Source organism: Cuculus canorus, chromosome 3 (assembly GCF_017976375.1).
Source record: "Cuculus canorus isolate bCucCan1 chromosome 3, bCucCan1.pri, whole genome shotgun sequence".
Classification (NCBI taxonomy): Eukaryota; Metazoa; Chordata; class Aves; order Cuculiformes; family Cuculidae; genus Cuculus; species Cuculus canorus.
Genome location: NC_071403.1, coordinates 114,194,174 through 114,266,262, shown reverse-complemented (window position 1 = coordinate 114,266,262; position 72,089 = coordinate 114,194,174). Strand labels below are relative to the sequence as shown.

General features: G+C 37.6%; 2 long non-coding RNA genes across 3 annotated transcripts; one reads left to right on the top strand and one right to left on the bottom strand.

The window, feature by feature from the left end:
• Positions 1 to 24,001: 24,001 nt before the first annotated feature.
• On the bottom strand, positions 24,002 to 70,727 carry LOC128851848 (uncharacterized). Of its 2 annotated transcripts, XR_008449354.1 has the most exons (4): positions 70,664 to 70,727; positions 33,122 to 33,251; positions 25,691 to 25,754; positions 24,002 to 25,123 (listed from the first exon to the last, which is right to left on the bottom strand). It is a non-coding gene; the product is annotated as an uncharacterized LOC128851848 (long non-coding RNA). The 2 variants fall into 2 exon arrangements; XR_008449353.1 differs by having other exon boundaries at positions 24,002 to 25,754.
• Positions 45,009 to 56,173, top strand: LOC128851850 (uncharacterized). The gene is made up of 3 exons (XR_008449356.1): positions 45,009 to 45,139; positions 50,629 to 50,673; positions 56,085 to 56,173. It is a non-coding gene; the product is annotated as an uncharacterized LOC128851850 (long non-coding RNA).
• Positions 70,728 to 72,089: the final 1,362 nt, after the last annotated feature.

Below are 72,089 nucleotides of genomic sequence, written 5' to 3'. Positions count from 1 at the left end.
CCCAGCTCTCTCAGCCGCTCCTCGTAAGACTTGTTCTCCAGCCCCTCACCAGCTTTGTTGCTCTCCTCTGGACACGGTCCAGAGCCCCAACATCCTTCTTGTGGTGAGGGGCCCAGAACTGAACACAGTACTCGAGGTGCGGTCTCACCAGTGCCGAGTACAGAGGGAGAATAACCTTCCTGGACCTGCTGGTTACACAGTTTCTGATACAAGCTAAGATGCCATTGGCATCCTGATTTACAGAAGCAGAGCCAGGGGACATTGAATGTTTTCCCACAGATAATCTGCAATGAACAAATATTTTTTTCCTAGGAATCTTTGGGTAAAAGACCATTTTTTTTTAATTTCTTATCTCTGTGAAAAAATAAACAAACAAAAGAAAAAACAACAAACCACAAAAAATGGGAAGAGAGGGAAATCAAAGCCCTCTGTGTCTGAACCACAAGACTTCATACATGACACTTCAGGCTTAGAGGAGTCAGTCCATGGGAATGCCTGGCAGAGGAAGACCCCCCAATTAATCCCAGCATCTTGATAAGTTACTGCCCACACCCAGATCCTGAAAGCTGTCTTCTCCTGATCCTATGAATGGTTCCTACAGTACTGTAGCCAAAGTAAGCCGAGCTAGCAAGGACCTATTCATCTGGTTTTCATCTGACTGAAGCACCTAACAGTAACCCAGTACAAACAGTTCAGCTCTCAGGTCTGCAGAGGTAGCAACAAGAGTTGGAGGGGGCAGAGAGGAGAAGGGCAGCAACAATTAGCAGGGGAAGGTTGGCATTTGCAACTTGTGATGGCAGCATATTTGCAGCCCGAGGAGTTTACTCTTTTAGAGGAGCAGCCACCTTTAAGTCTCTACTCCGTTGTGCCACTATGGATCTAACTGGTTGTCTTGCACAGTGCAGTTTCCTGCAGCTAAGGAAAGCTGTATAAAGGAACATTTGCCAGTTACCAGCTACTTTCCACTCAAAAGGCATATAGACCTAAAGGTTTTTTCTCTTTTGTTAAATTAAAGTCCGAAACTATGTCCTGTGCTTCTTGATTTATAAAACAGCTTTCTTCCCCCATAACTAAATGTAGCAACCAAAAATACCTTTAATTATCTCACCCAGTGACCTCTAATTGCTATCTTCATGAATCAAGAAAACATTTAATTTAATTTAATGGAGAGGTGCACATTTACTTCAGAAATCTGAATATATTATAAGTTGCCAGACGATAAATTTGATAACACAGCTGCTCTGTTCTGCTCAAATGACTGAAGAAAACTGCCAAGAGGGTTTTGACTATCTGATTTTTCCTGGTTTCAGATGGGTCTGTGGAACAAATTTCAATTCAGTTGCACAAAGACTTTATTTGATCTAGCCTATTAATAAAAATTGCAAATATTCTTTCTTCTTATTTCTATTCCCAGTCAAGCTACATTTCACTCTACCGGCAGATTCAAATTTTCATTAATCTGAGTTTCCTAATGGCCCATGATATTCTTAACACCTTTGATCTACTGTGCTGTTCAGACTTTCCTGGTTTACCCTTGGAAAACATCTGAAGATATGCATTTTGGCTTAAAATACGGATATAGGTTCACAAATAAGTGTACTCAGCCACAGCCTGAAGGATGGCTCCTTAAGTCGCAAAGATATTTTCTGAAATTGTATCATATTTTTAAGCACGGATTGGCTCTGAGCCACTGTTTCCACCTTTTATATCAAACTCTGATAATCTTTTAAACCCAGACCTTTCCACAGTTCTCCTCAGGAATTCGTCACACCAGGTGATGAGACAGAGGATTTCAATCTTTCTCGTTCTTTGGAACAGGCTGTTCTGACTTTCATGTGCAGACCTGGCTGGGTCAGGGTGATGCGATCGCACTTGAACGTTTAGTGCGTGTTAAGAAAAGAGCAAAGCAATAAGAGCAGATTGAACATGTGTCAGCAAGACTGTACTGGCGCCACTCTTGGTGCAGCCGTCGTGCGAAGACTCATAGGCAGCAGAAAAGAGGAGGCAGGAGGCAGGGACAATAAGGTATCCGTTTGATACCGCTGTGCTGTGCCTATGCTGTGAGCAGCAGAGTGCGTTGAATGCCACAGCCATCAACGCACAGCATGGGTCTGCTCCTTGGGGACAGGAGCCAGGAGGTGTCCCTCAGGGTGGCAAAGACTGCAAACAGGACCTATCCCACCACCAGATGGGAATCGGGCACTGGGGCAGCCCCGGGCATTCGGCACCATCCTGGGAACAGGCTGACACTGGGCTGGGCCATCATCTCACGGATGGGACGGGCTTAGCAGGGCCCATGGTGGGGCAGGCTCTGTGGGAAGCCCTACCATCACTAGGACCAGCATCACTGGGACAGGTGCTAACATGAGGTCCTGAGCTGTGGACAGGGAAGGAGCTCCAGGGTGGCTGATTTAAGCAACATTTTTCATGCAGGATTTGCCATTTCAATTAAAATTCCCAGATGAGCGGGTTCTGGTGATCTGTATTTTTCCAATTTGTTTTAAAACTTCTGGGGATGATTATTCAATTTGAGACGGGTATTTCCTATTGTGCAAATGAAAAACCCAACGGGGGAATCTCTGTAAATCTCTGTGAATTCAGCCAACAAAAATCCAATTTGTTTTTTGTCGGTCTCTTGTAGCTACCAATTCACCTTTACATATAAAAAATGCAACACTCAAACATAGCTGTGGATGTGGCTGATTTTTTTTCTTTTGGAAGTAAGTTATATTATTGAATACACATTATTAGCATTTTTGGTAATGAAACGGTATCCTTTTTTCACTTTGTTTTTTAATTAATTAATTACTTTTTTTATTTATCCCTTTAAATTTTCTTTAGCACAAACTATATACATATAAGCCAAACGTATAGTCTCTATCACCACGTGAGAGTTACTCCTTTCCAAACAGTTATGTGAAATATAATTAGGAAAGTGCATTGCTTTAATTAGAGAAAAATAAAGTTAAATTATTAGGGAGTGCAGATTGTATTGAAGCTACATCAGAATTGCTTTTTATCATTATGAAATAATTTTTAGGTAATTTAGGGTAAATTATACTTTCCTTGGAGACTGAGGAACTAGTTCTGATCACTTTACTTTCTCTGGGTTTCCTTGGTGGGAGTTCTAACTTTCTTTGTTAAAACCATATTTTTCATTTTAGCATTAGTTTATTCATTTGTTGCATCATCTCAGCTTTCCAACACTTAAAGGGGTCCTAAAGGAAAGCAAGGGAGGGACCCTTTATTAGGGAGTGCAGTGATACAATGAGGGGGACAGTTTTAAGCTGAAAGAGGCGAGATTTAAATCAGATATTAGGAAGAATTTTTTTTTTATTGCGACGATGGTGAAGCACTGGCCCAGGTTTCTCAGAGAAGTCATGGATCCCTCATCCCTGGAGATGTTTGAGGCCACATTGGATGAGGCTTTGAGCAGCCTGATGTAGTGGAAGGTGTCCCTGCCCATGGCAGTGTGTTGGAACAGGATGATCATTAAGGTCCCTTCAAATCCAAACCATTCTATGAAAAGAATTGCTCACATCCTGGACAGAATATGACACTAAATTTATAGCTTGTATGCTAAATGCACAAGCTATATTTTTTCTTGAGTATTGTAAATACCCCAGTTTTTGAACACTCAGCCTAAACAGTCTATGAAGTTTCAACATCAATTGACCTTCTGACCATCTATTTGACTACAATACTTCACCAGTGTGAGTTCTGATGCTTTTTTTGCAGTAAACATAGCCCAAAGAAGACTATTATTGTACATTTTATTAATTAATTCAGAGCTTTGACTTCTTATTTTTGTTCAGCTCTTTGGCCGGTGTGGAGGAAGGGATGTTCCTCCTGCAATGCGAGGTCATCATGAGTTCCAAAATATGTTATAACTGAAGAGCCAGTTATAATTCTGTCCTTTTCTAGATAATTTGATTACATTCACTGATGACTATTTTTGTCAGTGCAACTATTCTGTATCACAATAATGTACTGTGTCAGGTAAACTTCCTTAGAAATTTTGTATGTAGAAAAAGCTGGCGATAGTGTGTATTGTATTTTATTGAACTTTAAACTTAAACTCCATACTCGAGGAAATCACTGATAACTGCTCCTAGTTCCTTAGCTGTAAGTGTTTATTTTGATACTAAACTCAGTTCATATTACTTGTAGGGTAGGACTGCTTAGGTATTTCAATAGAGAAAATGGAGATTTTGCATCAGAAAGAGTTAAGGTTTTTCTTTCTTGAAGGAACCCCAATATTATATTTTTAATAACATTATGAAATTATTACTAATATTCATTAGATAAATGAGGATTATGACATCAGGAATTTTGGTACTAGGAAAAGAAGGAGGTCTTACTATAAATCAAAGACTGAAAAAAATTCTTACTGTTTATTTTGCATACCTGGATTTTAGACTATGACAGCTCGCTTTCCTAGATTCTCCTCCTAGCAAATGATCCTGAATTTTCTTCACAATGTTTATCTGAGACAATCTTAGTTCTGGCTAAAGATAGTCTGAAAGTAGAAAGTTAAAATTTTGACAGATTGTAAAATCGTTCTTTCCTCTTTTAATCTGGATAGGCTGGAGAGCTGGGCAGAGAGGAACCTAGTGGAGTACAACAAAGGTAAGTACAGAGTCCTGCAGCCAGGGAGAAATAACTCCACACACCAGCACAGGTTTGGGGCTGACCTGCTTCAAAGCAGCTCTGTGGGGAAGGACCTGGAAGTCCTGGTGAACAAGAAATTGATGATGAGCCAGCAATGTGTCCTTGTGGCTAAGAAGGCCAATGCTTGGGGTACATAAAGAAGAGTGCGGGTAGCAGATTGAGGGAGGTTTTTCTCCTCTTTTACTCTGCTGTAGTGAGGCCACATCTGGAGTCCTGTGTCCCGTTCTGGGCTCCTCAGTGCAAGAATGCCAAAGAATTTTTGTAGAGAGTCCAATAGAGGACCATGAAGATGATTAGAGGACTGAAGCATCTCGCTCATGAGGACAGCCTGAGAGCTGTCTCTCTTTAGCCTGGAGAAGAGGTGACTGGGAGGGGTTCTTATCAATGCATATACATATCTAAAGGGCGTGTGTCAAGAGGTTTGGGGACAGAATGATTTCAGTGGTGCTCAATGACAGAACAAGGTGCAATGGGCACAAACTGAAGCACACGAAATGCCATCTGAACATGAGGAAAACATCCTTCACTGTGAGGATGACAGAGCATTGGAACAGACTGCCCAAAGAGGCTGTGGAATCTCCTTCTCCGGTGCTATTCAAAACCCACCTGGACATTCCTGTTCAACCTGCTCTAGGTGAGCCTGCTTTAGCAGAGGGGTTGAACTTGATCTCCAGAGGTCCCTTCCAATGCCGGCCATTCTGTGATTCTGTGATCATTCTTTGTCCTATTTTTCTTCCTTGGCTACTGCAAATTAAAGTACATTGTTGTTAATTGCCACTTTTATCCTTGTAGTCCACATAGCTGTACCCAAAATGAGGACAGAATAACCACTGCTGTCCTAAAGAAAGTTAATTGCCTGCATAACTCCCTGGATTTTTTTACAGGTAATAAAATGAAAGCATGCCTCTGCTATTGCTGTTCCTCTTGAATAGTTTCTGTAAGTGGCACAGGTGCTATCACATCGCAAGTGGGAGTGAGAAGGGGATTACTGATGAGGTAGCACGTACTGAAGTTATTACTGAATTGTAGGCTTTCAGACTTTTACGTGAAATTTATATTCTGTAATACAATTATATAACACCATAAAAATAATCTGCAATTATGAAGAGATTTTCAGGAATATGTAATATCATTGTGCACTATGTAATGTTCTGTTTATTTGTTGTCTATCAACATTAAAGATTAAAATATTATCAATAAAAGTTATTCTTGTCTAAGCAATGTTAAAGTCAGAACAGTATATTTTTCACTTATGAGAAAAGCTCAGGGGAAAAAAAGTGACTGTGATTCCTTCTGGAGAATGAGACATCCAAATGATCATCTAGTGATTCCGTCTGGAGAACTGGCTAAACAGTATGACTCTGCAATGGTTTTGACATTGATGAGGCAGACGTCTGGATGAAAAATAATAATAAAAGTTGTAAATTGATAGTAACTGGAGAAGCATTAGTTTTGTGAAATTCTATTGAGTATAAACATAATTAAGCCTCTTAAGACAGCATCACTGACTACAAATTTCTAATAGATATAAACATAATAAAACCTCTTTAAATAGCATCATTCCAACATTAGCCACAATGTCTCAAGTGAATAACATGGACATGAGGAACATTCACGGAGAAAAGACTGTTCGCGTAGCCTGTTACAAAGTCTGTTGGGTTCACAAAATATACTTGGTTTTTTGGTTTTTTTTTAATCAAAACTGAACTGGAACTTAAAGCTTTTTGAATGAGAAGTCATATTAGATTTAAATCCCATAACTGAAAATCATGAGCTCTGAGTTCTATTAGGTAGTCCTATAAAATGTTCTTAATTCCTTATTTTCCTAATTTGGGGCAGTGGTGGGATTTTTGTGATGAATTTTATGCAACCCATAGCTTTACAAAAGTAGAATATCTGCACCAGTGGTAACTGAATTTCTTAAGAACCTTGACTTGAAGATACTAAGATCAATATGAGGACAGTGGTCAAGGTTATGCAAGTATTTTATGAGTAGGAACTTACATGAATCCTGAGTGGGGAGTAGGAATTCAGGGCTTAGGTTCACAAAACGATTTTATTTTCAATTTCTATTCTCACATGAATAGTTAGATTGATGATAACATCAGTGTTTTGGAATTTTGAAATATAATTAAATGAACTTCAGAATTAAGAGGTTTTCTTCATTGTATTTGTTGCTGTGCATCTGTACTATGAAAGAGGTTTTCAAAAGTCAAGCATAAGCTTTGAACTGGAAACATTCCCTTTTATTTTTACTTTTCCAAAATGAAAGAATACGTTCCTCTTGATCTTTAGGGACATAAGACAGAAAAGATGAAGAAAACCCACCCTTCTATAAACTTTATATCCTTGAGATATAAGGAATTTATTGTAGTTGATGATTGATGTAACTGAAGGCAGATGGTAGTTTAATATCACTACAATTTCAGCTAGATCTGAGAATTTAAAAGAGCAAGATGCTGAGATCTAAATGATCATTTATTTGGTGCAGAAAATCTTTACTCAAAATATAGTCCTGCCAGATTTAAAATGGGAATGTGTTTTGATGAAATAAGTTTATTTCAACGTTTGACAATAAAACAAAAAGTAAAAAAATTTCATTTCTTATTTAGCTTTGAAACCCATGTCTGTGTTTTTTTGAGGAGAAAAAATGACATCTTGATTTGTTTTTTATATAAAATATACTATTTATATATAAAATATACTATTTATATATAGAGATGGGTAATGTATTATAAATTTTAATTCAAAATGTTAAAGTCAAAATATGCTATCTAAATTAAATAGTATAAACCAGTGGGAGGGGAATTCCTTTTCTAAAGGAGTAAAGAATCTTCCTCAGCTGTGTGACCAATCTCAACGTCTGTTGGGTTTTGCCAAGGTCAAGAGACCAGCCTTTATCCCATAGGTAACAGAGGAATATGTAGACAGACCTTCTAGTACCTTTGTGTGAAGGATTTGATGGTTATTGGCTAAAAATTGCTGCTTTCTTTATTGTAAAGCTCTGAAGACTGTCAAGATCACGTTTAGTTCATCTTGGAGATAAAATGCATAGGCAGTTTTTCCACATCAAAGAAAGTTTTAATTGCCCTCTTTAATTTCCAAATTAAAGATGTTATGTATTTTTCATTAAAACACAATTAGCAGCTACATTAGGCTTGGTTTCGACCCCTCTGGAGACAAAAATTGTATATCTTAGAGATTATTTGTGCTCGTATCTTCTGAAAGCGTTGAGTCCTTATGGAACTGGTAAATGAGCGTACACAAACAGCCTTGAAATAAATTTAGTAGGGAACTAACTCTGTGTTTATTACTGCATAGCTTACTTGCTGCCAGTAAATGAGTTTTTAGATAAAAGAGTTTCAAGTGAGGGTTAAAACTAATTGGGTTTTGTTTGTTTGTTTGTTTTTTTCATTGTAAATCCTCAGGAAGTCTAAAAAGCTTGCTTTAGTCAATTTGCTGAGGCAGGCTTTCATTAGTGATATATTGAGCAATGCATTAATCAGTACATGAATCCATCCATTTCAGATAATTGGTGCTAATCATCATTTCTCAGCATAAAAGGACTTGAGTAAGGATTTTTTCCAACATAATACACAAAGGCACCAGGCCTTACAGGCACGATGCAAGCTTGCCCTCACTCATAGAACCTATTTGCTGACTGGGCTGAACTTGCGCTACAGGTACCAAAGGACATAGTCTAATTAAAATTACTTACCTGGAGTTCTGGACCTTGACCACCTTTAAATAAATCTGATACTCAGAAATAGGCATCAGTCTGCATTTCTATAGAAAAAAACAGGACATGGAGTACTTCTGTCCCTTCGTTGAACTGGTAGAGTATGGCTTGCATTCAGGTAGCTATGCTTACTTTTCCTTATCGAAACAGGATAACTGCATCCATTCTGCTTTCTTTTGGATGCTCCTTGGTCACTGCTTACCCCTGAGCTGTGACAAGGCATTGTCTGAAAGCACATGAGTTCAGATGGCCCACAGTTGTGCTGCAGATTCTGTATCATTTCAGCAGTATAGTTTGTATTTTAATACAGATGTGGCCACAGGATCCCTTTTCATAAAGGCTAAGGTGCCCTAAAAATGTTGTCCAAAATATTCCAGCCATTAAGAACCCTGGGAATTTTGTGAGAAACTGTTCTCTTCTGCCATATAGTAACGAGATGTAAGGACTAGAAAGTCCTTCCTGTTTTAGGAAGTTTTGCCTATCTTATTTGAAGATATATTAATTACTTCTCAGAGCATTTGCTTCAACAGAAAAATGGTGAGTGCAATACCTTTGTTGGCTCAAAGAGAATTGTCTTTTTTAAAGTGTAGACTTCCCTCGGGTTATTTAAGAATGAAAAACTGGAGAGGGTTATCCTGTCTCCAACTGAAAGTGGTCTGTTGTACATCAAAAGTAATTATTCATGTGACACAGGGAAAAAGAAATGTGTTGCTGCACAGTGGGGCATTAAGACTATAAGGTAACAACTGTGAACTAACCAACTGTTCCTGAATACAGCCTTGCTCCTTACTCATACTGCAGACCTCCTAAAGCCTAAATGGGAGAATCCAAGCACACCTTCTACCTTGTTTCAGACCTTGTTCACAAGGTTTGGGCTATAATCCTGTCTAAACGGTTCTGCCAGTGTCCTCACCTGACCTAAACAATAGGCTTTTGGTTAGGACTGTTACCAGTGACTGAAGTATTCTGAGTTTGGATACCTTGAAGGCTGAAGAGGGAATGCAGTCTGTGTCTTTTTCTTGAGGATAAGCGATTTAAATCATAGTTTAGGATATAAAAGGTAGAAACAGTATATTTATGTGGCTTTAAAATTAGATCCCTGCAGTACCTTTTGCAGCCAGCCTAATCATATGTGAGTCTACTAACAATTTCTACAATGTCATTCTAAGAAAGGCTTCAGCAGACTTGGGTAAATAAATTGCTGGTTACTAGACATGTCTAGTCCAAGAAGCTGGATTATCAAAAGCAGGTCTTTGAAAACAAATATACTGGGTTTTAAAATGCAAATGATTGTTCACATTTGAGATTTTAATTTCTTGAGTTTGGATTTAAACTTCTCTGATCATTTCTATGTGAAATAGATGGCATTAGTTTAACCATAAACTACCAGGACATGGGCTCCCTTGTTAAGTCATTTCAAAAACATCCCAGTTACAGCATCCGAAGATTGGCAAATGTTGCCTCAAAATGTTTTTTGATGCTGGTCCACAGGACATGAAGCATTCTTCACTCAGATGTTGATCCTAAAGCATTTTTTTAGTTAAGGACGTAAGAATCACCTTCCTGGATCACATCATTAATTCACACTGTCTGCCAGGGAGCAATGCTAGGTATGTAATCTCGCATCTGGAAAATCAGTGTAAAATAATTACCAGAGCAAAATCATGCAGATTTTGGTTATATACTAATCTGTCTAGAATAGTATTCTTCTTGCTGTTTAAATCCTGGGATGTGAAGTTTTGTTTTCCTTTTACACGTAGTCATATACATGCTTCACTTGTAATTATCCACTTTATACCATATAAGCAAAAAGCCTCAAAGCAAAATAACATCCTCCCAGGATTAGCTTTCCTTCTGCAAGATGGAGTGATCACTCACTGCAGAAATGACTGGCTGAAATGCTGCGGCTGGTGAAAAGCTGGGGGTTAAAACATGGCCACTGTGATGTTTTCTGGCTTAAAATCTACGAAACACAATACTACAAGCATGCATCGCGTGATCCTAATCCACCTGAAATCCATGTGGGTTTAGCTAAATGAACATACAGGCTTTACACTGTATGTTGCCTTCCATTTTGTAAAATTCAGCTGGCAAAATATAACAGCATAAATTTATGAATTTATTAGGCATAGCTGAATGGAGAGAACATTACATTTTTAAGTAGAATGTGGAGCTTTAGCCACCTGTCTCCAATTATACTCAGTGTGACTGCAAGATTAAAATGCCATCCAGCTCACTGTGAAAATATGTCCCATAGCATCTCCTTTCAGCTCAGGAACACTGATGCTAATAACAGCCCAACAGAGAGTCAATTTTATTTTGATACTTTCAGTGATTAAATATTTTATAGAGAGCCCTGGCAACATTATTAAAAACTCCTAAATACAAAACTGGTGTTGAAAACATGTACTGACACTGAGAGTAGCTGCATGTGAAACAGTATGTGCTAATTTAATAACTAGCACAAACGGTAGCCAAGAGTATTACATTAACCTGACAAATTCCTATGAAGCAGAATATGAAATCAAAGAAGCTGTGAAATAACTATGCTGACAAATATTGAAATTAGGTTAAATTAACAGCCTGCAATTTTATTTTATTTTTTTTTTTAGTGCATGGCATACTTTAAATGTCTTTTGACCTTTAATAAATCTATGCAAAACCAGACAGTACTGTGGTAACAACTGTACATAAACTTTTGTAAATGGTATGATATCAGCCATATTTTGTAGACCTCTTCCATGCTTATTCTGAGTTACAAAGTCTCCAAAGCTGTAACACACTTAATCAAGTGCAAGTCACAGCCAAGCTATGCCCAGCCTTTCCATCTAATAGTTATCTTCTGCAAACTCACATCTTGAAAGCAAAAAGATGAGCAAAACTGGACTGTCTCAAAAGAATTGTTATCTGAGGAGACACCGCTGCAGTTATCTTTATTGTGTTTAAAGTGTTTAGATTCGTATTCTCATTTTAAATTCCGGGTGTTTCATTGTAGTTTACAAACAGGTTCTTTTTCATTTAATATAGCTGACGAAGACTATCTGTCTCGTTTCACGAGCGCTTCCATTTGAATTTCTATCCAGAAAAAAGGCCTACATAGACTCTGAAAGAGGAACAATTTGACTGCAGAGAAGTAGCCATTGGATCAGACTCAGAATTTTTACTTTACAATTTTCACGTAAGATTCTGATCCTAAATAAGGTAGTTAGGACTGTCTTTATTTCCTCATACAGCAATATACTCTAGAGATCTTAATTCCGGGGAATGTTAACAAGGCAAGAATTAGACTTCTTCATAGCAGGGATCTCTGATTTATCTTTACGACAATGCACATTTTTTTCATAAAATAATACTTAACAATCAATACATGGAAGAAATCTACCAGTTTACATTGGCTATACAAAACACTACAGGTATTAATCATATAGAAGCATGTGTATTACAAAAAAGGTCAATGTGATTTGTTACTTGTCATTTCTGTTGCTTAATGTTGAAGCATTTAATCAGATATTGTCCCTGGAAAAGTAAAGTCTCCCATTTTCAAATGGGGAAAATGGGATGCACAGAATTGAAACCCTAAATATCTTTAAAGTACAAATTAAGTTTCAGATCTTGAGATACCCAGCTCCAGTTCTAGAAACAGCAAAAAGGACCATAAATCACATGATATGTTGTTGCTGAGAATTTTAATGTCACCTCCCTTTGCCATATCTTCTAATTGCTGATGGGGCTGTAGAATTGCACTTAGTTCACGCCTCAGCATTTCCTTTTAATCCACCTTTGTGCTTACTGCACTTCTTTTATTGCTAATCCACTGCCATCTCCTCTGCTGTCTCAGCCAGTTTTACTCTTATCACTCGTCACCTGGATTTTGTGCAGAACCATCAGTACTGGAGAGTTTCTGAAACTACTCTGGACACACAAAAAAGGGACTTTTTCTTCTAGTTCGCTTGCTGCATATTTCTTTACTTTTCTTTACAGAATTGTTATATGAACTCTAGGGAATACTGACACACTCCAGTTAAACTACATGATATTTTTTTTTTTTTTCAGAAAACACTCCACTGTTGTGATGTGCTGTGGGTTTTTATTATTATTATCTTTCCAATACCAAGTGCTCAAGCAACAGAGGAAAAACTGTTACTATGATGTTCTTCATATTCTTTGGGATTGCCCCATTATTTGGTTTGTGGAAAAAACAGAGTAAGATTCCCCTGGCATGTATATAACTCTTGTACTTGAAAACTTGGATAATAATCCTGAGTCTGGCCTAACGCAACATGGCCAGGCTCAAGTCACTCCACTTCTGCTTCTCCTTCTGTAAAACTTGGAGAGGAACATGTTTCTACATTAAATCTTTTGATATACAGGAGTGCAGTAGAGTATTTCTGTGCCACCAATGCCAAAAAATGTCTGTGTCACTACTCTCTTACTGGAATTAAAACAGCGAATGTCATTGATACTGACCTTTCCTAGACAATAAATATGTTATTTATCATCATACCATTTTCCCATGCCCTTTCTCAACTCCATCTCTATCTCATGTGCTATTTATTTCACAATGCACTGTTGAGCAAACATTGGGAACCAAAAATTCGGATCATGCCTGCTTCAAATATTTATGAGTTGTGCTAACATTAGGCTTCATTTGGCATAAAGCTCATAGAAAACCAGCCTTTAAGTACAACTCAAAGTCAAATTTAGATGGCAGTCTATATTCTGGCATCTTTGCAGTATGTTAAACGTACTTTTCTGAACAGATGTAGGGACTCAGCTGGGGCTGATCGGGTTTGCCCTGTGCTTTAGATTTTAATCATGGGTGTGTTTATATGCTACATATTTGGGCCTCCAGATATTTGAGCAATAGCTGTCTCACGTACTTACAAAGTAATATTTCCTCTGCAGTGATGTCATACCACCAAAGAAAGGTGGCACGTGCTGTCCAGGTTCCCTTATAGAATGGCTTTCCCTGTTCTGCTCCATGGGCTCCTCCATGGGCTCTGTATCTGAGTTGGACTCAAACAGCCTGCAAGGAGCATAACAGTGTGTATAAACTCATGTTCGGCCGCACTGACCTGATACTGAAGAATACACAGTAATATTTTCCTTTGAGGTTTGTTTTCTAGAATATTAAAGTCTACAGTATAACACGTGTCCAGCTTATGAAGAAATAGGAACAAAAAGCACTAAACATTTCACACTTTGCCCTTCTTTTTTTTTTTTTTCTGGACTTACCTTAAATTTCAACCAGTTTCAGGATTTACCTGGAAAAATCATGGCCTTATATTGAATATTTAAGACTTTCCAGTTTTTAAAGGAGGAAATAATCAATCTAAGTCTGTGTGTCAGATTTTCACTGTTAGCTTCGGACCTCAGCAGTCACCACCAGGTCACCTCTGGTCATGTAGTCTCGGCTGCAGACACCTCATAAATGTGTGCAGTCCAGAGACTTCAGAAGAGTTTCAGTTGTGCAGGTTCTGGGAAGTGGAAACAAAACAGTTGTACCAAAGTGGCGTTACACTCAAGGAAAATTTGTCAAAACTTGCAGCACCATGGCACTATGTGGGTATCAAAGCTTGCTTAGTTTGATCTTGTTTGAGCAACACTCATTGAGCAATATACATAGATTCCATTCTAACTGAGCAGTAGTGAAAAAAGAACAATCTGACCATTTTGTATTACCTCAGATTAGGGTAAAATACAGGGCTACGGAGAAAAAGCATTTTTTATCTTTGGTATGATACATTTTCACAGCCCTCCTACTTTAATAAAAATAGTTCCCTGTTGCTAACATCTATGACCAGTCATTCAGAGTGTTTTCACACAAGGAAAATAGGTGAAAAAAAGAGTAACCTCTTCAGTAACAGAGATGGCACTCTCAGTCAAGTTATTTTTGGTAATATCATAATGCTAACAGTCTCATTTAGACATAAATATAAAATCAAAAGCAGATCCTTTAATGTCTGGAGAAAGTATTGACTAGCCAATAGATATTTATAAAATAGATAGGCAATGAATGTTGAAATCTCTGCCAATTTAAGTTTGTCTGAATTTCTGGGCTTTTAGCCATTTGCTGCTTGCTGCTTTCCTTGTCTCTTGCTGTGAAGCTGTATGTGCCTCACAGTCAGGAAGGACTGGAAGGTGCACTTACAAGTTCTGTGTCTGCTGTAGTCAAAGTAACAATTCCTTTTTTCCTCAGTAAGTGAAATATAAATAATGATACAGTTGTCTTATCAAATCTAACGCTAAGAAAGACAGGTGTGCAAGCCTTACTTTTGTAAGTTTTGGTGAGAATAAAAACCCGTCTAATTAAAGAGGAAATCTCACTGCTGCAGAGGTTGGCATTAATAACTGTCAAGCAAATTCACATATAAAAGGAAACTGTCAGGTCAGAGTCGGCTGCTGTGTGTGCAGAGGATCACTAGATGTGCTGACAATAGAACAAGAACAGGGGTTTTGTTTATCCTTAATTCAACCTGACTTACACCAATATATTCAGCTGTATTAATAAGACTTAGTGTCCTATTGCTTCAAAACAAAATAAATATTGTGCTTCATGAAACATCTCTGTATAATATTATCTCTATAGATTTACTTATTTTCTAGGCTCAGTGACCAGACCCTGGCCAGAATTACCAAATGGATTTTATGATCTCTATGTCAAGAGGTGAGCAACCAAAAAATGCAATGCTCCTTTTATTTTTCTCTGAAAATGAGAGATACAAAATAATACAGAATTCCTGGACAGAATGAGATGAAAATACTCACCATATATCATCATAAAATGCACAAAACCAGTTGGCTTAAAACCAGAGGTAGATGAATTGAATTCCTGTTAGATGGACCGTCATTCCATCTCCTGTTGGATGTTGTTCTCAGTATTATACTAAAGTGAAGAAAGAATCACTGGGTCCTTTACTTTTGTCTAGGTGTTTTCTGATTTGCATATAGGCTCTTCTTCCCTGATTAGGTGGTGAGCTGCACTGACACCTCGGCTAGTAAAGTCTTGCTATTGTACTATTTTATGTTCTTTTGTCAAGGATCATTTATGATTTGTAAGGTTATTTCATTTTTGAAAATACAATGCAAGTCAGTAGTTAATTTAAAATAGCTTAAAATGTATACATGGAACTTAAATGCTGATTCTGAAACACAGTTCTCATAGTGACTAATTTTCTATCTATATGGAAGATCTTGGAAAACGAAGTTTAAACGGAAGAATAAGGGCCTGTTTATGAAAGCACAAAGAGAAATGAATCTAGAAGTTCTCTTGGAGCATAATACCTTGTGGTACATACTGGAGCTTGCTCCGTAGAAATCTGGAGTCTGTATTCACTGAATATTCAGCTACTGCAGAAAAACTGGCAGGCTTTGCCGCACCACGTTTTCAAGTTCTACAGTTTGCAATCACGAAGAGGACTTTTGGATATGGAACTGAAAAGTAATGTTGTTGACCGAACTGGGTCATAAAGCACCGCAACAAGGAGAGATCTGTAATAATGGTTAATATTCCAATACAAAAAGCCATAATGAAATCTAATGTTTTAAATATGAAGCTGAAATAATTCAGAATAATATTGAACTATAACATTTTATTCAAGGATAATTAATTGCAAAGACTAGCCCTACACCATTTATTATAGTTTTAAATCAACTCTGAATGTTTTCCAAAAGTCTATGATGTAGATCCTATTGAAATTACATGTTTGAAATTGAAATTCATCACAATTCTGCCTTAAGAAATTTGAGAACTAGCCACTAGTACTTACATTGTTTTATAATATAAGTAATAAAAAGTGTTATCAATATTTTGATTTATGGGGCAGCAAAATCTTCATTAATAAAGTAACAAATGCAAGTGCTCAAAATTACAAAATGTCAAAACCCAGTTTGCCAATACAGAGATTTATCAATTGGGCAAATCCAACTACACTTTTGTGTTAGTGCTCAGTGACACATACCTAATACTAACCAACACAGCTGAATATTACATAGCTTTTCCTAAAGAAAGCAGTTAGGATTTATTAAAAATATCTCAATGGAATTATTTTTTTTAGTACGGAGAATCCACTATTATATTATAAATTTAATTCTAGAAGTTAGTCCTTTTTGTACTGAAACTTCAAAAATAGTCATGAAAAGTTTCGGCTCATATCATTAAAGAAGACAAAGACATGAACAGTTGAAAACGCTTTCTTACAGAAAATCTTGATCAGTCTTCTCTTTAGATAACTTAAAATACAAGCTTTTGTAATTCAATATCCATAGAAATATGCCTTAATAAATACTGGAAAATAACTGTGTATTTTAGCCCTCTGTGTTTGACCATTTAAAGGGGGAATCATCTTACCCGTCATCAGCTCTCAAATGGCTGGGCATCTAGTCTAAGAAAGTCGTATCATCTCCCTCAACAATCAGTGATGATATAGATACTTACAACTAAGTTTAATGCACTCCATTGAGTGATTTTTTTCCCATCGAAGTCTAGAGATCAGAGTGGCAATTATATAGCTTCTAAAAGTGCTTTTCCTTGGTTGACTACAAAAACAGCATTAGTGATGAGCTTAAATTAAACTTCTGGCTTTTAAATTGCTAAAGTGATTTGTGAAACTCCAATAGTTTATGATTTCTCTTAATAAACCATTCATCAGAAACATCTTGTAGTTCGTAACTCAGTCCTTTAACATGTGTTTACAAGAACAAATTATAATTCATGCAAATGCTTATGTAGATGAATGTTGGCAATGGATCTGTTTCTTGCAGTAGTGGAGTAACTCCGGTGGATCACAGAACTGAGACTGCAGCACCAATCGATGCTAATCTGTGATCAGACCTAACTGCAAGTCCTCTGATGGAGATAAGTGTCTTCTTATATTAATAACTTATGATTTTATATGCATGCTTCCTTATGAAATAATCATAAAGAATTATATCTGTTCTATAGCAAGTTCAATCATAATATCCAGCATTGGTTACACAGTGGATTGGTGGATTTGTTTGTAGCATATTGAGCCACGTGCCCTTCTGAAGTCAAAATAATTAATTCTACAGTGTTTTCAAGCTACCTGTGCTGCTTTAAGTGATCCTGCAATTTTGTTGATAAAATAAGTATTTGTGTTCCCTAATTAGACTGCAAAAATAATTAATGGAGTCCTTGGTTTATTATGCTAGCATATGTTCATACAGATGTGCAACTGTGTAAGATGTACTCCAAATATGTTATAGCACTGAATGTATACTAATTTTCATCTAAATGCCCTATTGGCAGCTGCTTTATAATGCCAGTTCACTTATTACTATCTTCAGTTACACATAAATGGAATAATAGTTGTAATGTTGTAAATGTTATTTCAGGAAATTTCTAAAATGTTTTGTAAATGGCAAACACTGCTACAACAGAAACATTCACTGATGAGATAATGTAGGAAAAGGTGTGAGACATGCTGGGTTTGGTACTCTAAAAGTACTATTTCTCTTATCAGAAGTGAGTCCAAGATACACATTAAAAACCTGTCCCCACTGAAAGCAATGGCAAATTATTCTAAATGAAATATGAATTTATTCTATTTGTATCAAATACCTATCAGTAAATCAACTAAAAATGATAAATCAAATCAATTAGCACAGTACAGAAAACTAAAGGAGTAAGGCATATTTTTTTCTATAAGATTAGAACAGCGATAACCACTCTGCAATTCAGCCAACTACAAATTCAAGATTTAATTCAGTCATCTATTATTCCTCTCTAATCAATGAAAGGAGTTAAACATAGGCAAAGAACAAGTCACCTGCTTTAATAGGTGGGAAGAGATGCTTTTCTGCCTATACTGACTAGAAGAATCTAGTTTAAATGAATACCTGCCTTTGAGGTGGCTCATTTTGTCAGCATCAAGACTTATCCCTACCGATGGGACAGGATCTGTCAACAACACACATCAGATGGTCTGAATTTCTTATTGCTCTCTTGAATTTAGATCTTGTCATAACTACTAAAGTTTTAGGTGCCCCAAGGAATATTGCCTCACTTCTGACGAGCGTCACTACTCTTCAGGAAAACTCATCCTAACTTCCTGTGCAGAGAAGGTGTTTGCCGTGGGTAAACAGCTGCGGGGCTGGCTTGGATAGTCAGTCTCAGGGGTTGCTGCACTGCATCAAACCACAGAGGAAGACAATACCTGCTCCTTCAACCCAGACACTGCCTTTTCTCTGTGCTAAATGCCAGGTAAGCTTGAGATATGTCAGGAAGTAATGGGAATAACTGTGGGTTTTCATTTGAGATTAGGCTCTGTGATTTTACTTGTATATGTGAGAGCTTTGATGTCTTGCTCAGCATTAAATAGAGTATCTATTAAACAGAGTATTTAATTAATGTTGAATTAATGCTCAGCATTAAATAGAGCATCTACTGGTATTCCTAGAAGCTCTGGAAATGAAGTGTGACTTCCTTTCCCTTACTAAGCCAGCACATTTTCATAGCTACTAAATGAACTTTATTTTTCACTCAAACTTTCTCTTCCAAGTTTACTTTTACTCACTAAATGTGTTCGCCGTCACAAACTCCAAAATCCTGAGAATCCACCCACCTCAGACTGTTGTCCAGAAGGTGAAAAAAACCTCACATTATGTGTTGTCTTGACAATACCAGCTGAAAATATCACCCATGATCATTCCTAGGCCCTTGTCGTTGGGCTGTAAGTCTGACAGCCCCTGTGAGTAATTGGTCTGCTTTGCTGATGTTCTCCCAGGGAAGATGAAAGAATACGCTATTTCCTTTTCCTCTATGTTAAACTTGCTGAAGAGCTCTTATATTGCAAATGCATCTAAAGTTCTTGTAGCTATAGACAAAATACCTGTACCAGATATCACTTTTTTTCTCCCTTGAAGGTAATTACTGATATTTATTTTCTCAAAAATGCATTTATGTATTTTCCCTGTATGAAATGAGGTGAGATGATGCATGGGTGATCACAGAGACGGATATATATATATATATATATATATATATATATATATAACGTTTATAGTGATGAAGGTTAAAAGTATACGTTCGTCAACCAAATAATTCAGAATAAAAAGATTTACTGTATCCTGGTGCTGCCGTGAGTGATGGAGTTACAGAAGCAGATTCAGCAGATAACAAAATACGGAACTGAGTGATCTGTATTTATTTAGGTGGGATCATGAAAGGGATAATTACCTTGGTGGCACTCACAGATCTGCTGAGTGATCTATGTGGTACCACGCTGAGTGAGTACATATTGTTAGCTGCCATCTCAATCACAGAATGACTTCCTGAAAACAAGTAGATCATGTATGAAAAATAAAAGAAATCCCTATGAGAATTCTGCCTGAGACAAAGTAAATTCTGCCTGCATGCTCACCATTGGAAAAGATGAGCAACTGACAGCCTAGGCACATAATGCAATATTCAGGGTGTCTCTCTTCTTGGAGATAAAACTGCTGTAGAGAGCTCAGCTGCTTTGTGTCACGTAGAAGTTGGCTAGCACTATCAAAGCAGTGAAAGATGCCCTCTTGTAAATCCTCTCTGATCTAAGTACAGCACAGCAGAGTCGCAAGCAGAATTATGTTCACCTGTAACAAAGCGAAAATAATAGAGCAAACAGAATAATTTGTGGTGTGCACTATAACTAAGTTTAATGCACGACTAAACTGTCTACTGAAAAAAAAGCAAGCAGATTTTTTTCTTTCGTTTATCATTAAAAGTGTATTATTGGTTCACAGAGATGTTGACATAGAGTTCAGAGGCTGAGTTTAGACTTTTCAGTCAGAATACTGTCACAGAGGAAAACAAGTTGTATGAAAACTGTAGGCATACGTGCAGCCTTTTATTCCAGGAAATCAATCATTCCCTTGAATTAAAATGTTGGGTTTTTTTATCCTTTGAGCAAGGATTTAGTATGAGTTTAAGTGGGGGATGACTTAGTTTCTATGAGGGTGAATTTGCATTGTCACTGTGAAGTCGATGTATTTAAGATAATTCATCTGATCTCAGAACAAGACCCCAGTCTATACCAAATTAAAGACCCTCAGTCAATATTAAAGCCAAGTCCCTTTGCCTGGGTAAATCAATAAATTCTTGCAGTGAATAAATTCGGCAGCACCTGATTCTTTAATGAAGCCTCAGGACTACAGTAGCCGGCCATTCTGTTCTTGGGTTCCAAAATAACTTTGCATATATTCTCAAAATAAAATCTTTAAAACCCTAATCATAATTCAGTGAGATCAGAAATCAAAAGGAGTTTTGTCTCAGTTAGAATTTAAGATACTGGCTTTAACATACAAGTTTATCCCTTGTATTATTTTATTTTCCTTCTTTTATTTTCCTTTATTCTTTTATTTTCCTTTTTTAGATATTGACTCACCGTTATTTGACTGCTGAACAAAATTACCCTAAAGGTTTCGCACATTGGGAAAAATTAATTAGATTACTCTGGCTTCTCTACTCAGTGAGCTCAGTTGTTATGACAACCAAACTTTTACCACTTCCTTAACATCCTTTGATTTCTGCAGTTATTAAAAAAAAATCAATCCACCCAAGCTCTGGAAAAAAAAAATCTATAATTTCCAATATTCAGAGCCATACAGTTCACCTTCAGCAATAATGATGCTGCTTAATAACTTTCTTAAAATGTTCTAAGAGTCAAAGAGTTCTTCCAAGGTCTACTGAAGGCTTAGTGCAAAAGGTATTTGCAATCCTTCCCTGGTTCTACCTGCTCACTGATGAGGGCAAGATTCAGAGATTACAGCTAAAATAAATATAATTACTGCAGTTCTGAGGTCTGCTAAGAAGAAGGCAGCATGCAGCAGAACCTGATCTGGCAAAGAGGGTTTTGTATCATTATTTTGATTGCGCTCAGGAAATACAGGTAACGAGGCAGTTTCATGTCAGGGGTTGACATGATACTCATGTTTTTATGTACAGCTTTTCCTGTCAGGGAAACTTTCAATTTACTTCCAGCTTTTTCATTTTCTTGAGATTATTGCAAAAAGCAGTTTCACTTTATAAGTTGTTGAAGAATCCTCCTTTTAAGAATAATGTGGTCTTTTCATTTGAAGAGGATAAAACATATTGTGTGACAAAGGCTAGAATACTGGCTAGAAAACAGAGGACTCTATTGTTCATCAGTGAAGTTTGGTGTAAGATTTTATAGAGTCATTGGGTCCAGATAAAGTAAAAAAAGTTTAGACTAGGCGTCCTCCCACTTATCTCCAGCATTCTCATGGAATGCAAATCAAAGTTTGATGATTATGTACACACATTCCCTGAACACAGTCTGGGGAGAATGAGACACTTCAAAATACAGCTGCATTGAAGCATACGGAACAAGTTGGTAAAAACGGTTGCCACAAAGGTATTCCTGAGAATAACATCTATGTAATCTTTTGTATAGATGGGAAACTGAGGAAGGTATCTGCCTAAGTCTCTTTCTGGGGGAAGCATTTCAGAAGGAGCTTCATGCTAGAAGCTCCAGTAATTTTGTAATTGCATTGCACTAGATTGTATTTCAGCCTAGATCTACGCTAAACGAAGCAAGGTTACAGGCGCAGGCAGTAACATATGATTGTCCATATTGCTTAATTTTCACCCAGTTCCCATCATGGCTTTGGCTTATCACTGCTGGCACTCAAACTTGGTTGTAGCCATTAGTGAAGCCATAAGAAAGTGATGAATATAAAAGAACTGAACGTATATTGATATATTTTAATGGAGCTTTAAAGGTCTAAAAATATTTTTATCTTTATTGCAGATGAATTAATAATCAATCCAATTTTTAAGCTACAAACTATATTGTGCGGTATAACCACACAGTGTGTGCGCGCACGCATGTATATATATATACATACACATATATACATACATATATATATGCATACATATATATATACATACGTATATATATACAGGAACTTTGCATTGGCTGTTCATGGCAGCAGGCAGAACAAACACGTTTCATATTTTTTTTGTGAGGATACGTTTATAGTAATGTGAATGTAATATAGTTCAATTCTTGCTTTGGCTTTTAAACCTCACAAAACACAATAATCAAAGTTGAATAAAACAATCTGAATAATTTAAAGTCAGAAATGTGAACTTCTTTATTAGTTTGTAGCAATAGAAACTCAGATAAATTCTTTGTTTGTGTAGAGAGAAGGAAAATTTATAACAAGAAGCACAAGCATAATAAAGACATACACGGAAAGCCAACTGGAAATGGTAGACATCCAAATAATCAGTCCTTTTGTAGTTTCAATGTTTATGTTTCTTCTTGATTAGCTTATCATACAAGACTTTGATTAACAAAGAAAAGTGATAAATAAAAATAGGATTTAAGTGAAAGCACTGTTAGAAGCCACAATCTCTCATAAACACTTTTCTAGAGGTAGTGAGGGCCAGGTCATACATGAAAGTCCATTAGACCAGATCTGGAAAGAGGATGACAAATGCAAATGAATGTTGCTCCAGGCCCAGATAGCATAAGTCGGCTAAAAAGACACACAGCTTGTGTAAGTGGGGACATACAAGAGGGATAGAGCCAGGAGAAAGAAAAACAGCAAAATTTCTAGTCTGATTTCTGATGTTTAATTTTTACTGGGATTCCACCCGTCATTTTCTAAACACTTCCTATTGAAAATCATAAAGTCCTTTGCCTAATAAAAAGGAAATCACTGTGGAAAAAGGATGCTATCCACAGGAAACTGCAGGATTCACCAATACTTTTACTGCTGGATTTACATCATGGTTTGTATCAATGTGTTCTGGGTCATGATCCATAAGATGAAAGACAGTTACAGACAGAGCACTGCACACATGCCTTTGAAAAATTTTTGCTGTTAAGTGTTTGAGAACTGAAAACTATACTTTGTGTCCAGCTTTTAGGAGAGAATATCCTGTGCATAGTGGGTGATGAGGATTTTTCATTTCTCCCTGCAGACCTCCTGAGAGTGCGCAACTCTCTACCCAGCACAGCCTACCTCGGTAGTAGTAGCAACTAGTAACAACAAAAGATCTCATGAGTAGAGAATACATTTTTATTTCAAGGAAAAATGGTTCCAAGTGTAGTTTTCTCAGGCAACAACAGTTGTCTGTGAGCAGCACCTCTGTATTTGCAGGTCCAAAGAAAAGTCTGCTTCAGCTTTCTCTTCCTCACTGTCTCTCATGCATATTAAAGTCCTTCATGTGTATTTCAGTTTATCAAATACCACCCGTCTCATCCTTCCTAGTATACTCTGCTTGGCTGTGGTCTTTTATCCTGAGAAAATGTAGGTTTTAGACATAGATGGACTGTTGCATTAGGTACTGTAGAAAGAGCATGCGGGGAAGTTGAGAACTACGGTTCCACGTCGCAGGGAGCTGCCTTGTCTAATAAACTGTAACTGCCTGATCAACACCTTCCTCAGAGCTGGTACCTGTGTCCAGTCCCAGGCACAGTTAATCACCTCTATATGAGAATCTGGGTAACTCTGAAATGGTACTCAAGTCTGATTTAAGGTGCCTGAGAATTTATGCTTTATGTCTGGGAGCCGGGTTCAGTTCCCACATTAGCCAGTGAATATGTTACCGTTTTGCATTAATTGTTTTCTGGTTTCCTCCAGGTCCCCGTGTATGGATGAGGAACATGTGGAAGAAACACCTGAAGAGGTGTTTGAAGGAAAAACATAGTTTTGTACCCAGTGACAACAGTCATTCCACATCAGATACATACCAGGACATAACAAGAGAAATGGAGGAATCCTGCAGAATCGTCTTCCGAGTTATAGTTTACCTATTGCATTGTGGTTAGCACATTTCAACACTGGTCCATTATCTGTCTAGGTTTTCCAAGCCATGCATAAATGTTCAGCTGCATGACTTACACATGGGATTAAATTTTTTTTTTGCCCGTGCTGGCCTAGCAGGTGCTGAAAGATAAAAATACAGCCAGATGAATTTGCACTCATTATAGGCACTTGCACATCTTTTTCTCCAACTGTTTTATATGGTGAAAGGTAAAGATATTTTTTTTAAAAAAAACCACTAACATTAAAATCACAGAATTGTTCAGGTTGGAAAAGACTTTAAGATCATAAGGTCCAACCACAGGTGTGATGAAGTATTTGAAAAGAGTAAGACAGGATATGCATGGTCCCTACTGAGTATATTTTGTATAGAGATTTGAAATAATTAAGCTTTTTAAGAGTTTCTAAATACTCCAAAGAATTCCTCAGAATCTCCTTCCAGTCTACTGACTGCAACTGCTTCAGCAAACATACAGACAAATAGGTTTTGTAATACTTTCAGAAAGTATTTCATGATAATTCCCAACAACAACAGGAAAAAGAACAATATTTTAAATAGTCTAATATTTTAAGTATTCATTTTGATTCTCGCAGTCATGGATGGCAGCATTAAGATGAATTTTCTTGACTGTACCTTTGTCTACTAGCCTTGACTCTCTTGTCTAGCCACTGAACTTTGAATGGTTTCCTCTATTGCGTTCTAATCAGAGCACGCACAGAGAACATAGTTGTTGCTTTTCTTCACTCATCCTTCATGTTATCTTCTTTTTTGCCTCCCGTACATAGTTTCTTAATCTGAAGGCTGTGATATTTAGTGAACAAGCTCACTCTTTTGCTGACAGACAGATCAGACTCGCTGCAGCCTTTCCAAATGCTCTGCTTCTTCATTGGTATGCACCACAGCCGCCTCTTTCTCTGCAGACGAGATAGATCAATCTCAGTATTAGGGAGATTATATTGCTGTCAGTAAGCCTTCAGCTTTTTCTTCACTTTGTTGTAGCACAAGGCTACACATTGAAGATTAGATGAGCTCAGAATGTCATTTCACCCATCCGCTACACCAAAAAGGAATTTTGCTTGAAGAAAAAGTGATTTCAATAGAACATTATGTAGTTTCTAGGAAACAGTCCCTCTTCTTTGTGATTTAGTTAAAGTCAAATGTTCTCCTGAAGTAGAGGTGTCATCACTCAAGAACTCATTTAATGTTTAGCCAAAATGAACCTGCAAATATTATACAGTCCTGTGGGCAACACTTGGCAGAGAAACGCAAAAAAATGGGGAAATAAAGTCAAGTTTTCTGAGTTCTGATTCTAGCTATGACTCACTATATGACTACAGCACAATCTGTCATAAAATATTTCTTTCGCTTCATCTCTAGAACTGGTGAGAAACTTATACGCCTTTTATCTATTTTTGATGAAAGCTTGCCAAATTTTTTGAGATCAATAAAGTTTTAAAAATTAAAATACTACGTAAACTTACCCAATTTGTCTTCTTGGCAAAGCTGCATAGACACTTCCAGCTTCGATTATTATATTGCACAAGACTGGGAATAGATGATACAAAACATAAATTTTAAAAGAAATTTCATAGTCAAAGAAAATATTTTTTTCAAAATAAACCTGACATTTTTTCAAGAGTAAATATTGTTAGTTAGTAATTATCTATCTTAAATTAACTATCTGAAACCAGATATTATTAGATAGTACTGTAGTTCAGTGGCTTAATTTTGGCTTAATGGTTACTATGGGATTTTTCTCTAATGTAAATCTTCTAGCTCCGGCTAGAAAAATAAAATCTAAATATTAGTTGTTTCAGCTATGTATTTAGATTTAAAAAAAAAAAAAAAAAAAGCAAAACCAAGCAAAAAAATAGAAAAAGAGCAGTGATAACATTTGCCCAAGGTGATATAGACTGGATGATTTCCAGTATGGAAAAAAAAAAACCAAAAAAACAACAAAACCAACAGGATGTGATCACAAGTGAAATCAGCACTGAATTTACAGACATTCACTCTGCAAGGCAGGATTCTTCCATCTCTCACTCTTTCACAGCATTCCTAATGTCTTAATTTGCTCACTCATCTTTATGATTATGATCTTTTCTTAAAAAAATTGGAAGATAGAAAGGCCTACAGCCTCTCAAAGCATTTCTGGCTGCACCTTTTGAAATTGTGTGTATGTAATCTTTGTTTATGCGAGTAGCAAAACTGCTACGTTCAGTCTGCCCATTTGGCTGTGTAAGAATTGCCAAACTGGATTGCAGATCCATTGCATGATCTGTCACTAAAGTTCGCATGCTCACTTACGTTGGGTGACTGTGCACGGATATGGAATACATGCAAAAAAAATGTGGGACAAATCACCAAGGAGAGTAAATGTACAGTTAGGCTTGTCCTAAAAGTCAGAGGATGCCAAAGTGATTTTGACACAAGACTTTGAAGGACAGAGTCCTAACTATATGTTGCTGTTTGGCCGTTTTCTTCTTTGTATTGGGATTAACATTATCAAACGTCCATATGTTTCCTATCAGGAGTGTTGCTAGGCAGAAGGAGCATATAAATCCATTCAGATTCACAGTGAGGAATATAATCTTTTGATTTGGAGTTGTGGTGTGGTTTTTTTTCCCTTCTCTCTCCTTTCTTTTTTCATTCTCTATTTCTCAGTTTCTATTAGTCCTGCCTCCCTACCAGCACAACTTTCTCTAGAACAACTCTCCAGCTTTTTGGAAATTCCTTCTGGTTTTTGTGGATTTGTGTAAGGGCAACATCTTTGTAATGGTTGCTGGTGAAATTCATTGCCGAAGGTTATAACTGAGGCCACAGAAATACACCGGCCAGATGTCTGACCTCCAGAGCACCTCTCACGTAAAGAGTTTTAAGGTTTATTGATTTGCTTTGCAGCAGAAGTCAGATTTTAGTTTGGGAAAAAAAAATGCTGAGAGAAATGGGAAATTTTAATCCTTTTAATTTCAATCTTCTCCATTGGCAAATACAAATGACAATAGAGCCCTGTGATACCAAGTAAATCACCATGTTTCTGTGGCTCTCCTCAAATCTGAGCACGACATATGCAATGAAGCAGAGCAGTAACCACCGAGGAGGTTCAAGGACAGCCCTGGGAAGACTGTTTTAGCACATGAAGGCAAAGTAAAGGCTATTACTTTTGGCACAGCTGCAGGCCAAAATGGTCACAGTGGTAAACCCCAAACCGTATGTACAAACACAAAGCAAGAAGCATGTTTAAGTGGAGATCAGGCTGGGTCACTAAAGAGATGAGCTCCCTTCCCGTGCACTTGGTCCTACCTGCTGGGTCACCCTTGGCCAGGCAGAGCACTTCCTTGCCCTTCTTTTCCTATTGACTGCATGTAATAAGATCATCTTTAGGAATATTTGCAGAATTGTGTAATTTCTAATTAAGGAAATATGTATTTTTGTTATTATTTCAGAAAATATTTTTAATTTACACAGGCAAATAGCTCTGCTTGCTTTTCCACTATTTTTTCCTCAATGTTTACAATAAATAAAGAAATTAAATACTCCAGTCAGCTAATGAAAGGGGAAAATCTGAAGCTGTAAACATTAGGAAACACAGTTTGTGAGGGAATTTTGGAAAAGTTTGATTTCTGTTGCTTTTTTGCTTGTTTTTATAGATTAAAATTTGATCTAAGAAGAGCTGACTGCATTAGGTATTTATTTTTTAATTAAACACACTTATTTCTTTGAAGACAGAATTGCTCATTTACCAGCTTGAATTTGCCATTTCTCATTTTTCCCAGCAAGATTCACGAAAGCATTCAACACTGTCATATGTCTTCCATAGCCCGGTTCGACTGTCATAGGCTTGAGAGGAATTGTCAATTCACAGCCCTGAGCTGGAATGTCAGAGATTCTAAACTGGGATTTGTTCTTTCAACAGATGATTATAAATGGCTGGAGGAAGCTGGAGAAATCTGACCAGTTATTGTCTGGATTTAATGACTTCCACGTGTGCTGAACTCTTGACAGCTAATGTAGGATATTTTTATTGCAGATTTTTTTTTATATATATTGACATTATGACCCATGATAATAAAGCTATTCTTAGCAGACAGAAAAAGATGTCAGAAAGAAAGCAAAGAATGAATTTCAGGGAATAATAGCAAGTTAGGAAGACCTCCGAGTAAATATGTTGCATAGGTCTAGCTGACTTATTTCCCGCAGTACACAGTAGCAACAATGATGTGAAAACAGGGAAAGGGCAATCCGTTAAACTCTGTCTCGCACTGATGACTTCTTATTTGTGTGAGAGTTCCCATCCAAATGGGCAGGAAATATCCTGAGTTATCTGTTCCCAGTATTTAATAATAGGGCTTGAGATTTGAACTGAACTTTGCTTTTCTTCTTTCCACAAGCATTCAGCTCTTACTTGGGTTTCGCTCAGAGCATGGTCCTTTGAAATTAGTGATGCTAAATGCTTTCTCCTGTGCCCCTTTTAAACCATGCCTACTCAGTACATAAGTATTTGCCTAAGCTATTACATAAATACAACTAGGACATTTTCAGTTTAAGCATACATAATACATTTGGCTTATATGAGCCGTTTCAAACAAACCGCAATAATTGATAGAGTTGCAATTGTCAATAAAGCCATTAGCTTCAGGGGAATAACTCACTGAAGCAGAATGTGTTTTGGATTCCACTGAGCTTTTCAAAGGGAAGATATCAGCAACTTGTATTTCACTGAAAGAGCCCTCCTGATACTCGCCGGTCCCTAAGCTGCACATATTAAACTTGCGTTTTGAAGTACTTCAAAGCTTCAGGGCTACTTTGAGAAAAGCACATACTGAGTATCAATAGGTTATGCTATAGTTATTATTGTATTTCAAGTTTTGAACATATACCAGAGATATGAAACCATACAAAACTTTTTTTTTAATATTACAGACTCTGCTCCTGCGACTATGCAGAGTGACCCTTGCCTTTGGTCCACGCGTCATTTATTTCTTTATAAGTTTGCAGATTTGAGTCTGGTGGCTTTGGAGAAGGACAAAATCTCCACCTGCCTTACTTGCAACTGAAAGAGAATTTATATCCACACATCCACTCTATTCTCTTCTTCAGCTTTGGCTTATTTATCTATATATGAACTTGCAGGCCGATTCCAAGTGTGCTTGTAATCTGAGTAGCTCGTGCAGATTTTGTTCCTCTGTTGCATTCTACCCTGTGTTGACAGAGCTGACTGCCACACAAGACACTGTAGTCGACTGTGGACCATGCCATATCTATTCATGGAATATTTCACAGAGCAAGGCTGGGAATATTCTTATGCTCATAACATTGCTCTCGTGCCATACCATCACAGTTCACATCTCTAGATGTGAAAGAATGGCAAATTCACTTTCCTATGTAAGACAGAGTTTTTAAACACCTATAAGTTGAAGATCTTTTTTTTACTTTTAGAATATGCATTCTCCCTTCACACAAGAAAACATTTTTAATTGAATGACACGAGGGGCTTATTTTAGCTGGTTAAACATGAGCAACTGATGCACTAGTGTGCAGAGGTCTCACGCAGCCATTTCAAGGTGCACGTCCCACGTGCCTCATGGCATTTCAAATGACAGTCAATATCTGTGCTTTGTTAATTTGAAACAAGCCTATAGATTCTGATGCAAATATCATCTTTTCCTTCGCCATTTAAAATTCGAAATGGATAGAGGTTTTCTAAAAGGGGTGTAACATTTTTTACGCAGATCAACTCAGAAGCTGGCTGCTCCACTTCAATTATAACTGGATGTGTATGAAGTGCAACATCTGTCAGGAGTTCAGAACATTTAAAGATTTATGATTGTCTTCCTACTTTGGAAAACAAATTATTTCATATTCCTGGTTTTTGTATCCCATCTGTAAAACATGGAACAAATTTTCTACATGAAAAGCAGAAAACATGAACAAAGGTTAACCAAAGGGGACACTTACGGAATTGTAGAATAGTTTGGGTTGGAAGGGATCTTCAGAAGTCATCTAGCTCAACCTCCTCTGAAATAAGCTCAGAGTCTTGTCCAACCTGACCTTGAATGTTTCCAAGGACGGGGCATCTAGCACCTCTCTGGGCAATCTGTTCCAGTGTTTCATCACTCTAACTCTAAAATTTCTTCCTTATACTTAGTCTAAATCTAACCTCTTTCAGTTTAAAACCATCACCCCTTGTCCTACCACAATCCTGCTAAAAAGCCTATCCTCATCTTTCTTATAAGCTCCCCTTATATATTGAAAGGGAGCAATAAGGTCTGCCCAGAGCATTCTCTTTCCAGGATGAACAACCTCAGCTGTCTCAGCCTGTCTTCGTAGGAGAGGTTTTCCAACTCTCCAATTGATTATTTTTGTGGCACTCCTCTGGACATGCACTAACAGGTCCATGTGTCTCCTGTGCTGTGGGCTCCAGAGCTGGACGCAGGACTGCCGGTGGTGTAGAGGGGGTGAATCACTTTCCTTGACCTGCTGGCCAAGCTTGTTTAGATGCACCTTCAAAAATGTCTCATTGACTTCGCAGTAAAATCAAGGAAAAGCACATTTATCAAAGTTCACTTTTAGAATTGCGCAGTGAGTGAAGAGATTTTCTAAAAGACCATTTTCATTCAACAAGAGAAAAACTAAAAATTGGACAGAAATTTCCTAAAGATACTGTTGAGCCTATTTTGGATGTAAGCTAGCAGAGCAGCGCTAGCAACTGTTTTTTCCTCAGACTGCAGGCTATTATCTGAGGAGATTAAAGCAAAGCATACAGATCTTGCCTGCTAGGGCGTTGGGATATTTCAGTATTTATGTATCATTAAAATCATGCACATATCAAAATCATAGTTTCCCACCACTAGTATTTCATGGACCATAGATCGTGACGTTATGCAAATGAATGACAAAGTTATCCTGTAGAATGTGGGTTTTTTAACATGTGTTATGCTAGTTTGGATGCTTACACTATGAAAATATGGCACCAGCTTTGCCTTACAGCTAAAAGATACTATGGAACTAGACATTGCTATTTGCCTTGGCAGTTCTTGTTGTAAATTACTAAGTTCAGTCTTTCATTGACAACAAATTGGAAATCAAATAAAAAAAGCAACATGTAGAGAGATTGAAGGTATGGGAAAGAAAAGTCAGCCGACATCCAGTGCAGATATTAAGTCAAAATCTAGACAGACAGAGAAAACAGACAAAAATAAAGTTGTGATGATTATCCAGTGCCTTTTCCATGGATGTTCTGAGAACATTGGGAGTTCATACTTTGTTTAACCTGTTCATAGAATACACAAATTTGTAGCTTCTCATGTACCCCTTGCAACATCTACCAAGAGCTGACCGCTGCCCGAGACATCTCTGGAAAGGACCTGTTCAAGGTCCGGTGGTGCTTTGGTGTAAACTCCAGGAGAGGGTAAAACAGAGCTGCCCCACTCAGGATCAGATCAAGAAACAAATTGTGGGTTTGATTCCTGATTTTAGGTTTCTTTTTTCCACTGCTGCCATTATTTGAGATTTGTAAGACAGGAATGTTTGTAAAGCTGTGTAGTCCTATTAAACCTCTTCCTGTGATATAATAACAGACACCAGTGTTTCTTCCCTACCAGAGGGCGAAAAGGAAACTGGAACATTGGTTACTGACTGGAAGAAATACATTTGCATTGTGATAGTTCATAAGCAGTATCATTTTACTTTGCATGGTAAACTTCACCATGTCACAACACAAAACCGTTACGATACAATGACAAATTCTCAAGCATATGCTTATAAATACTCAAAAAATATTTGTGGCAGGACAGCTCCTTCTAGGCAGAAGGAGTGCATTTGTATTTTTGGAGGCTGAAGGGTTATGATCCCCAGAAATTTCTGGTATTGTGAAGGGAAAAGAGAGATTTGTAAAGATGAAAATATAAAAAAAAAAAAAAAAAATCCACAATCCACCTTGTTATTACTGCTGCTATGGAAACTGAACAAAGAACAATAACTACTTGCCAATTTCTTCTGACTCCTACAGGGAATAAGCCTAAAATGCTGAGACTCAAGGACAAGAATTGCTGTCAATAACTAAATATTTTGCTATTTTGGGATTTACCAGCACATTACCTCGGAGTCATTTAGTTTTCAAATCTTTGTGAATTCTTCTTTTTTTGGTTTTTTTTCAGAAGGGCAATGCATTATAAGTACATGAAGCACGCTGTTACAAAAAATGGCAATTAATTTTACATGGGGAAATCAATTAAATGGTTGGTACAGTACTGAAATTAGAGTTGTATTTTATTTATATCTATAAAGATAATGCTTTTCTAAAAAGAAGAAACACATTAAATTCACAAGCGTGCATAGCCCTGCACTGAACCTGGGAACTTATAAGGAATGAAATATAATTGTTTAGATGTTTATTGCCATACAGTTATAACATGATCACTGTAGTTATATTTGTGTAGGAAGCTACTGCTGAGACTCCCTTGCTTCTGACCCACACATATTTCATCTCTGAAAGGCATAAGTATCAATGTATTTCTGCCCAATAATAACAAGGCATGAAATATTATTGTAATAACCTGCACTATGGACTTCATCTGGAACTGAAGGTGCAGTTAATTTAGGGCACAGACTATGATTTTCAGTATGATTTCACCACGTTCTTCTGCTCAGAAAACAGTAACTAAATCCTAAAGTTACCAGAATGAAATGCCAGTATTCATTTCTCAGTTTGGAACAATTTGCTAGTTGTTAAAATTTAGAACAGCGTAGGCAAAATTAACCACAGGGAAGCTTGCATCTGCGGGGGAAAAAATACCAAGAGTCTTCTGGCAGCTAAAAGGTGAGAGAAGTCACTTCTGTTCTCCTTTGCTTGGATTTAGAGTGGGTGTTCTGGTTTCAAAACATCTCTTCAGTAAGAGATGGACATCTACCCTTATTCAGGTTCCTAAAAATGCTCTTTACTGTCAGCCAGCATCATCTTCATCTTCTTCAGTCTGTGTTCAGGACATATGGTATTCTTCCAAGTAATTCTTTCTGCCAGATGTTAACTTGACTATCCTCCTATGTGCAAGAAAAAGAAATATAGTTTCAATATCTCTCAGCTATATTTTATCTTATATCTCAGTGACAAGAATACTCTTGCTGTGGAGGTGGAGAGGGAAAGAAAATTGATGGGGCTGAATGTGTGCTGAAGGTCTTTTAAACCTGAAAGACTCCTTAATTATAAACTCTAAGAAACATAAAATAGTTGTCCAATGCTATTTTTTAAGGATATCTTCAAGCAGAATAGATAAAAATAAATCAAAGTCTGAATTCTGAACAACTTGAATAAAAGAAAGTTATGGAAATCACAGATGGTAGAGGAGGCAACTCACCATCAGTAACGTTCCCTAGAAAGAGTTGGTGATTCTCTTACAGTATCATTTCTAAATTGTCTTGCAAGTACACCTCAGCCACAATAAGTGTGATAATCCGGAGGAGGCGATGCTACCATTCAAAACAGTAGCAGCTACAAATACCAAACCCCTCAAAATTAACACCTAAGTTCCCAAGCATTTCCAACCCAATTAGGCTCTTTCCCACTCAAGGGTTTCATAAATTCATTTCAGCCAGTCATTTGCAGGAGCCTCTACAGTTTCAAATACAATTTTTAATGCAAAACTTTCCTGAATATAATATAAATGCAATACAGTATCATTAGTTATTACCCTATGCTTTTCTTACATACTGATTTTTGAGGCAGACAACTCTAAGGTATTTTCCTGTCTAGAGTGCACAGTTCTGGAAACCCTTTGCTGTTACAACATATAGCATCAAAATTCTATGCTTTAGAAGGAATTTCCAAATGTAGTTTTCTTCACTATTTTCCTTATATAGCACAGAATGCAAACGATGGATCTGGCTGGGCTTTTTCACCTCGCAATCCACTTATGACACAAATCTGCCTCTGGTTTGTCACTCTATGTCTATAGACAATAGTAAGTCAGTTAGTCATTTAATTTAATTTATCTATAAAATCATATAATTTTAGCATTGCAGAACTGCAGGAGTAGGTACACATGACAATAAATTTCAAATTAAATAATGAGGTAATTTCCTTATTATTTTACTATACTTACAAAGCCCAAATAGTACCTCATCCATATACAAAGCTATATTTTAAAGAAAGTCACTCTCTGCTGTATTCTGTTTCTTAGTAAAATCAGTTCACTCTTTTTTGACGTGATAGCAACAGAATACACTGATATAGTAGATGTATTCATGACAGATATATGTAACGTAAGGGGTCAGACCAAACAAATGGTATGATTTACTGATGCATGTAATAGTGGACGTGCATTAAATAAAGATTCCTGCTTGGCTCCACTTGAATAAGCAATGCTGCTCTTAAAATACCAAATCTTTTATTTGTGAGGTAAGTAAGGAGAGAATCTCTGCATTCAGTAGAGATATACGCAACCCAAATCAGCGTAGTTTTTCCACGCCTCAAGTGGAGGGGAACCAATAATCTCTGCAGTCCTAAACATAGCTCCACTAAATTTGTCTATGATTCTATCAAGACTAATCATAATTTTGCCTACTACAGAATATGTTCACCGCATGGCAGCCGCTTGCTCTGAAACACACATAAAATTGCAGGTGGATTTTTGGCTGTAAGAAGCTGAAGGGTAAAATTTTTGTTATTTTTAGAGAACCTAAGATTACACCCTACATTTTTAGATGCTTGTAGAATAAAGACGTCAGGAAAGTTGTTCTGCAGGAAGTTATTTCCCTTAGGACATATTTCCTTTAAAAGCATATCAGAGCTTGAAATGTAGTCACAGCTAACACTAGGAAAGTCGTGGGTTTGAAAATGTCTTTAGTGCTGGACTTCCTGATAGAAATGACCTATTAAATTCAGGCTTCTTAGCATAAAGACAGTGAAAGAAAAGTAAAATTAAGTGATATATTACCCCAGAACAAAATTTTAGAAGATATTATTATAATTATCTGTATAATTCTGCTTCGAAAAGTATTTTGCAGTACTATTGCATTATCTTAAACATCTTTACATTCTTTTTCTAGCCTTTAGCTTAGTTTAACAGCATTTGAATTCTTCATATCTTCAAGTTTTATGTTTAATGAATGTTGTTTCTAGGTACTGGGTATGTATTTGTTGACTAGTAGTTAGGAGCAGGGTTTAGTTTGATATTAAAAAAACTACAACTGAGTGTTCATTTGTCATTTTGTACACACTTTGTGTGTACAGAAGCGGGATGATCTTCTGTGGCAGCTGGAGGCTATGTCAGATCTCCCAGTCCACCTAAACTCAAAATCTGAGAGTAGGTTAAAGCATTCCATAAGATTCCTCATTTAAGTGCACCATGAACAAAGCTGTTCTGTAAAACAGGTTTAAGATTATGCCAACATACTGCACAAGCTGATGTCAGCAGTTTTGAATTAGACACTGTGCACACGTAATAACATTCTGGAATTGATATTCCTTCCTCCAAAAAACAATGATGACCCTTTCAGTTGGTGTTCAATAATTAGTTTAAATATCACCACCATTTACTGAATGGCGTGTCCTTCTCCCTATAACAAATATAGTGGAGGAAAACATTGATGAACAGTTCTTGAAAGGATTAATAAAAATTTAGCCAAATCATTTTCCAATGCCAAATGGGAGTTTTTTTCCTGTACATTTCTGTTTTGGTTACATCTCCCAGAAAGAAGAGGCAGTGCAAATGATTCTAGTTTTGTTCTGACATAAAACATATGTGACGTTCTTGCTTCATCTTGACTTTTCCATTCTGAGATTTCAAACTTCTTTGAATCAAATGTTTGGTATATACGATCACTTTCTTTCCACTTTTCTTGTCCTAATAAACTTAGATTCTTGAAATTTTTCTTCCCTTTAAGGACAGACATTTCAAAATTCTGGTGCTCTCTATAGAGAATCTTTCATTTGAACAAAAGTTATTTAAATCAGTGGATCTCATTTTCGACAGTAGCAAAGCCGATGTGAAACTTCCTGTGCAAAAAAAGTGTGCTGCTTTGTATAGTCTGTGACAGCTGGTGCCCTGCCATTCCCAACTCTTCTCCATGTCTACGTCTACATTAGTCAGCTGAACAGGGAATGAGCCTGAGCTCTGACATGTAATCATCCTTACTTTTAATCTGGAATGGTCTATGGCATGGTTTTGGTTCCGGCTTACTAATGAACCCTCAGACATTGCCTGGGCTTGCTTCAGGGTTAGCACATGCCAGGAGCATGAGCAACAGAATGTTTGGATTTGAACCCTCTGTTTTATGGGAATAAGGAAGACCAGCTGTAAAACATAGACTGCATCATGATCAAGAATGTGCCTAATTTATTCTATTCATACACATGTAGCAAGTGAGAACTGAGGGAAGACACACTCTTGGAAATATCTTCATAGAAAAATAATATTCAGTAGATAAAAATAGTACTTATATTACAAGACTCGCAAATATTCCATTAACAGCAGTCTAATGTCTTGTAAGGTGGAACTGAATAGTATTACGACAGCTTCTGCTCTCATCCCACGCTCCCTCCCTGAAATCTGAAAGAACTAAAGGACATTTGAGCTACTTGTTAGTGGGATCAGGAGACATCTGTTTTTCCAGGTGCATGTGAAGCCAAAACACGCAGAATGACACTAAGGGCATATGTGCTGTTAGAGGTTTGATCTGCCACATCAAACAGATAAGGAAAAAAAGGAGAATCATGCACAAATGGATATTGCTGTGTTTTAAGTAATTAATCTTATGTTTGTTTTTTTTTCCTAGTTCTTTCTAGGTACTAACCCTTCAGCTAAATTCCTTATTTTTTTCTTTCTCCTACCTGTTGATTTGGCCTTTATCATTTGGAAGGGAGTTATGCAACAGTCGGTCTCTTATTGGTAAGCATGAAAGCCTGGTATTTTATTACCAGTATTCACTGCAGCATTCAGGTAAGAATTCATTCTGAATATAATTCAGTGTGAGGAGATTTACTGCAAATTACTGCTCTCTACACAAGGCTATAAATGCCAATAAGATACTAGAGGCTCAAAGATAGTGCTCTGCACTCGGCAGCCAACGTGTAAGGGTCAGTTAGATAAGTGAAAGGCAGATTGTTTTACATGACACTGAGAATTTCCATTTCATTTGTCATTTTGTCATTTTGTCCTTGGTGAATTATATATTTAATCTAAATCAGGTAGAATCTAAGAAACCTTTTCATTAAGTTTTTGCATGTAAATAAAAAAATAATTGAAATCATATCTATGCAAGAGAGGAAAATTTTTAGCTTGTATAAAAGATCTCTCTAAATTGGCTTTTCTTTCTTTCAAAGAGCAAGCAGCCGCACTGTCAGTACATTTTACTTGCAGATTCCTCATTCTGATCTTAGTGCTGTTCAATAGGGTTCAGATCCAAAAAGCAATCAAAGTAATGTATTATTATCTATTTCCTTTCAACAAGTTACTACAGGTTGCTGTTACGTGAGATCTGCTGCTTCTGATGCCCCTTCGGCCCAGTAAGTCCAACTTACATATGTCATATAAAAACTGACAGTGTGGAGGGTAAATAGATTGGCCTACTAAAGCACTTCAAATACAGATATAAGTAGTTTTACTACTCCTTGTGATCTCCTTGTGCTGTGGTGGTATATTATATAATATAATATAATATACCAATAAATACATTCATTAATATTTTGTATTTGTTAATATATATTTATATTACATTAAATATAATATATAATATATAATATATAATATATAATATATAACTGATATAATACATATTATATTATATATGAAATATTATACATCCTACATAATACATCATATATTATCTATATTCTATATTATCTATTATCTATTATCTATTATCTATTATCTATTCTATATTATCTATTATCTGTTATCTATAATCTGAGGAATAGCAGCCAGGTGGGATAACACAGAGGCTCCTACGTGACCTCCTTGTTCCACGTGAGAGATGGTGCAGTCCCGCTTCGAGGCTTGGCAGTCAATGCAGTGCTTCCCACTGTGCTATGCACAGTCTTGGTGCAGGGCTCTGAAGCTTCCCAAGGATCTTCTCTGCTTCATGGGTTCCCCAGAGAATAGGGAAGGGCTCCCAGACCCTGATGTATGGACTTCCCTTCCTGGAGCCATTTTTCAGCTACCTTTGGTTATTCCAGTACTCTCCAGTGTCCTTAGCTGTTGGACTGGCTAGAGAACTACTTGATGATGATCAGACCATTTGGGGTTTTTTTGAGCTTGGTTTCTTATTTGCTTTGCTATTGTTGATGTTCACAATCTGCTTGTTCTGGAGACTTGTGGACACATTAAGTGGGACTTCTTGATGATCTAGAAATTTCTTCCCTAATTTAGCTGTTTCTTTGATCACATCAAAACTATCCTGTTGCCTGAGACAAGGGGTTGATCATGTTTTCATCTACTTCTGCTGTGGCAAGAAGCTGATGAAAGTTTGCATTGGAAGAACTGCATTACAAGTTGAACCCACTGGGAACAGTGGTGACTCCTAGAGCTCAAGGAAAGAACATCTGAAAATGTACAGATCATCCAACAGGGCAGAAAATGTTGGCAGCTCCATTTCTATATTTTCACACCTTAATTAAAATTATTAATCCCCTGAATTTTGAAGAATGAAGCTGGGAATCAACACATAAATACATATATTTTACCCTGTCGTAGAAAGAGATTCTGAAATTCAGCCTGGACTATATTAAACTGTATGTTTTTACTCTGTGCTTGACTTTCAAATTCTAATGCCTTAAGTAGAGAGATTTGTAACCAAGGAAACATGAGGTGGTATTTCTCTTCATATATTCAGTAAATTTAACACAAACTACAGACAGTATCTATCTATTAGCACTCTAAAGCTAGAATGTTGTCCTACCTTTTACAGTTGGAGTCGATGATCTTTAAAGGCCTTTTCCAATCTAAATGATTCTATGATTCTTTCCTATAATTTCTCTCTGTCTTTGATAAATGACTTATAGCTTCTATGTCAAATATCATGGATATACAGACCATGGTAGAAGATATATTTTTTTTAAGAAAGCATTTATTTTCCTTGGCATATATGAAGAAAGATTTATGATTTCTGTTTCCTCTGTAGATTAAATTTTTCTTTGCAGAGGTGTCATATATTACCCAGCAAAGGGTCATAATAGGAGGTCAAAGATTCCAAACTGCTATGATTATCCCTGTTTTTTATTATTAACAGTTTTGACAGCTTTCAGACATAGTTAATTCTAAGAAAGTGATGATAAGCATAGTGATGATGTTCTGACTAATGTAGATAACAGAGACTGAGAAGACCAAAGTTAGTCTTATAGGTTGTCTTCTGAATTCTCTGTTCTGTTTAAAGCAACGCTCAAGATTTCTTAAGGTTATTTAGAAGCCATCTGGGCTGAATATTGAAAAGAGTATGAACATGGCTTTTTAATGAAGCAGAGAAGGTGACTAGAACTAATGAATTAAAGCCAAATGAACTCTTCGGCTTCCGCTGCGTAAGTGAAAAAAAAAAACCAAAAACATCCTGGAGGACTTACACACAACACTGAATTTTCCAGTGCTTGGGGTTATGTTTTGGGTTTTTTCTTTCTCTGTCCACAGCCATCTGAAGTGTACCTATTCTGCACAAACTAGAAGGGTTACCCATGTTGCTGTTGATGATGCGTATGCAGTTTGGGTCTCAGATATGAGTCATCCAACTACCACTTGCAATGAAGACTTTCTGTAAAATCTCTTAACAAGCTGAGAATAAAATCAAGGTATTGAATTGTGAAGATGCAATCCACAAGCAAGTAATTCACTGCCTTCTACAATGAGTATAGGATGTATTATATCTTCCATTGTACCAAAGCAATTGCTGATTAGTGGAAAAATGGTACACACAGAAATTCAGTTTAGATCAAAACCTTCTGGTATAGTTATATCAGACTGGCAATATGATATGACTTATGAACTGTTAAATAAATCTGCCTTCTCTGTGCCAGATTAAATATATGAGTATAAACATCTTTATCTATAGATAGCCAAGCCATAGCTCATACGATGACTGTACATACTGATGAAAAACTAGACTCAAACAACTAAACACTTTGTAAATATGAAACTAAAACACAATTTCAGGCAGAATAAATTCCCACTTGTCAGCTATTCCTAAATAAAATTGAACATAATATTGATAAAGTCATTACATTTTCTGTCATCATGTAATGAAAATACTTTTATGAATATATTCAAAGTATTTCATTAAAGTAGAACCACCTATGGTAATTGCTAAAATATGAATTCATTTATTCCAATAGGCTGCTAAAGTTACCAAAGACAATTCACCCACTAAATAAAAGCCATAACTGTGACATTAAATTCCATATATTGTAATTTAAGCAATCTGTTTTGAAAAATGAGTTGCACAAGGACACTTGAGCCATAAAAGGAACCAAGTTTTGCCACGTTTTGTGATCTTTGCGCTTTAAATTCTTGCATCTACAAATGAAAATCCAGTACTGTTACAACAAATTCTATATTTTCAAGAAACAGGAAAACGAAGAAGTAGGATATTATAACTGTTACTAGGCAGAATAATATAAGAAGTTAGATTTTAGTGCCTCTGTAAATGCACACTAAATCTTGATTTTTCTTATTCGCTTAAGTGACTTCTTTCTGCTGTGGCATTTGCATAACACCTCTTCTCTAAAAGGGTGACTATATATGATAGTTAAGTAGTGTTAATATTTTCATAGTGTTTATATTTCTGTTTTCTTTTCTTTATGCTTCAGCCAAACCATCTTGACCTCTATTTCGTCTTGTCTGCTATATGACATCTAATTCAGCGCTATGGACGGTCTAATGCTGGAGGCATTGCAATTGTACTATATATCAACAAAGAATAACAGTGCAAAGTGAGGGGACTACTAATAAATGCTAGAAAAGGGTACAGTTGAAATTTAGAAAGCATTCTACATTTCCGATAATACTGACATTCTATTTCTGTGAAGCATATTATTTTTGTGCTTTATTGTGAAGCGTATTATCAAAACAATATGCTTCACAATATTCACCGGTCACAGCCCTATCACAATTTCTTTTGTAATAAAGGACAAGATATCACCTCATAGTAATCAGATAATTAATTCTAGAAACAGCATACAGGGCAGAACAGAGAGTTCCTGTCTTATAAAACTCATACCATGTCTGCACAAATTGCCATCCATCACATCAATTTCACTTGATTCTGCTTTTTATTGGATTTATTTTGCCTGACTTGAATCTGTTGCCCCCTATCCAAAACAAAGACGACAGACAATTCAGTTGTTTGAACATAAGCATCCATGTCTATTTGAGATATCCTAGAGAAGCCTCCAGCTGCTGTTATGGAAAGGTGCAAGACTCTGCCAAGTCATGTGTTATATTTCTCAACCCATGCAGCTGTTTGGACAGAGTAGGACATCCCAAATGATGCTAGACATCCTGGGTTTAGGCATCTGAATTGACTTGACACATTTTCAGAACATAAATCATCCCATTTGTTTGAGCCACATACCACACAATGACAAAACTCATAGAGATGAGGTTCTTTTTCTCTGCATTTAGTAGTGGGAGTCTAAGGACTTTATTCAGTCCACTTCTGTGGCTACGCTTGCCATTAAACACGTGTCCATTATAGTAGAGATAAATGGAAAAAATAATTCAGACAGTAATATACTTTATAATACTTGAAAACCTAACCCAAACTACTGCCCTCACTCCCTGACAGCATTAGCAGAGGTTAAGGCTCTGGAAAAACTTAGGAACTTAGAAACAATGAGGTGTCATCACCTCTGAGACAGTCTTTCAAAAGAGGACAGGAATATATTTTGTTATTACTACTACCAGATATGATAACACAGAAGACAATGCACTTTGGGGAAGAAACTGCTACTGAATAATTTTGCAAATACGTTGTTAATTAAAGAGAGAAAATGTTATTTTGCATTAAAGACTGTGGCACTGGAGTCTGAACAAATAAGTGCTACTGAAAGCTTTCATCACTTCCTGAAATCACCTAAACCACACTGACATGTTCGTTTATTGCAGCACACAACACAAAATTGCCAAAGTCCTGAAATCTGTTTTATACAGATATTTCATTATACAAATTCCAAGAAATTTACCCTAATGATACTCAAGGTGCTTGACCCAGTTGGTGTGCACCGATCAGTCAGGATTCAGTAAGAGTTTAAACCACCTAAATTCAGATGTCTTCTTATGCTGAGTTCTTGTTACAGAGGTGTAGTTAACACAGACAGTGGAGCTCGGAGCACAGTATAGAATGATCAGGATGAAACTGCTCTCTGTGCAGCCAGAAGGAGCTCAAGTCAGCAGGACAGGCACGTTATGTTATCTGAGATGCCCTCGGGTATCTAAGAATTTCTGCTTTAGGAGAGCTGAAGTATGACACTGAGACTATTTGTCTCTATCTTCATTCAATGTAATAAGAAGTCAGACACCTCCAGCTCAATCCGATAGTGCGCGCATAGTCCAAGATATTTGAGGTGTCTTAGGAAGACTATAGGGCATAAATAAGGGGCTAATAGATATAACAGAGGACCTGGAGAAGACACATCCCTTTCCTTCTAGAATTGCGCTTACAGGATAGCCCTCACCATCTGAAATGCCGCTACACAGCTGGATAGGTAACTGAATTCCACTTATAATGTTCACCCAATAAAGGCAGTGGTACTTTCCCTTCTCTTTTCTTACTATAGCAACTCCTCCAGTTTAAGGGTTGGGATTTTTAAATTTGCACTAATGTCTTGGCCACTACAATACAACACTTTCTTAGTCTTTCCTGATTAATGTTTTCAAATTTGTATAAATGTGCTCTTGGGAGTATGGATTAGAAAGTTTGTGTTTGACCCCTCAGCAGACTTCTCTAACCTCCATCCTCCAGAAATGGTCTGATGTCCCATCTCAGATTGCAGCTGCTTCCACAGCAGCTCCAGAGCAAGGCAAGGCTCCAGCACAGTCAGTGCAGGTAAGTGCTATAACAATTAATCTTAGCAGTAGTAGTATGAGAGGAACCCAAATATTCTCTTTGGTTTGGAAGGAAGATTTTATCTAGGAATAGCAAATTCTAGGAATCCTAGATTACATTACTAAAGAAAGTTATTTTCAGTACAAAACACATTTTGAAAAAAGCACATGCATTTGTGGAAGCACTGATTTTTTTCTTCAAGACATTTTCCTCCCTAACTTTGTTACATTTGCTATGATCTGCGTATGAAAAAGCAAATACAAAGCAATAGGTCCTGAATGAGACATGAATTCTGTAGGAACACCAGTTCTTGCTTCCTTGTATAGAGTCTAGAGTCCCAAACCTAGTGGAGAATAATTTTGAAATCCATGAACTCCAATTTTATAATCTGTTGTTACATATTCACAATAAGGTGTAGTCTTATGGAAAAAATCAGAAATATGTTTGAAAATTCATCATATCTGAGAGTATCATTATTCTGAATACAAAGCAATTACTCAGACAGCTAATAATCCATTGCTTATTAGTACAAAATGTTTTTTGCAGGCATCTGGATGTGGGTGTTACAACTCTAATAGCTGGTAGTAATTTTCTGTTGTATTCCTGTATTTTTATTTTTGTAATCCATGTATCTCTTGAATATTAGAAGCATTTTAATACAGAGTTACTAAGCAACTGCTAAATACAGCTTTATTATATGCATATTTCTTGCATGCTTCATGAGACTGCTCTGTGAAAAGAAAAAGCACGAGAACCAAAGAGTAAACTGGAGGAGGAGAACAGCTAAAGAACAGTGCAGTTTTAGAGGACTAATTCTTTGAAATTCACACTAATAAACCTCGAAGACCCAAAAGGTGTAGAGGCAGTTACCTTTCTACAGCTCTAGGCTTCACACTTTGCTGTGTGAGGTTGGCTGCAAACTCTGTACCACAAATGAGTTTTCCAAGGACTCAAGTCCTTGTCTTGGCCCTAAAAATATATTTGGGTGGAACATGTTCTCAAACATACAATTTTAGGTACAACCCTAATGACTCCATTACAAAAAGCAGCTTAAAATGACAGAATTCGCACATGGTGGTAACACTCTTCATAAAACAAAGTGTAAGTACACCTCATTTTATTTACAGTCTGGGTTTTGCATCCTTTAGGTGTACTTCAGCTTAATTTTAGGCCTGTTCTCCAGTAACAAGAGAATTCAAAGCTAACGTATTTTATAAAGGCTGCATATTTCCTGCAATCATATTATTCCTCAAAGCTGCAGCATTTGGAGGGAAGTGCCTACATATATATATATTTACATACATCAGTTAGCGTGCTGTATTTATGCTTAGATTGATTATGGCCAGATTCTAAAGAATTAGCGTGCCATGGTATATTTAGAAAACTGAAATTTATCTACACAGTAATGCTGGAACTGTAACAAAAATACAATTTAATAAGATATATGAGTAGAAGATGGCAAATAATATTCCCTTCTGGAAGACAAATCATTTATGAAAATGATGATATCAAATAGGATTGCAGCATAAAAAAGCAAATACATGAGGTGTGAAACTTTGTTCATTGAAAGGTGTTGGTTTTAAGGCTAAATGCTTGTTAAAGTGACATGATTTTGTTCAGTCTAGAAAATACAAACCGTGTTTCCTTGCTTCTGTACCTCTAATTCCATGTGAGGGACAGTGTAGCATGAATTCTCTGTAATTTTTTTTTTTTCTAGAAACAACACCCACAAGAGGATCTGCAGGAGTTAGCACATCTTTTGAGGATCTTGTGTTCAGGCAAAACAAATAAATCTTCCTGGATAAGAGCTGACATGGAATACTCCTGTCTTTTCACGTAGCCTCTGGAACTCCAGCTTCCAGGAATGTGGTTTACTGCTACGATAAGAGTTCTGTTACTCACAGGTAGCTCTCTTGGGCTGTGCTAAATGGTTATGCTGCTAGCATTGGAAGTAATATAAATGCATTTACATGCTACTATGCTTGGACTCATAATTAATAGTCCAAGCAGTGCAAGCACCAGTGTCTAATCTGCAGGCTGGATAAACTGTTTCTGGATAAATGAGAGTTTGCCATTTATAAATGCTATATTTTCACATGGTTAATCTCATAGGAAACCAACGTGCCAAAAAGCTGTAACAACCATATTTCTCATTAAAATATTGCTCATCGTAGAGTCAGCAAAAGTGAAAAGCTCTATTGAAGATCATATACTTTGAAAAAATAGCTGTATCATATTATCAGGCAGTAAGTTATCTGACTGTTTTTCCAAACTATAGTTCAGGGTCGAATCAGTTTGTGAATTCACATCAAAAACTGCGGCAATCTTTTCTTGAGAAATTCAGATCTGAGAGCTGTGCTAGAAGTTGCCATAAATTACCATCAGGGAGAAGGAGGACTAAAGAAAAGACTGAACGGCTTTCTCCAACTCACCTCACAGTACTGTAGGAATCAGAGCCACAGCTGAGCGTGAGACTAAAGCGTGTTTCATATGACATAAAGAACATAACGGACCAGGTAGACTCACACTGGGAGTTTTTAATATCCAAGTGGTTTGCCACAACATGTAAAGCTCAGTTTTATATTGCAAGGACACAAAGAAGATTTGCTTGTACAGGTGGTTTATTTTATCCCTTAGGCCACACAATTTCAGACGTTTTTCTACTGCCAAGCAGCTGTAAAGTCCTACCCGCACATAAAGCATTAAATCTTCAGGGATCACTTGAAAGACTCATTTTTGTTAATTAAAAAGGTCCACTGATTTTTGAAGATAGGCCAACAAGAGTCAGCACTACAAGAGCACAAAGTATTATAATGACCATGTTGTTGCAGACATCTTCTCTGGAATTACACTCACTGGTCTTTCCCCAGTACCTTAAGGAATTAAGCAGGATAATAAAGATGATCGGGACTTCATTTCTTAAGGCTTCTCCATTTCATCTGGGGAAGGAACACAGCATTGTAGATAGAATATATTTCTACTAAATTGGGGTCTTTTGTGCAATTTCTACAAAAAAGAAACCAGCTTTGCATTTCCTTTTCATAATACATTAACACTGTCACCTACAAATACTGAGACTCAACCTCCTGTCAGATTTCATTTGTATTTTTATTTAATATTTTCTTTCCTTCCTTTCAGCACACTGATTTTTTTACTGGCTTCTTAGGAGCTTGTCTACACATGAAAAAAATACAACAATTCCTTCTGAATATTCCTGTTTTGAAAGAAAAGTATTTTATTTTATTTTATTTTATTTTACTTGATTTGATTTCCTGACTACTTGAATAAGTGATAAAATACTCTAATGAAGCTTTCTAAATATATTGTTATTCAGGAATAATGACTGTGGATTAGATTAATTCTCTACATTTATCTAAAGTAGCTTTTTAGCTTTACTCTTAAAATATAGTGTATTGCTACTAAGATTGATTCTAGTGAAATGAGACTATGCTTGATACTGAAATTATAATTAAATTAATAATTAATATAACATGATAATGATACTACAATTACAATAACATAATTAATATGGTATAATATAATGATATAATCATATCATATATATGACACTATATAATATGACGTGATGTGATATAGTAGTGCTAACATAGTTCTACCATAGTGATCTTTTAAAATTCTACTTTAATCATATTTTATATAATTCTCAGAAGCGATGATGATCCCGGGAAGGAAGACTTGTCATGTGACATTTCCTACTTTTTGCATAGATGGAATGAATATTTCAGTTCAGAAGTGTCCAAGGACCTTCTATTGTGAACATTATTAGTTTGATTAGTTTAATCTAATTAATTCATTTTGTTTCATCTATTCATTCCACCTCCGGTCACTTTGAGGCAATAAAGTAAAGGTCCCCATAACATCCCATTTACTTTATTGGGATACTGAACCCACAGCTGCCTCCTCCTCCACGGTGTCTTTATGCGTCTGCCCTGCAGAACAAGGAATGTCTTGGGAGGGGCACCGAGCACTGGGTCACCAAACCGTTCCTTTCCCTGCCTCTTTCTGGAAATCTCCATCATGTCTCCAAGATGAATCCTAGGACATGCTTGGGAGCAGCTTGCCGTCTTGGAGGCAACATCATTAAATCTACCTCAAGTCTGATTCCCTTTGCCCCATCCGTTTCCCCATCCACATGTGTCCCTTACTCTCCCTGACACTGGGGTGATGGGCAGGCTGTCCCCAACATCTGCTGCTCCGGGCCATGCTGCAGGAACCCTGAACTAGGAGAAAAACTCTACAAAACTGGTGTTACTTGGCCACAGGACCATCAGATGGAGACACATGCCCTAGAGTGATGCTATATGGTCATGTGCAGTCCTTCATAGAGGGAACTAGGTCAGGACTGTGGGGGTTTTGTCAAATAAATTAGTTTAACTTACTCCTTATTCTTACTCCTCCACCATCATCCCCATAAAAAATACTATTATCCACGCCTATCAGTGAAACATTTCTTAGAACTGGCCTTTAAGAGACAGCAAATTACTTCAGCGCAATATTATATAAATTGTTGCTGTCATTCCTGAAAATCTTAATATTTATTTTTGTTTGAAAAGTACATATGTATATGTATGCATATATTACAACTGAGAAAAGCTACTGCTTAGCAAATAAAAGCATATTGCCAGTGACAGACTTGCCAAAATCCCATTTTTTCTGCAGACTCTTACAAAGGTACATTTTTCTGCTGGGTCTTATACGCCACCAGTGCATTGGCTGAGAACAGACAGATTTTGAGGGGGTTACACAAGCTAATTTCCCTTATGAGATTGTATGGTAGCTCTGGAACACAGTAATATATCTATTCTACCTGGAGCTTAGGTCCTGGGCACTAGCAACATTATTTAAATAAGGAGCTATCGTAATAATTGTGCACCTGCTCTTCACCCTATATAAGGCAGGAAAACCGATATAGCTGTGTCTAACTTCAGAAGATTTTTATTTGGAAAAAGAAAGAAAACTAAATCACTTTTTATTCTGTTTCTGCTGCTTACATATCAATCTTTGACTTAGTACACAGACCAGAATGAAGATTTCTTACATTTTAAATGTAGTGAGATCAGAGATTAACCTGATTTCTGAAGGGTGAGGATTCAGTAGGTGTTGTTTTATTATCAGTAACTTCAGGCATCTCCTCCAATCTCTCTCTGGGCCTGGGATTATAACAGCTATTTTCCGCATTGATGGAGGAGGAAAAGAAAAAGAGGAGCAAATGTCAAAACAGTGATGTCTTTTAAAAGGTCAAAATGAAACATGAAGGTAGATCCTCCATGGGGGAGGACAGCAGTGCACTAGAAAGGGAATGACCATCCCAAGTGTCCAGGTATTTCTGCAAGGGGGCAAATGCAAGTAGTTTTTGCACTGTTTGCCAGCAAGGACACAGCTTCCAACACAGTATCTTTAGAGACAATAAAAAGCCAATCTGAGTCCTCTACATGGACTCTGTTGCAGTGCCCGGCTGCCAGTGGCTCTGCACTGTCCCTTGGGCATGGAGATGTGACAGATCCAGCTTCCTAAAAATCTGCTAGTCAGTTTGCAAGTCATAGTCAGATCCCACTGACAGCAGACCTCAAGGCTCTTTTTTTTTGTAGAAAGACAAAACAAATATCTGTGATTTATCTGGCTTTGCTTCATGATATATAATTTGACTGGGAAACGAGTCACTAGTAAACATAGATAATAATTGGTTTATTTTTAATATTTTTTTTCTAATCAACATCCCAAGGTATATTCTAAGGACTTTTTCATTAGTACCGATTTCAAGCATTTAAAAGATGTGACTCTTATGCCAAATACTATTTAATGTAGTCTAGTAAGTAGTCTGTACTAGGACTAGATCTCCAAAGCATGAGCGAATTTCTCTTTAAAAATCTGATGCTTTTCCACAGCAGTTAACTGTCATTTCTACTCACATTATAATGGAGTCTGGCTTATAAGAATCTCAACGCAGTCTGAATCCCACAGGATGCCATTAAGGAGCCTGCAGATCTGTCAACAACTAATCAACACCACCTCACCTATGCACCACCTAAAACTCAATACGAACCACATTGTTATACTAGCTGCAGGGTGGTGAATCACACACACACACAATAAAAAATGACACTAAAATAGGAAAAAGAAAACAAAAAGAAAAAAAAAGTGCTTTTCCTCATTTTTTTTTTTTTCCTTTTAAATTGCTTTTTGCTAGTACTGAGCACCATCTGCTGGACGCGTCCAGCTTGCAGTGTTGCTCATCCTCACGGTGAAAAGCATGTTATTGACACACACACAAGCTCAGTAAAGGTAGGTCTTGCCCCCATATAGAAATACAATATGTGTTTTATATAACTATCCTCCCAATCCTCATATAACATAGATGACGGATTTATATTTTATCACTTATTTTTGAATGAGATGCTCAGTATGTCAACAGATTGCATGCTGTGCTTGAAGTGCTAAAACAAATCATGGTCACTTACACGGCTTAATGCTTGTGTACCAGGCACTAATCTGCTCCTACTACTGGGCAAGCACTTCCAGAACATGCCCAAGGAAGGTTGAGCTCTAACCCTAATTATCAGCCTTAGTGCTGGAAAACATAGATGTAAAAATTGTTTTTTAACCTTCTACATTTGTTTTAGGCTTATTATCCTGCCTTGTAATATAGCAGCCGTACCCTGGCGTACTTGCTCCTTAGGAAATCCTAACTGAATTTTCCAGAAGGATTCATTTCACTGACTCCAATACTTCCCCACTAGACACTATTAGATTTGTACCAGGAAAACACAATCTCATTGCATCTTGTAATCCTCAAGACCCCTACTTCATATGTCTTACCAACTATATGCACGTAAACTGTGCCATTGAAGAAGTGCTACTCTCGTCTTTATTAGCTGCCTTTGAATATTTTTACGTTAATTTTGTAAAGATGAATTCTATGACAGGCATTTCATGAAAATCACTGGGGGAAATGACAATATATTTTTATTATCTGTTCTGAGTCACTAATGTACAATTATTATCTGTGTGGAGCTGAGTATGATTATGAAGAGGGCTGTACAACATATTTTTGAGCATAGAAGTAGCTTTGATTGAGCTATTTCTTGAAGAAGAAAGGAAGAAGGTTCTCTTCCAGAATTGCCCCCTTTTTTTTTTTTTTGTCACAAATTGCCTGATTTGTCCCTGAAAACTGAGGTAACATGGAGGTGTTGCTGAGCGTAAAAGCAGGACTAAGTTTGCACAGGGAAGGAGAAAAATCGAGCCTGTCTAGAACTACATTTGTGAGTGGTTCTATCCACGTGTCCCCAAATTCAAGCTATTTTCTTCATGAAAGACATATGTCAAACAGATATTGCCTCAGGAAAATTTCTAATTTCTGTTTTTCCTTTGGTAGTGTGGGATATGTAGACCAAATGAAATACAGCTTACGATGCTTAAAGTAAGTAAACTCTTTCTACTTTGGATTTTATTGTGAACATATCAAGAACATAGGACTCCAGATAACAGTATATTTATCTGCAAAGGTGTGCATCACATGTTTTGTATGTTCTATTATTATTATTATTATCATCACTCCCTTTTGTTGTTGCCACTTGAGGTTAAACTACAAAAAAAGGGTAGAGTAAAAGTCATCATTATGAATGCCAGAGTATTTTTGTCCTAAAACATCCTCTTAATTTCCTCAGAGTCTTTGCTTTCTGTCTCCTCTGGGTCCAGAGGAGGGCTACAAAGATGATCAGAGGGCTGAAGCACCTCCCATATGAGGACAGGCTGAGAGAGTTGGGGTTGTTCAGCCTGGAGAAGAGAAGGCTCTGAGGAGATCTTATAGTGACCTTCCAGTACCTGAGGCAGACCTACAAGAAAGCTGAGGGGGAACTGTTTACAAAGGTTTGTAGTGGTAGGATGAAGGGCAATGGGTATAAACTGGGGAGGGGCAGATTTAGGCTAGACATAAGGAAGAATTTCTTCACTATGAGAGTTGTGAGGCACTGGAACAGGTTGTCCAGTAAAGTTGTGGCTGCCCCATCTCTGGAGGTGTTCAAGGCCAGGTTGGATGGGCCTTGGGCAGCCTGATCTAGTGGGAGGTGTCCCTGCCCACAGCAGGGGGTTGGAACTAGATGATCTTTAAGGTCCCTTCCAACCCAAACCATTCTATCATTCTATGAATAAAAGATTTAAAATTGCTTCTTTTCTTTTCCCTCTTAGTCCCAGTGTGAGTATTCTAGCATTCCGAATGGTAACATTAAGAGTTTTATAAAGAAAGAAACACATTGCTGGAGGACAGAATAAGAAAGTGGGAAATTATTTTATGCCATTGATACTAAAAAATAATGAAATTAGCAGCTCTGGAATTATTAGTATATTCCAGATGGCATGATGTGATTGCTACTGTACTCCTGCAGGAGTGGAAACAAAAATACTAACATTTATGCAAAGATGAAGGAGCCAATGATCTTGCTGCCTGAGCAGAATATTCCTGTAATTTATGCTAACCTTAAAACACATTTACTGCGGTGGAGTCAGAGTGTCATGGAATAATTTAGGTTGCAATAGATCTTCGGAAGTTATGTTGTCCAACTCCCCACACAAAGCAGAGTCAGTCTCAAAGCTGAATCCAACTTTGAAAGCATGAGGCTGCTCAGGGCTTTGCCAAGCCAAATTATATGTCTCTTTAAGGATGGAGATTCTGCAGCATCTCTGGGCAACACATCCTAGTGTTTCATAATCCTTATTGTAACAATTAGTTTTGTCCTACTACTTAATTAGAATTTTAACTGTCTGTGATTTGTGTCCATTGCCCCTAGCACTGGAGGCTGTGCATCTCCAAGAGGAATTTGGCTCCATTTTCTCTACAAACAGGCACAAAATAGTTGGAAAAAATCAATTACATCTTCCTTCGTCTGCTTTTCTTCAGGCTAGATGAACTCACCACTATACAACTCTCTTCATGTTATGTACCCCCCTCCTTATAAGTGCTACACTATAGAAAGCAGTACTCATGCCCCTCTTCCTGCTGGCTGTGGTCTTACCCATACAGTCCAGTATCATAGAATCATAGAATCATAGAATCATAGAATCATAGAATCATAGAATCATAGAATAGTTTGGGTTGGAAGGGACCTTGAAGATCATCTAGTTCCAACCCCCCTGCCATGGGCAGGGACATCCCACTAGATCAGGCTACCCAAGGGCCCATCCAACCTGGCCTTGAACGCCTCCAGGGATGGGGCATCCTCAACCTCCCTAGACAGCCTGTTCCAGTGTCTCAGCACTCTCATGGGGAAGAAATTCTTCCTAATGTCAAGTCTAAATCTGTCCCTCTCAAGTTTATATGCATTCCCCCTGGTCCTATCCCCACAAGTCTTTATGAATAGCCCCTCTCCAGCTTTCCTGTAGGCCCTTCAGGTACTGGAAGGTCACTATAAGATCTCCTCAGAGCCTTCTCTTCTCCAGGCTGAACAACCCCAGCTCTCTCAGCCTGTCCTCGCAGGAAAGGTGCTCCAGCCCTCTGATCATCTTTGTAGCCCTCCTCTGGACCCATTCCAATAGCTCCATATCTTCTTACGTTGAGGATTCCAGAACTGGACACAGTATTCCAGATGAGGTCTCACAAGAGAGGAATAGAATGGCAGAATCCCCTCCCTCGCTCTGCTGGCCACGCTGCTTTTGACACAGCCCAGGATACAGTTGGCCTTCTGGGCTGCGAGTGCACACTGCCGGCTCATGTCAAGCTTCTCATTGACCAGCACCCCCAAGTTCTTCTATGCAGGGCTGCTCTCAAGCACGTCATCCCCCATCGTGTACTGAAACTGGGGATTGCCTCGTCCCAGGTGCAGGACCTTCCCCTTGGCCTTGTTGAGTCTCATGATGTTCTCATAGCCCCACTTCTCCAGTCTGTCCAGGTCCCTCTGGATGACATCTCGTCCTTCTGGTGTGGCAACTACACCACTCAGCTTGGTGTCATCTGCAAACTTGCTGAGGGTGCACTCAATCTCACTGTCAATATCATCGATAAAGATATTAAACAGCACCGGTCCAAGTACGGACCCCCGAGGAACACCACTTGTCATGGATCTCCATCTGGACTTTGAGCCATTGACCACTACTCTCTGAATACAACCATCCAACCAGTTTCTTATCCACTTTACTGTCCACCCATCAAATCCATATGTCTCCAATTTAGACAGAAAGATGTTGTGGGGGACTGTGTACATTCTTAGTATGTTCTTAGTCTTCACTGTAATACATACAAATCAGTTGCATATAAACCAAGCACAGGTGGGTACAATTGTAATGTTGTTGTGTTGGATTGCAAATGAAATCCCAGAGAAAAACTATAGTTTACTGTAATTATTATTTGATTAACAATCATATCATGTAAGCCGTGTTATTTACTCTTAAGATAGTATCTTAATGAAATTCTATAAGCTGAAGAATCCCTTCTAAGAGCTGTACAGCAAAATATGATGTGGGCAGATGTGCAGCAAATGTAACTGGAGTAGAAATGGACACCACTTTGCACTTCTGTTAGTTAGTTTTATCCAACACTAATGAAGCTTCGTAGAACTCCTACAGAGCAGGTAATTATTACATTCATTATGCAGAGGGGAGGAATTGAAGCATAAATAAGCAACAGAACTAATTTTAAAGTCTGCAGTGATGGCCTAATTGACCTCTTACTGACTGAGAGTTTTAGGAATGATTTAATTAGAGGAGAAATAGGTCAAGGCCAAGTGCTTTTAAATATCTCACTACCTTTTCTACCTCAAGGTCAAGCAGAGAACAGAAGCCAAGAGAAGGCCCTCCTTCTAGCCTTTAAGCCTTTTCCTTCTAGCCTTTTCAAGTGTGTATGATACTCATAAAGAATGACTCCGATTCCTCCTCCTCAGGTGCTAACATTCCTGTTAGGAGCAACACAGAGCAGAAAAGGCAAAAATTGATTAGTTCCACAGTTCTGGGGGGAGAAACCAGCCAGCTAGATAGATGAGTGCAATAGTGCATAGATTCTGGAAACCATTTCAGTAATTCAGATATTCAGTCCTTTGTCCACAGTATGCCTGCATCCATAACACTCTTCACCTATTTAAAAAAGACTCTTTTCTATGAACCTGATTTTTATCAGAGCAACCTGTCAAGCTACCCTTTTAACAATACACATTTTCATAGCATGATTAGACAGGTTACTTACTTTCAAATGCTGGAATGTCTTTGAGAAGAGACAGGGCTTTTTTCTTTTAATTTAACAGTATGAAAATTTTGTCAAAAGTAATATAAAAGCTCTCAAAAATGTTCCTGACTGAAAAGGGAAATTTTGTTTAACTGTTTGCTTGGACAACATTTCAAGAATAATCTTGAAGAGCTTAAAATTAGGGGTGCTTATTATTTCACAACAAAAATCAACATCCTTGTAAATGTCGGCTCTATGAAGTAATAGAACTGAAAAATCAGGCAATTGCTATACAACAGATGAGTGCCACAAGATGGCACTGTTTTATGCCACCGGATTTATTCTATTTCCTAAAACAATGAGTCAGTTCAAAAAGATCATAAAAACAGTAAGGAATTCTTATAAAAATAAAATTAATAGCAATAAGTGAAGAGGAAATATTTTAAAAAGTTAGAAAAATAGCAGATACACCAGAAATAGGGAGGAAGTCATTCAGCAATAATCCAAAAAGGGACAAATTGCAGAGATTCCTTGAAATTCACCAGGGACTTTCTTATTATCTTTGGCCTCATGTGAAGACACACATCTATTTGTGATGAATGATGACTTAAAACTCAGAAGCAAATGTCCTGGGCCTGTTTTTCAAATATATGCCTAAAAACTGCTGTAATTAGACATTTTCCCACAAGTAAGAAAAGTTCTCCTCACCTGCATTAATATAAAGATAGGCTGTATATTAATTGCATGAGTAGAATTTGAATGTTGAACTTAAGACTTCCAATCAGACAGATATTTAATGACCTACATTTTCCCACTTAATTCAGTAGGAATGATTGCCTTCCTATGTATGCCTTTGGGAACAACCTGTTCTCCGAGGAATGCAGAGTAGGTGTAGGCCACACCCTCCCAGGTAAAAGTGATCTTCACATTCATGCAGGAATGTGGAGAAGAAAGCTACCTCGGCTTTATAAGACCAACTCACCACTAGAAGAGCCGCAACTTTTCTAGGTCTGAATAAACATCAACTGTCCTAAATTTCAACCAATAATACCAAAGTGAGCACACTGGGTGTGCCTGAGAAGCTCTTTCTCCCAACATGAAACAAATTCCTCTTCCTCAGGATCAAAACACGGTACTTTGTGTCATGCTGTTGTTCTGGGAAGCTTGAGTGAAATTACTCTTAGCATTAATACACACATTCTATACAAATGTGTAAGTGTCCCTACCACAGAACTCCTTGCTCTCGCAAAACACTTCTGACCACAGAAATCGGTGTAGATGAATTTTACCTTTCAAAGAAAAGAGAAAGGTTGAGAAATGCTGTGAGGACAACTAAGTGTTATTTCCTGAACCTGAAGACTTACAATGAGAGTTTAAATACTAAGTAATCATACTGATAAGTTCTTGCTTAATCTGAACCAGACCAGCTGTCCTCACTTCCAGCCCTGCTCTGCCTCCTGATAACATTGGGGCAGATGTGTCATTGCTGAATAATTTTTTTTTTCCTATTTCTGTATTTGGAACGTGGAAGGAAAGAAAATGTTTTGATACAAAATGTACGTGTGCATGTGCAGCAATATTAACTCAATGAAGAAACATCAAACTTGATAACCATTGTAAGAAGTATTTCTTAAGAGTATTAATTTGTTAATTTAAAACATTTTGCATTTTATTCTTATTAGAATCACAGAACTACACAACCATTTAGGTTGGAGAAGACCTTTAAGTTCATCCAGTCTAAACTTTCCTGGCACAACTTGAGGCCGTTTCCCCTCGTCCTATTGTAGCTACTTGGGAAAAGAGACTGACACCCATACCAGCACCCACCATGGTGAAGTTTATTGAGATAGTCTTAAAAAACTGTGGCTCCATTGACCAAAGGTCCATTCACCCTTATTATAAGAATAAAGCTTTGTAGCCATTATTTGAGAAGCCTTCATGGAAGAAGAAGCCAGAAAAAAAAGGGGGGAATAGGATGAAGAATTTGAGTATTTTAATCTACTGAAGGCAAGGAATGAATAATAAAGGTGAATCTTGGCAAAGGTTTAATCTGCTTGGATCTTTATGTGTTTGCTGGGAAGGGAGAAGACACGGGGGGAGGGGAAAAGGCATAGTGTTTGGAAGATTGGCTCAGGACCCTGAAATATGTGTTTGTAGTGAGTTTCTATTCTGCAGATAGTCCAGCCTTGTCATGTCTCTAAGCAACAAGATCTATAATATGCACTTGGATTAACATAGAGTAAATTGTCTCAAATATGAATAAATTTTAAGCTAGCTACGAATTGTTATTTAGTGATTGCTTTATTATGACAGTAAGTAGAGGAATGAATATTGTCATGGGTTTAAGACCCCAAAGCTTACTAATTTTCACAATTCATGTGAGAATATTGTTTAGGAATTATTTAAATTCAGAGTTCTGACTAAGGCTCACAATTACTGTGTGGGCAAGGCCTTCACCTGTAATAATCATCTCTTGATATTTTTCAGAGGTCAGTGATGGCAGACTGTAGAAATCTCTGGATGATGGGGTAGTCAGATGTGTTACAGTTTATGTAAAATATGCATTTTTCCAATTATTGTGATCTGTGTGATGCCAAAGGTTATAAATAAAGCAGTAATAAATGTATGTCTCTTAAGCATAAACTAAATCTAGAAAACACTTAGGTTATATTATGCAAAAAATCTTTTGTCATTCCATTAGAAGCAGACTTCTTAATTTTCACATGCAAATATAAAGAACAGTACCAGTATCCTGACTTTGGTCATCATGATAAAGTTTAAGTTATTGAAGATGTTGGAGATTCATTTTAATCATTAAATATGCCAAAGCAGATGTACAGATACAGACTGCTACAGGTAGAAACCTAAGTTGTAGGTGAGTCCCACCTGGACTTGAATCTCAGCCTAGATATCTTTTTACAAGGACAGCAGAGAGATGTGGTTGCGCACACAACGGCATCTAGGATTGTTTGATACGTCTTAAGTGTTTGACCTGGTCCCTACCTGCCACTTCAAAATTGCTGGATAACCCGCTGTATTTGACAAACCTCTTCAATTATTTCAAATATCAAAAGCATCTCAAAAAGCAGTGAATGCTTATGTGTAAGCAAGTAAATAGAGGATATTTTGTGTTTATGAATCCCTTTATGAGACAAAAATGGTTCAGCAAGCTCCTTAATTTTTCCTGGCACTGAGTAATTTTAAGATCCAGTCGTTCCCCCCACCTCCCTCCTTCCTTTGTAGAATGTCTTACATAGTCTGGTCTCTGCTTTCAGATAGTTTAAAGGGTATTCATCTGACCTATTTCAGACATCTTCATCTGATCAGGTCTCTGTAGACTAATTTTACAGTCAAGGAGACTATGACACATTTCTAGACTGAAATTAAACTCATCCTAAAGTATGTGGCTAAAATAGGTCAAATGAATCACATGCCCATTTCTCTTCATTGTCTATGAAGTATGGCTAGCTCAGATGTAGACATCTAAAGTTAGGTCAGTTGAATCATGTAATATGCTATCCCTCAAGGACAGGGTTGGAAGGAGGAGTTACATTCCTTCTAAGGTGACTTGTTAAAATGGTGTCTGGGGTTATCAGATGTCAGAAAACTTAACTCTACTTACATATTTGTATAAAGTATGACTGTCATTTCACATTTCTTATGATCTATAAGTCAACATAAGAAGAGTCTCACAATGAGAAAATAGTTATATGATTAGTGGTACTTGACTGTGCTTTTTCTGATCACCCAAGAATTTTAAACCGCTTTGGATTAACAGCCATATAACGATGCTTTCATGGAGTTAGATTTGAAAGTATGATACAAAATTTATGCTGGCTTTATGTCTTTCTCCCCTTTTTACGCTGAACATGAGAGAACAGCAAGGATGTGAAGCAGCATGAAGTCAATCAGACAGGCAATGACTTACCATGCATAAAACCTACCACTGCAAGGTCCATGCACCATTGTACTTACACAGCTGGTTTCTACTAGATCAATTATTATTATCATGCGCTCGTTATATTTCGAACTGATGCTAAGAATCCTAAACCTAAATATATTATATCCTCTAAGCAAAGACTGAGTTGAATAAGGCCTTGCTGGGATGAATATTTTACTAAAAGCTTGTTTGAGCATAGAAGAATCCCCTTCACTTTTGACCCAATCCATCAAATCTTCAGCTGTGCAAATACAATTCCTTGTGAAATTGGATTGTAAGCAGATAGTAAAATTGTGAATGTTAAAAATCACTGGCATAATCTCAAAGTCCAGCAAACAGGAGGGGAAGGAGTAGAAAGCAGGAATAAGGAAAATGAATAGGCTTCACTGTCAAACCTGCTTCAATGTCAAGAAAACACCGTATTTATTACCAAGCAGCTAATGTGGCCATGACAGAAGCATATCATGTTTCTAAAACTCAAGAGGCTGAACAACCACGTAATGACAGGAAAGACAAAACACTTTCCTGATGGAAATGAGGATGAAGAAATCCATAAAGGAGGAAAAGACATGTAGGACTGCATGCAAATTTCCTTCAAAGGCAGTTCTGAGAAACTGTACCAAAGTTCAGATAAGTACCAGCTCTTGTGTAGATTTAATATTGAAGGAGATATAAACATATGCTTAGCCAGAGGACTGTGAAGCATCTATAAGCCAGTAAGATGAGAGAAACCTTTAGAACCTAAATATTACATAAATACATGTGTTCCTATATTTACATTAAAACTGTTTTATAAGCTATTAAGTCAGTATAATTTATCTTTGTTCATATGCCTTTGTAATGAGAAGACTGTTCTCTTCGGCAGCTCCCAGTTGGGTGACCTGGTTCTGTCCCCCATCCCCTAGGACTGGAACTTGTAACAGCTGGACATCATAGTAGTGGATCAAAGTTTAGTTATATTTAACACCTTTCTATTTCACAGGAATTCCACAGAGAGGCCTAGAAAATGAAGTTTCATAGAAAGGAAGGAAAGTGAATTACAGAAAATATCCTGTGTTTTGCAGTAGTCAAGGAGGTGTCAATCTTTATTAAAAGTGATTTTATGTGGCTTAGGACCACCTGTACTTTTAAAGAACATAGTGATCACTCTAATGTGACCTTTTAATTGTACCTCCATGTATTCTGTATCATCCATAACTATTGCATCTCTGGGAAAGTTATGGATATTACATTTTTTTTTATTATCTTGAATTTTGCATGGGAGATTCTCCTCAAAAATCCAAGGGAATTAAAAAAAAAAAAAAAAAAAAAAAAACCAAAAACACAAAAGACCCCAACATTAAACAAGTATTGAAATAAAAGTTGGTCTCTATAAAAAAAAAAAAATCATCTTGAAATAAGCCAGTAGACCTCCCAGGAATGTTCTTTTACAAATATTGTCGCAGTTGGCATGAGTGCCTCCTGCAGCCTAAACCTGCTACCATAACTGGTCTGACTTTGTTACAAGGCACACCAAGAGGAAAAAGAATTTTTTTTTAAAAAAAAAAGAGGTGCCATTTTAAAGACGTGTGATGACTCTTAAGGGCCGTACTATTGACATCCAATGTTCCTAGTATCGCTTCCTACAATCAGCACTTTAGTATGTGCAGTATTTTTCACTTTTTTAAAGAATATACTATTTCGCTTGATGTTTAGCAAGGGCTTTTTCAAACCAGTTGCATAGCAGCTGCCAAGTACTTTGAACATATTTGCCAGTACTTCGAACAGCTACAACTTCACTCAAGTGACCTCTGATTGCAGCTGGGACACCAGCCCCACACTTCGTTACTTTTCATTTAGCACGCTTATAAATAAAAGCTAATTGAAAATGTACACCTATAAAGAAGAAAAGCCACACAAGGCTGGTTCGAGAACGGATCTGTATGTCTACAAATGTCTATAAACATTTGATTTGTGACAGATCCCATGTTACATCTGCATACCTGCAGTGCTACATATGGATCGCTGAGGCAAAAATCATTTAAATGCCCTAAGAGACATTTCAGGGCTGCCAGAAACTCCCGTCTCTGATGAATATTCAGAAGAGATCTGTACTGAAAATGGCCACTGGATTTTTAAATAACTATTAAGAAAAATGATTATTATTTTCTGACATAACCAGGGAGAAGAGAGAATTTAGAAACTTTGCTTTTCTTAGAAAGCTTTTTGCTCAAGCCCAGTATATGTTAGCTTCCATAAAAATACATCTTTCTTACAGACATAGAGTTGTAAAATAATTATAACAGGACTGAATTTGGCAGGGTTTGGCCCTGCTGCATCAGGGACTGACCCTGGTGCCCCACCCTGGGCTCTGGCACCGAGGAGCTGTGCTGAATGAGTCAGGGCAGCCTCAGTTCCCTACACCCCTGCCCAGCACCCTGTTGCTCCCTGGCACATCATTTGATGCCGAGATTCCAAGCCCTCTGCAAGGCATCTTCTGTAGAAAATGAATGGGACAAGCTCAGTAGTCCAAATCCTTTGCACAGGACCTCCAAAGGCAGTTTTGATCCCAAGGAGTGGCCAGGCTGGCAAGTAGAACTCTACTTTTGTGCCTTGCCCTTGGCGAGCATCAGGAATGGGTTGGCAGTTTGTCCCCCTAACATGGTTGAAGCACAGTACCTGTGTCTTTGTACCTATAATGCTCTCAATTTGTTAAATAATGGTCTAGATATTTACTTTAAAATGGCAGCAGTTGTAAGCAAATGCTCAAATTAAGGTTGTAGTAAACAGTCTTGTTGAGGTATCTGTGAAATAAAGTGGGGATTTGAGAACTGCCTTCCAGTTGTAGCCATCAAAGCCCAGCCTTAGCCCCAATTGCTAGAATTTGCATTCATTGCTGCAGCCACCTATATGTTTTGAGGTCACAGCTGTTACAGAAAGCCCTATCAATCAGCCTTGCCAGCTCTCGAGCAAAAAGCCTTTCCCCCTTCTCTGAGACGTGCATACCATCAGATGCCAGCAGACCTGATGATGAACAGATCATCCCATGGGTGAAAAACCCAAAGTTCTGCTGATGACACCAACCTCAGAGCCACATGCTGACCAGCTGGGTCTGCCTGCTCAATCCTATATTTTCCCTGCTACCCAAAGGATTGAAGAAAATAACACCTCCACACCAGATCCTTTAACTATTACTCCCAGGGCTCGGAAATCCCTTTTGATTGTTTGAGGGTTTCTCCTTGCTATCTCTTTGCTGCCTACATGAAAAAAACACTGGTGGGTAACAGTCTGAGGGCATTACCACACTTGGGAATTTTCTGGTTCTCTCTCTTACCCTGGCCCCAGGGAGGCAGTAGGCTTCCCTGTGAGCTGGGTCTGATCAGCATATTGGACCTTCTGTTTCCCTCAGAAGGGAGTCACCCATGACAATTACCCTTCTTTTTGCCTTTACATGAGTAGGGGGGATGTGAGGGGTTGACTGCCTAGATGACCCCGACCTACGCCCACTTCGTCATCTGTATGCCTATCCAATGCCTCAGTCCTGTTGTGTACAGGCACCTGGGAAGGTGAGGCAGGCTGAGAACAGATTCACCTGCCACCCCAAGCAGTATCTTTTTCCATCCTCCCCCATCTCCAGGGCTTCCTCCTTCTGCCTGATGGTGTGAGGAGGGTAGGGAGTCCTTTGTCTCCTGTGCTGTGGTTGGCTAGTGCATCTCTCTCAGGGACTGTAGGGTATGATTCCAGCAGTCAATCTCCTTTTCTGCCTGCCTGATACTCCATCCAGGACACCTCCTTCTAAAGCTTGGTCACCAGGCTGAGTGGTTCCTTTACTTAGAATCATAGAATCATAGAATAGTTTCGTTTGGAAGGGACCTTAAAGATCATGTAGCTCCAACCCCTGTGCCATGGACACCTCCCACTGGCTCAGGCTGCCCAAGGCCCATCCAACCTGGCCTTGAACACCTCCAGGGATGGGGCAGCCACAACTTCCCCGGGTAACCTGTTCCAGTGCCTCACCACTCTCATGGTGAAGAAATTCTTCCTTATGTCTAGTCTAAATCTGCCCCTCTCCAGTTTATACCCATTCCCTGTCATCCTGTCCCCACAAACCTTTGTAAACAGCCCCTCTCCAGTTTTCTTGTAGCCCCTTCAGGTACTGGAAGGTCACTATAAGATCTTCTTTGAGCCTTCTCTGCTCCAGGCTGAACAACCCCAACTCTCTCAGCCTGTCCTCATGGGAGGTGCTCCAGCCCCCCGAGCATCTTTATAGCCCTGCCCTGGACCCATCACATCTCCCACAGGTTACCTTGCCGCTGCTATCGGATACTGACACAAAACTCGGGCACACCCTGCAGCCCTGGGCCTGGGCAGTTCCGTTTGGGTGGCTGCATCCATCCTTTCAGCTGGATGGGCTGTGAGGGATACTGAGGGCACAGCCTTTTGCTGCGTGGATACCATGGCTCCTGCTGTTCTCAGTCTCCTGGGACAGAGCCCTACATGTTCGCCCTGCCTGTATGAACTGACGTGCAAACTGACACACCGTGCCCTTCTGACACACCGTGCCCTTCTGACACACCGTGCCGTGTTTGCCTGCTCTGTCCACTGCTCTCCTTCTCTCTCTCTCTTTCTTACCAGATGTCATTCCTGTAGCTATGGCAATGTTCCCAGGCCATTAATGCTGTTCTTAGCAACTTATCCAGGTCACCACAGTCATTACGCTTTACTGAAGTGCACATAGCACAGCGTAGTCCTAACACATCCAGCTATGGGATGAAGAATCATATTTTTCCTTACTGCATTCAGGTAGTCTCTCTGTAATTAAAACTATCGGAGATTTTCTTCATCAAATTCTCCCTCGGCTGCCTGAAGTTTCACTGCCAAACTTCATTAAAACACGAACTGTGCAATGTTTTTCTCTGCAAGGTACATAAAGTCTCCCTTGAGAACAATTGTTTGTGAAGTGATGGGGTTTTGCTGTTCTGTAAAATAGTCCTAATATTTCAGTATATACACAATCACAGGTTACTTCTTGCATGCAAGTACTTCACAAGCAGTTCCTTTAATTTTGCTTGAGCTGTATCAGCTTACGCTAACATAAACTGGCCCTTGACACCTATAGAACTGTGACGATACAGTATTATAAACCTTGTAAGACTTTGTGAGTTCTCATTACTAGAGTTATTTTAGGTCCTGTTATACACACAAGAAAAGGCTTCAGCCTGAAGGAAAGGAAATCAGAATACTCCGATTTATTTAGGAAAATCTAATAAATAGAATTGTTCATTTTCAGCTCCTACTTTACAATTTCATGCTTCATATTTTCTATATAAATCACCTCTTGGCTTTTTTGGTGACTTTTCACAAACATTGCAGCCTGGAAGTTCAGTGCCAGCTAACTTTGCCTGTTATCATTTTTTTTCAATGACAAGAACGTGCATACATGTGTTTCCTGCTTGAGGTGAAGTTCGTATTTACAGGATGTGGAAAGTTAGCATGACAAAAGTAATGACTGTGTAGAAGGAAATTCACTTTCGTTAACAGGCATCCTATTTACTCCACTGTCACTTTGCATGATATGCTGCATACCATTTCAGATACCAAAGTCCTTTCAATGAAAACTTCCTCCGTAGAAAATGGAAACTTTGACAAAAAAAAAAAAAAACAAAAAAAAAAAGATAAGTCTGAGTTTACCCTGAAAAAAATATATCAAGTAGATCCTTTCCTCAGATACGCACATCCAGCTTCCACTGAATCCACTGGTCACATATGAAATCGATCCCAGGAGATGATATTAAATTATTTCTTTTAATGAAAAATGGTTGAAAAAAACTTCTATTTTTTTCTACCCACTGCATGCCACTCACTGAGAAGCCTGGCTGTCTTCAAAACTGTTCCGATCTTAATTATGAGTTAAGCTAAACTCTTCTGGCAATAGCTGAGGAAGGATTCACAGTCAGCAGAAAAACATCCAGGGAGATTGGACAATGATCCTCTGCAGCTCTCTATAGGATTACTGTGGGATGAAGAACTAAAGGAGTAAATTTGCATTCATAAATCCTCAAAAAACCCACTCAGACCCTGTCACTGAGTTAGAAATACCACGTTCAATCCAGTGGCTGAATTTGCAGTGACGAGGGAATTGCAGGGCTGACTGATATTCTGTCTGCAGGCAGGCACCACAAAACCAAGTCACTTAAAGGAAATCATTTCCCATGCACTTAACATTACTACAAGCCCTCTGCACTTAAAACTGGGCTCCACATGACTGCAACTCAAAGCAATGAAATTACTATAAAAACATTAGACATTCCCATGAATTGGGTGCAAAGTTTTTTAAATTTTTTTTTGCATTTCTATAACAATAATTGGAGGGAAAAAAAACCTGTTTATTTGACTGTTGCCAGAAATGATATAAAATAAATGATATAAAATAAAATGATAATATATATATATAAAATGATATAAAATAAAATAAATATATATTTATAAAAATAAATTTTTGTTTTGAGAATTAAGTACTCTGGATGTTGATTTAACTCAATTTTATAATCACCTGCAACAGTTCTAGGCTAGATCGCTAAAATTTAAAAGGATGGCATTTACCCACATGAGAAATTATATTCCATCAAGGAACATGTGACCATATGAATTACCGACTTGAGAGTCATGGAATAATATTCTTCTCTGCTCCGTGATGCATGAATCTAATTTTGTGCAGTGATACGGATCAGTGAGAGTGACCATTTCCAGGGTTATGGAAGAACTTGCCCCTGATTAGAAATCAAGAGTGCAACTGAGTTTAGGTACAAAAAGGCTGAGAATCAGCTTAAAGAAGTTTTAGCTTTTGAGAAAGAATGTGTGAATGGTTCACTAGTTACTAAAATAGACCCAGTGTTACAACAGCAAGAGCTTGTAGACGTTACTTGTGTAATAAAAATAAGGGTGGTAACAAATTATATTGCTGTGAAGAGCAGATGAGGAGAGACGCCTACTGAAACCTGATGCTGCCTTTGAACTTTAAAATTTTGACTTAATAGGCTCTGCACTGGTGCTGCTTAGCAAAGAGCTGTCGCAAAGGGCAGATTTGCTTCACAGCAGAGTTGCTTTATTAAAAATCCTCAGCATTTCCATAAAGTCCTGATTCAGAAACAGAAGGAGGAGTTACACTGAACTTGACTGCTGACCTGACAGTGAGAATGGAGCTATTGTACCCAGAACTGAATATGCATATCTGTGCTGCTTCTTGCTGAGCTTCACACGGCAGTTACCCTCAGACAGAGAGGAATCCTTTAGAGATCTGAACGTTGCTCACTGCCAGACACTGAAACCCTGAACCAGACCCTAACGGCAGTAGGTTTCATGGCTGATAAGAGGTTAAAATATAACCTTTAACCTTCTCTATTTTTCTATCCACATGCTGTAGGGTAATCAATGGACTGTAAGCCATGTGCAGCAGCACGGCCCATGTCGTCATCCTTGTGCTATTCAGCAAACTGCAAGCTAGATGTACTTAATTAATAGTAAAGATTGCCAGGGAAGCAGAGCTCAAAATGCTTATTTGGTACTGCATGAATTGAATCTGCTTGTTTGAATAAAACACTACTTACCTCATCGAGTCTTATGCATTAAGCCTTCGCTTCATACTGTGCTTTACTTGGTGGGAAGGAGTCAGCACGCTTCAGTACAAAATGTGATACAAACTAATGGTTGGGAAGAAAAAAATCTAATGCACACCATGTGTTGTTCATTGCATGGCTTTCCCTATTCCTGCTGAACTTTAAAGATAAAAAAGAAATAAATATATCATCTGTAGTCACTGACCGCACAAATAAAACACAGAGAACAGAAATTCATTCCCTCATTTGAACCTCAGCAAAAGCCAGCTCTCCTTTCTGCTCCGTATGCAGTACTAGGAATACCAGCATCCACCTAAGTCACACTTTCTTTCCAGATTTTAACTGAGTTCCAAACTCTTTGATGAAGATAGATCTGCTTATGATTTGATTTAGTAGTGATGACAAGAAAATGTATCTTATTTTGTCTTCTGCCATCTTTGAGACGGAGAGACTGTCTTTCCCATTAAACTTTTTAATGCTTTTTCAATCTTCATTTATGGTTCTCCTCCATCTTCATCCTGATGGAAGCTATAGCACAGTTAGACATTTTCTTGTTAAGGCTGCACCGAGATACAGCTCTTGGTTCAGTCCAACAGCTTCTGGTACAAGTGACATCTGCAGCACTAAGCCATCTCTTGTAAGCAAAGAAATGAAGAAAATGCACTGAAAGACTTAAAGTAGAAAATATGCTTCAATCCTGTTATGAGATCTATAAGTAGTTGACATAAGGCTTTTATAAGTTTAATTTGTTTTACGCAAAATTAATTGTTCTATAATTCAATACTCAGTTATTCCTCTTAACAACTGAATGAGCATAGTTTTTGTCACAAGAGAAATAGCTTTCTGTTGCCACTTATTAATAAGCTAGTAAATAGCTAGTTATGTTTGTATATCATGTTGGCAGTGCAATAATTTGTTTCGCATCACAGTGATGAAGCTGAAATAACTGTACAAGGTAGAACTGCAGGATGTCTAACTCGGAGTGTTGCAAGAAGTAATGCCATTGCAACAAGACACTCTCTCTGACTCCTAGAAACTTCTTGTTACTACTGGTAAATGAAGGGCTCCTCTCCCTAGAATAAAAGCTCAAGGCAGCATCGTGATTGAAGACAGCTTTGGAGGCCTTGGGGTGAATGAATCCCAAAAGACATAACAGGGAGGGGGGGACAGGAGTTTAGGAGAGGTGGCATAATTGGGTAAACAGATGAAAATGAGATGGAATAAGATATTTATTTCCTATTGGTAGCAGTTGATGGGAAAAAATGAAGCAAAGACTTATTATCGATTGCATATCACTATCAGGGGGAATGAACAGCAACTTCCTAATGCCCATGAGAAGATTACTGAGAAGACAGGGCCAGGCTCTTCAGAGCGGATGTCTGATAGGATGTCTGAGAGGAGGAGAAGAGACAATGCATGTACATTGAAAAAAGGGGTGTTCAGACTGGATGGAGGAATAAGCCTTTTCATCTTCAGGACAGTCAGCAGTAGAACATCTTGCTGTTCTACTGCTGTGCAACTTCCATTCTTGGAGGTCTTTAACACCCCACTGGATAAACACCAGAATAACATGGTCTGGTCTCATAGCTTTGAACCTTGAACCTTGCTTTGAACAGGTTATATTAGAAATTGCATAATGCCAATTCAAAGACGAATTATTTTATGATCTTTTGATCCTACGATTGTTCAGTTTATTGTGGAAACAAGTCTTTTGCCATCTCTACAAACGAACTTTCTATTTATCCTTGACTCAGCATTAATTGACTGAGCATTAATTACTGTTCATCGTAAACATCTGCTTGACTGTTGACTTTTCATAATTACTGTTGTATTTATCTTTCAGTTCAGTAATATTTTATTTCATTTACATATAGACTCAATGCTTGCAAGGAGAGATAGAATATTTATTTAGAAAACTCAGGAGAATGTGTTTAGCTTTTCTAGTTCAGATGACAGAAAAGGATCAGCTAGTTTACTAAGAAGGCCATTTATCTTTTTTTAAGCGGTTTTACCACCATCTAGCAAGAGGATGGTGTACGGGTTACAATTATTCCAAATTTAATAAGACAGAAAAAGACAAAGACAATTTTGAGAAGCGAAGAAAGCATTATCTCAATGTTCTTAACACTTCTATTGCTGTGCTGTTTGTATTACAAACTTGGCAAGTTGTAGTCTAAGATTGGAATGCCTAGATTGTAGAGGACTTAAATTGTTTTCATGTGGGCATTATTTCAAATGGAGTCTTTAACAGTACACTTAAATTTTGTCTGAACTTTTAACTAAAAGAGAAAAGCACTCCTTTCTAATGAAGTCCCATTCTTGATTTGCCAGTTTTCAGGTGGGGAAAAAAATTAATGTGAAATCAGAGGGGTGGGGGCTATTTCAGATGACTAAAACATGTAAGACAGTTTCAGATATATTTATCCTCCTTGTTCTCAAATAACAATGGAAAAGAAAGCAGAGAGGAGACAGTCATCTACTGCCTTGCAAGTAGTACAGGTCCTCTACTATTTGTGAAACATAAGTAAAGAGAAATAAGAAACCTGCAGGAAAGCTCATTAGATTTACACTTGGTGGTTTGTATCTACCCTGAAATTTGTTTTGACATAGCAAACAAAAGATCAATCTGAGTGACTTTAATAAAATTTACAGCATGTGCTTTAAATTTTTTGCGATATCAGAAAAGCCAAATAATTGCAGAAGAGACAACTCGGTTTTGAATTCCTTAAGTCTAATGAGTGCTAAGCAGACGTGCACTCCAGGAACAACCTACCCGTGTCTCTCCATGTTGTGCTGGAAGTTGTCACATTTATTCACGTCTCCTTGCAGAGTTGACAGGGTGAGCATATCATAATACGGTTCAGTTAAAACGAGGTGACCCAGGAAAGACCTAGTAGTTTAACTGTTTAATGTAACCTGTCTCATTTTGACTATATTAGCAAATCATCTCAGCAAATCTTTGGAGACAATAAACACAGGGAAGAAGCTGACAAACAGCTGGTAGTGGTAATGCCCTTTACCAGCACAGCGGAACTGAGAATACAACATCCATTCACAACTAGATGCTTCAACAAAAGGATAGCCTGGATCTTGCAAATCCTTTCAAAATAATCTATCAAAGACAGGGTATTAGATCTTTTCTGGTTTGATGTATTCCTCAAACAAATATGCTGCATACATAATGCATGTGTTAAATACAGTATTTAAAGCTGCAAAGATAATATTTCAAGAATTAGGATATATATGTATAGGAATTTCAGAATTAAGATTTTAATATAGCTTTCCTGTAGTTCGACTGGGCACCTATCCTGCTCCCTGGCTGAGTCAGAGGCTATCTGTGCTGGTTCATAATATCAGGCTTTTACGTAGATGGAGTTTGCAAAAATATCATAATATATATGTATTGGGATTCACATGGAGATTGTATGGGCAGATCAAACTCATTTTTTTCCTATTACAAAAGCTAAGGATCTAATTTAGCAACCCAACGATTACTTTAACACACTTATGTAATTTCCTGTAACAACTGCTCATCACTTCATGCATCATCAAATTTGAGTCCCAACCTTTTAACTCTCTAATAAAGACTTCAGCCCAACTTAAGTACACTGCCATGTAGCAGTGGGGCAGAATTAGATGGCTGCATTTTCCATTTTTATCATCTATGTCCTCCTCTCCGTTGATAGAACCTGTTATAGACAAGGAAGGCTCTACTGTTTATCTCACAAAGCACGTTCTGAATATTGTGTTGGTCAGTATCATGAATGAAACTGTTCAACCACTCTTGCTATATGTACACTTACATATACAAGGATAGGAAAAGTGACTGAGGACCATTTCAGTCTCCCAATTTGAATTTATTCTGGATATAACTGAGTCCTACTGGTCAGCAGTGGTAGATTATTGTCTTAGAGTAGAACAACAACAGCTATCATGTTCACTGAGGACTAGCTGGCAGGGTCTGGTTCAGTCTACCAGCTATTCTGTAAAAGAAAGTTTCATTTCTTGTTGTTGCCTTAGAGGGAACTATATGGGCCTGCCTGTTGAAGTATTCAGATTCATTGTTTGTGATCCGAGCCAAAACATCTTGAAGAACACAAGTAAAAAAAAACAGAATGAATTATTTTTATAAATGTTCTGCAGTTATTAGGATATTTTACATAGTATGTTTCTATAAACAGAGTTTTGTCCAGCTGAACTCCTTAGATTTTCTCAAAACAAACAGAAAAAGGTTTCAATAATTACAGAATATACTGCAGATACACAGGTCCCTGTAAACCTTCTTCTATAGCAAATGCAAACAAATCATACACACATACCAAAACCAGAAGACAGCTTTCTGAAAAGTGTCCTTTCAATGACATTCACACACATTATGATAGAAACTCCACAGATATGACTTAAACTTAGTGTTTGCTGTTGATACTGTGTTAGCTTATCACGTTATCAAGTCAGCATGCACAGATGTGGCCGATGTTTGGAGCTTCTGCACTTCCTCTTCTGACCGCAAGTTCTGGGAAAAATGTAGCATTTTCAACTCAGAAAAACACAAAGCTGAAGCAGGGCTGTGGTGTAGGATAATAATTACTTCACAAGATACAGTTTGGGTTGCTACTGCTTTCCATTTTGGAGTAAAAGCATGTCACCCATGTCAACTAAACATTTTAGCTGGGTAGGTACATTAAAGGAAATGTTTAATAAATTAATTTTTAAAAATATGACTCACCTAGATTCCCAGCCATCTATCTAAAGCTCTGAAAGATGGACGTTATCCATCTTGAATTCTCATGGTTCTTGCAATATTGGTTACATCATTTGCATAAAATGAATAGAATAAATTGTTACGAATCCAAAAATATACGGTTGCCAGGATACATCTTGCTAGATGCAAATGAAAATGGGTTTGTGCCGACCAGCTTAAAATAGTTTGGTACTTAGACATTTTCTTATTAACATTAATAGTGATAAATGAAACATTACATACCCAGTGAGCTATTGAAATTATTACTATTTGTTTTGCGTTAGCAATATTATTTCAGGCAAATCTGAACTAATTTTTATACAATGTAATTCCAGTAATATACCCTGCAGTTTTGTTGTAGAAGATGCACACAGAATAAATAAATATTCCATATTAGCTACTTGATCAACTTTCAGAATCAAAAGATAGGTTTCGTATTAATTGTTTCGACCATTTTCAGTGCTACAGCATTAAAAATAAGTATCTATCAGTGTAAAGGAACATTATTACTATGCTTTGTCCATGTACACATGCATAAGACAGTCACAGTTGAGAAACACTCAAAAATGTCCTAGAATCCAACCACATTCCTATAAAATTACATAGCCAAAGTCTCATTAATTAATAAATATAATTGACTTGCTGAAAAATGACAAAATTAAAAGAATATTTTTATTTTAAGCAATATATTTTATAAATTTTGACTATTTTTAAGCTGTATACATGCATATCAATACCATTAAAAGCCTGTATCAGAAGTTTAATCATATCACTTGCCTGAGTGAAGTTGTTTGTGTGAGACTGACAATGAAAAAGAGTCTGCATTGAAAGCCTAGTGAAGTTAATTAACATATAAAATAAGTACATTTTTATTGTGGGTCATTCAAAGTGTGTACATGTATTTTAAAGGGGATTATATTTCCTATATATTGACTTTCAAACAGGTAGATAAACACAGGCCAGATTTCTAACTGTATTCAGTTGAGGCTCCTGTGTTTTTGACGAGTGGTGTAGCTGCTCTAATCTGCCACAGCTGGTCCCCTGCCAGCAAAGGGCTGAGTGCTCATGCTTCTTCCAACATCATGCCTCAGTTGATAAATAAACTGGGAGTTTACTGCAGTAAAAGCCCAGTGTACGCTAAGAAAGAAAGTTCTTCAAGTGGAAGATGTCTACAATTGAGGTGCAGAAATTTTCTCTTCCCCCTAACTTCTTCTTCCCTGCCTTCTTTGAAAGGAGAAAACAATACTGACAAAACCACAGCAGCACATTTCTCTCATAGGAAACAATTTCAGACACAATTCAGATCTGTAAAATGATAGATTAACTCCCTCCTCTGCTCTTTTGGCTTGTTATGTCTCAAAAGTTATTGGGTTTACCTCTAATTTTCAGTGGTATTACTGAGAAGAAAATT